Source organism: Carya illinoinensis, chromosome 1, assembly GCF_018687715.1.
Source record: "Carya illinoinensis cultivar Pawnee chromosome 1, C.illinoinensisPawnee_v1, whole genome shotgun sequence".
Classification (NCBI taxonomy): domain Eukaryota; kingdom Viridiplantae; phylum Streptophyta; class Magnoliopsida; order Fagales; family Juglandaceae; genus Carya; species Carya illinoinensis.
This window is the reverse complement of record NC_056752.1, coordinates 55,650,339-55,708,736: the sequence shown is the minus strand read 5'-3', so window position 1 is coordinate 55,708,736 and position 58,398 is coordinate 55,650,339. Positions and strand designations below refer to the sequence as shown.

The 58,398-nt window shown below is 35.7% G+C and overlaps 8 protein-coding genes across 17 annotated transcripts; 7 read left to right on the top strand and 1 right to left on the bottom strand.

Moving 5' to 3' along the window:
• Nucleotides 1-7,735: 7,735 nt before the first annotated feature.
• LOC122290484 (40S ribosomal protein S15a-1) lies at nucleotides 7,736-9,533 on the top strand. Its single transcript, XM_043098217.1, has 4 exons — nucleotides 7,736-7,864; nucleotides 8,461-8,598; nucleotides 8,695-8,855; nucleotides 9,225-9,533. The coding sequence occupies exons 2-4, from the start codon at nucleotides 8,466-8,468 to the stop codon at nucleotides 9,321-9,323; spliced, it is 393 nt and encodes a 130-aa protein (XP_042954151.1). The 5' UTR covers nucleotides 7,736-7,864; nucleotides 8,461-8,465; the 3' UTR covers nucleotides 9,324-9,533.
• A 325-nt stretch (nucleotides 9,534-9,858) lies between these two features.
• On the top strand, nucleotides 9,859-11,417 carry LOC122301247. The gene is made up of 3 exons (XM_043112461.1): nucleotides 9,859-10,873; nucleotides 11,030-11,225; nucleotides 11,393-11,417. The coding sequence occupies exons 1-3, from the start codon at nucleotides 10,267-10,269 to the stop codon at nucleotides 11,415-11,417; spliced, it is 828 nt and encodes a 275-aa protein (XP_042968395.1). The 5' UTR covers nucleotides 9,859-10,266.
• Nucleotides 11,418-11,873: 456 nt separating this feature from the next.
• On the bottom strand, nucleotides 11,874-13,343 carry LOC122290474 (trichohyalin-like). Its single transcript, XM_043098206.1, has 2 exons — nucleotides 12,697-13,343; nucleotides 11,874-12,610 (listed from the first exon to the last, which is right to left on the bottom strand). Exons 1-2 carry the CDS (start codon nucleotides 13,132-13,134, stop codon nucleotides 11,936-11,938), a joined length of 1,113 nt encoding a protein of 370 aa, XP_042954140.1. The 5' UTR covers nucleotides 13,135-13,343; the 3' UTR covers nucleotides 11,874-11,935.
• A 4,756-nt stretch (nucleotides 13,344-18,099) lies between these two features.
• Nucleotides 18,100-22,191, top strand: LOC122290464 (ras-related protein RABE1c-like). The gene is made up of 8 exons (XM_043098195.1): nucleotides 18,100-18,479; nucleotides 19,594-19,666; nucleotides 20,277-20,377; nucleotides 20,821-20,886; nucleotides 21,007-21,104; nucleotides 21,322-21,384; nucleotides 21,471-21,563; nucleotides 21,734-22,191. The coding sequence occupies exons 1-8, from the start codon at nucleotides 18,407-18,409 to the stop codon at nucleotides 21,815-21,817; spliced, it is 651 nt and encodes a 216-aa protein (XP_042954129.1). The 5' UTR covers nucleotides 18,100-18,406; the 3' UTR covers nucleotides 21,818-22,191.
• A 140-nt stretch (nucleotides 22,192-22,331) lies between these two features.
• On the top strand, nucleotides 22,332-30,271 carry LOC122290449 (2-oxoglutarate dehydrogenase, mitochondrial-like). Of its 6 annotated transcripts, none has more exons than XM_043098176.1 (9): nucleotides 22,332-22,836; nucleotides 23,510-25,075; nucleotides 25,275-25,501; nucleotides 25,617-25,949; nucleotides 26,539-26,785; nucleotides 27,535-27,663; nucleotides 27,770-27,985; nucleotides 28,183-28,306; nucleotides 28,907-29,351. In XM_043098176.1, the coding sequence occupies exons 2-9, from the start codon at nucleotides 23,528-23,530 to the stop codon at nucleotides 29,143-29,145; spliced, it is 3,063 nt and encodes a 1,020-aa protein (XP_042954110.1). In that variant the 5' UTR covers nucleotides 22,332-22,836; nucleotides 23,510-23,527; the 3' UTR covers nucleotides 29,146-29,351. The 6 variants fall into 6 exon arrangements, 5 of the variants coding, with proteins under 5 accessions (XP_042954110.1, XP_042954089.1, XP_042954100.1 ...); XM_043098155.1 differs by having other exon boundaries at nucleotides 23,456-25,075; XM_043098166.1 differs by having other exon boundaries at nucleotides 23,448-25,075.
• Nucleotides 30,272-31,930: 1,659 nt separating this feature from the next.
• On the top strand, nucleotides 31,931-34,501 carry LOC122303675 (WAT1-related protein At2g39510-like). Its single transcript, XM_043115560.1, has 6 exons — nucleotides 31,931-32,338; nucleotides 32,442-32,504; nucleotides 32,621-32,694; nucleotides 32,855-32,897; nucleotides 33,004-33,241; nucleotides 34,090-34,501. The coding sequence occupies exons 1-6, from the start codon at nucleotides 32,142-32,144 to the stop codon at nucleotides 34,123-34,125; spliced, it is 651 nt and encodes a 216-aa protein (XP_042971494.1). The 5' UTR covers nucleotides 31,931-32,141; the 3' UTR covers nucleotides 34,126-34,501.
• An 8,463-nt stretch (nucleotides 34,502-42,964) lies between these two features.
• Nucleotides 42,965-48,314, top strand: LOC122290435 (WAT1-related protein At2g39510-like). 3 transcript variants are annotated; one of them, XM_043098125.1, is made up of 8 exons: nucleotides 42,965-43,183; nucleotides 43,287-43,349; nucleotides 43,469-43,585; nucleotides 43,688-43,925; nucleotides 44,302-44,463; nucleotides 45,294-45,445; nucleotides 45,656-45,914; nucleotides 47,961-48,314. In XM_043098125.1, the coding sequence occupies exons 1-7, from the start codon at nucleotides 42,990-42,992 to the stop codon at nucleotides 45,900-45,902; spliced, it is 1,173 nt and encodes a 390-aa protein (XP_042954059.1). In that variant the 5' UTR covers nucleotides 42,965-42,989; the 3' UTR covers nucleotides 45,903-45,914; nucleotides 47,961-48,314. The 3 variants fall into 3 exon arrangements, with proteins under 3 accessions (XP_042954059.1, XP_042954051.1, XP_042954063.1); XM_043098117.1 differs by lacking the exon at nucleotides 47,961-48,314 and having other exon boundaries at nucleotides 45,656-46,197; XM_043098129.1 differs by lacking the exon at nucleotides 47,961-48,314 and having other exon boundaries at nucleotides 42,968-43,132; nucleotides 45,656-46,197.
• A 3,914-nt stretch (nucleotides 48,315-52,228) lies between these two features.
• LOC122290421 (WAT1-related protein At2g39510-like) lies at nucleotides 52,229-56,322 on the top strand. 3 transcript variants are annotated; one of them, XM_043098104.1, is made up of 8 exons: nucleotides 52,229-52,495; nucleotides 53,186-53,252; nucleotides 53,404-53,466; nucleotides 53,583-53,699; nucleotides 53,793-54,030; nucleotides 54,331-54,492; nucleotides 55,670-55,821; nucleotides 55,999-56,322. In XM_043098104.1, exons 1-8 carry the CDS (start codon nucleotides 52,393-52,395, stop codon nucleotides 56,246-56,248), a joined length of 1,152 nt encoding a protein of 383 aa, XP_042954038.1. In that variant the 5' UTR covers nucleotides 52,229-52,392; the 3' UTR covers nucleotides 56,249-56,322. The 3 variants fall into 3 exon arrangements, with proteins under 3 accessions (XP_042954038.1, XP_042954020.1, XP_042954028.1); XM_043098086.1 differs by having other exon boundaries at nucleotides 52,231-52,495; nucleotides 53,186-53,303; XM_043098094.1 differs by lacking the exon at nucleotides 52,229-52,495 and having other exon boundaries at nucleotides 52,502-53,303.
• Nucleotides 56,323-58,398: the final 2,076 nt, after the last annotated feature.

The window sequence follows — 58,398 nt, the reverse complement described above, 5'->3', positions numbered from 1 at the left end:
TAATCATGTAGGCATACCGCGCCAAAAAGCTTTTCATGCACTTATTGATTAAGGACATTCCCACGACAATTATTTTTTCAAAACCTTCAATTGCTTTTTTTTTGCCTTTTCAATTTCTTTGAGATTTATGGTATTGGCTTTTATCCACTACTTCTCATACCTAGGGCGGCTGGGATACAAAGTACTTAAGGCGGCTGGGAAAGCTTTGTATCCCCGGCCCTCTTGACTTCCGTTGGGGGTGTGCGGAGCATCTGCATGCATATGGGAAATGCCCGCCTAGTGGAAATATCGGGAGGCGAGTGTCGTGTGGGGCTTTGGGCCCGCCGGCCCACTATCTATATATTATTACATATATAAGATATATTAAAAATAATAATTATTTTTTAATAAAAATTACATCGTTTTGATGTAGATTAGGTTTAAACTTAACTTTTCTAGCGCCTTGCCCCTTTCCTCTCTCCTTCTTGTTGTCACCCCTAGCCCAAAGTCTCTCTCTCTCTCAAAAACTCATCTTACGATACCCCATGCTGCATGGTGGGCGGTGGGCAGATGACACAGAAAGCCAATCCGTTCCTTTAATTACATCCAAATGGAAGCACCCCCCGTATAGGACTGTTCATCCGGGCCGGATTTTATCCGGCCTGGACCGGAATTCGGTTATACCGGAATCCGGATTTGAAAAACCGGATTAATCTGGTTCGGGTACCGGATTTTAAACCCGGACCCGGGTTTAAAACCCGGTACCCAGGTATAAACTGAAAACAAATAACCCTAATTCTAGCCGCTGCCCCCCCCCCCCCCCCACCCACCCCCGACCCATTTCAGCTCTCTCTCTCTCTCTCTCTCTCTCTCTCTCTCTCTCTCTCTCTCTCTCTCTGCTCTGCGAAGTGCTTCGCCTCCCTCCCCCAGTTTCCTCTCTCTCTCTCTCTTCCCTTCAAGCACTTTCTTTTTGTCCGGAACCCGACGTGCGATCATCTCCTTTTGTCCTCAATCCCTCATCTCGCCGGTGACCTTTCGGTAAGTCTCTCTCTCGATCTGTGAACAATCAATGTAAATATGGTAGATCTAGTGATTTGGTGAACTGGGTCTCTTTGTGCTTGGATAGAACTGGGTCTTTCGGCTTTGAAGCATTTTTTTAGGGTTTTTTTTTTTTCTTTTATTACTTTGTTGATTTGAGGAGTATTTAGGTATATATTTGGGAATATATACGACAATCTAGTAAACCTGTGTCAATCAATAAAAATGCAGTGAGGGGTCTGGATCCAAACTCTAGAGATTTGGGTGGAATTTTACGGTCGTTTCATCTGCGACTGTGACATGGCCACGAATTCTGTATGCTCAATACTTCACCGCATTTTAGTTTTGAATTTATGCTGTTCTAACAAGGATTATTCCAGAGTAGCATATGTTATATGTACAGATTAGGCGTAAATTTCTGGTAGGATTAAGTGATGATCAGGCATATGTTTAAATAAGTGTAATTCTGCTGGTTTTGATTTTTTTTTTTTTAAAAAAAGGGTATAGTTGTTATGGTGGTTGCTGGGATTTTTTTTTTTATGTATTAGTTGAGTTAGTGGCATTCTTTATTGATTATACTCACCATAACAGACTTGGGTAATTGTTTTTTTTTTTTTTTTCCTTTTTAGTTTGGAAACAATTTGAATTGGCGTAATGCATTCTTTGGAGAGACATTTTTTATGCTTCCATTTGCTGTTTTGGGTTTTGTGATTAAGCCTTTACAATTAAAAAGGGAAAAGTTTCTTATAATTTGGATACTTCTAGTCCATGTTAACATTTACACAAAGTGTATAAACACAAACAGGGGCCAATAATCAACAGGTCCATAACTATTTAAAAGGAGAAATTTATTTTAACTGCATTTACAAACAACCAACTACTTATAAAAACACAGTGTATAACGACTTACTGGTGCTTGAAGATACTAAATCCTGTTTGGTGCATAATTTCACTGGTAGAGGTTTCATTTTGTTGCTAATATGTGTATTAGACTAGTTCCAATCATCTGCTCCTGAGTGACAATGAAAACAAAAGAAATTATTCAGAAATGATATAAGGTAATAGATAGATTTCATAAGGGGATGATAAATGGTGGTTTTTAAAATAAAAATTATTCGTGGGAATGATTATTCACCAAGTGTTTTTTATGGGTTGATGCTTATTGCTTTTTATGTTCTAAGTTTGGCAACAAGGTCCTGGGCAAAGTGATTTTGGAGGGATGCAGAATTTTGATAACTTGGGTGGCTTTTAGAGATAATCATATAACAGTCTTGTTTGTTTTTTTGCATGCACAGAATATAATTATGTGCTGTTGTTTATATATTTAACCATGTATTTGCAGGTTTTTTGCTTTTGCAAATGCTGTTGCATGTGCCTTCTCCGTGCTGTCCTTGCATCTACTACTTGTTCTTACATGATTTGGTATGGTTGTGTCTACGGATCAAGATCTGGAAGTGGGGTTTGCATTGCTGTTTATATTTCTTTTTTAATTTTTCTTCCTTTTTTTTAATGGGGTTTTTGAGAAGTTTCAAAGATGAAGATTGGGCTGAGAATTGGGATGAGTTTGTAATGTGGAATGTTGATCATCAGGAATTTTTTTTTTTTGAATTGGATCATCAGGAATTATTGATCATTAGGAATGTTGTATTAATATGTAATGAGGAATGTTGATCTGAAAAAGAAAAAGAAAAATAAACGTTATGTGCAAGATCTAAAAAAGAAAGAGTGCCATAATATTTTTTTAGCATGCTAAAAAAATTTAATAATCAGGCTTTGTTTTAAGAAAAAAAAACCCGGTTATAGGCTGGAACCCGGATTTCCGGGTTGTAAAAACCCGGATCAGTCCGGGTTCCAACCCAGGTCATAACCCGGATATATACGGGCCGGACTTCGGCCCGAATTTGAAATCCGGGTTCCGGGCCGGGTATACCCGGATACCCGGTCCGGTACCCGGTTGCTCACCCTTACTCCCGTACGGGAGGGCGAGGCCGAGGGCTGCCCACCTAGGAGGTGCAGGTAGCAATACCTCTACATGTACCCTATATCAATTGTTAATTTGTTGGTAATCAAAATGGCATGTGCATGAAACTATACAATATAGTACTAGATGTTAAAATAAAGCTAAGAAATGATTCTTAAATATTCATGATTATTCTAGTAATTAGTAATTTACAAGATAATTAATAATACTTGAAGATCACCAAGGGTAACAATAATTAGTAGCTGCATGCTCACCTACTAGACCCCAATGTGGCATAAGTACTTAATTAATTACACAGATCTTCATCATCTATTTGCAGTACTTAGTTTGGTGAGTGATTAATGCCTGATTTATTTGATTCTTTCATCGTGTTTCATTGTACGTACAAAGTCCAAGAACATACTTTAATTGGCTAAGAAGCACTTAATGCAGGACAGCAGGAGCTTAATTAGCAGTAGTACCATTTTAATTTTGGGTACGCGAGTATGTGATACCCCCCTATTCAAATCTATGCCCTTTTATATACTCCGATCTATAGGACTGAGCACCGACACAACCGGAGTCGGTATCTGGGTCGTCCGACTCCGACTCCGACTTTGTCGGAGGCCGAGTGCGACCTCCGACTCCGGCTCCGAAGGGTATATGCTCCGCTCCGGCTCCGGCTCCGACTTGTCGGAGCGGAGTCGGGACGGAGCCGGTGAAAAATCTTCAAAAAAACAAACCCAGTTACCCAAACGACAGATTCGGCGTAGGGGGAGGGGAGGGAATCAAAACCAAAAAAACAAAAAAAACAAATCAAAATGGGATTCCGGGAGGGAATCAAAACCAAAAAACTAAAAAACAAATCAAAATGGGATTCCGGCGCAGGGGGAGCCGGGGAGGGGAGGGAATCGGGGGGGAGAGAGAATCTGAGATGAGAGGTGAGAGAGGCACCTCGGTTACAACTTACAACTCAAAATGGGATATACGGCATACGGGTTCACGGAGGGACGACGAAGGAGCTCCGGCACGGCACGGCTTCAGAATCTTCAGATGAGAGGTACGGGCTGGGGTCGGTGAAGGTTGGGATGACTCAGATGAGAGGAAAGTGAAAACCCACTAAGGAAGAAAAGAATCTTCAGAGGGAATTCGGGGTGGGGGGGGGGCGCCGTTTGGGGGGGGGGGGGGACTCGGGAGGGAAGTGAAAAGTTTTCTTCCATTAGGGTTGCACAGAAACGGCACCGTTTGGGGTTATTTTAACCCCAAACGGCGCCGTTTGGGGGGGGGGAAATGCAAACCCGTTAGGGTTGCACAGAAACGGCGCCGTTTGGGGTTCAAAATTGGGAAAAAATATATACTATTATATATATTATATATATACTATTATACTATTATATACTATTATATATATATTATATATTAGTAAAAATATATACTATTATATATATTATATATAATATATACTATTATATATTAGTGATACACTAATACTAATACTAATACTATTAGTCTATTAATATATAGTAAATTAGTAATATTTATTAATTTATATACTATAGTCTAATAACTAGATAGTCATCATAGTCTAATAACTAGTAACTAATAATATCTAATAACACTAGTTAGATATCTAATAACACTAGTTAGATAATCTATCTAATAACTAGATAGATAATAACTTAAAGATACTAATTTAATATACATATAACTAATATATACTATTAAATATATTATATATTAGTAATACACTAATACTAATACTATTGGTCTATTAATATATACTAAATTAGTAATATTTATTAATTTATTTACTATAGTCTAATAACTAGATAGTCTAGATGTAATAACTAGTAACTAATAATATGTCTATAACACTAGTTACACTAGTACTAATAGATAATAACTTAAAGATATATATTTAATATATATGTAACTAATAATATACTATTGAACTATATTAGTAATTTACTATATACAAATATTAAATAACTAGATGTAATAACTAGTAACTAATTATATGTAATAACACTTTCTACTTCCAATAACGGCGCCGTTTAAGACTTTCTACTTCTAAACAATAAAAATAAATTAATAAATAATAAGTGAGTAAAAATATATTTTAAGTTAGTAAAAATAAAATTAAGTAACAATTTAATGTGTATTATTTAATTAACTCACTAAAAAAATCACTAGTTAATTATTACTTTATTAATTATTACTAACTTAGAGAGTTATATATTAGAAATTTGACAAATTTTTTTTATTGTTGTTATATCCAAGGGAATATATTTAATAATTATGTAATTATATTGTGATATTAATTTAATATATATTAACTAATAGTATACTATTATATATTATATAAATATAGTTAATTAGTAAGTTAATATATAACTATATATATTATAGTATATAAGTATAACTATATATATTATATAAATATAGTTAATTAGTAAGTTAATATATAACTATATATATATTATATTATATAAGTATAACTATATATATTATATAAGTATAGTTAATTAGTAAGTTAATATATAACTATATATATTATATTATATAAGTACTCCTCCAATATATTATATAAATATAGTTAATTAGTAAGTTAATATATAACTATATATATTATAGTATATAAGTACTCCTCCAATATATTATATAAGTATAGTTAATTAGTTAGTTAATATATAACTATATATATTATATTATATAAGTATAACTATATATATTATATAAGTATAGTTAATTACTATACATAGTATAGTAACTATATACTATACAAGCCCTTAATATATATAGTATATATATAACTATATATTATATATTGACTTATAGTAAACTAGTAATGTAAAATATAAAATAAGCTATAGTAACTTATATAGTAACTTATAGTAAATTAGTAATGTAAATTAACTATATAAGGTATGGTAACTTATATAGTAACTATATTAACTTATAGTAATTTATAGTAAATTAGTAATGTAAATTAACTATATAAGGTATAGTAATTAGTAACTTATAGTGTAACTAATAACTATATTAATTTATAGTAACTTACTAACTTATAGTAAATTAGTAATGTAAATTAACTTATAGTAACTATATTAACTTATATTATTCATTATAATGTTTATAGATTATTATTTATTAGATGTTAATATATTGATAACAAATATTTTTATAAAATATGCACAATATCGGAGTCGGAGTCGGAGTCAGATTGGAAGTCGGAGTCGGATTGGAAGTCGGAGTCGGAGTCGGAGTCGGTGTGTCGGAGTCGGAGTCGGATCGGATCGGAGTCGGGACACCTCCGACTCCGACTCCCAGGGGAAAAAAACTCCAACTTGTCGGAGTCGGAGCGGAGTCGGAGTGGAGTCGGAGTCGGAGTCAAATTTTCAGATTTCTGCTCAGCCCTACCGATCTATACATGTCATGATAAGATGTAATTAACGACGCCGTATTGCAGTACGTACCTGTGTATATATGTGGTACTTAACTACATGTATTTTGTTAAAAAATGGAAGCATACATAATTATTCTTTTCGCTTGGATTCGAAGAGTTTTCCGATCTGAACAACAAGAAAATAATAATAATAATAATAATAACAACTTAATTTGCATTCTAATTTCATGTTTTGCTAGCTCTTGCTCCCTGTCTCAGCTTGTGCCACGTACGATTCATGCACCCGAAAGACTAGTAGTAGTATAGAGATAGTCCACCACCGTTTGACCAATCTAGTCGTACGTACGTGTAAACTGCATGCAAAAACGGTACCTTCGGATTAAAATAATATGTTTTGTCTACCATTACGGACCTGCATGTTCATTAACTGATCAAATTATAATAATTTGACATTTTCTTCTAGCTAGCTAGCTAGACTGATCATGATCTGGCCGCAAACATGGCTCGCGCTATCAGCCAAGCATTCTCGTATTTTAAAATGATTGACCACGTACGTTAAAACTCGATCGAAAGTCAAACGTCAATTAAGCATTAAGCTTTCTCGATCTTTGTCTTGATCATGTACTTTAATTTGCAAGGATCATCGATCTTCGGTATTATGGAATTCAAAACTTTCATATATAATATATAATGCCCGGCCGCATGTAACTATCATTTCATTTCTATCAAAATAACGTTAATAATGAGATCTGTTTTTTTAATTTGCCTAATCACTCATTTGGTCTATAACATAAAATAAAATCGATTCCTATTAAGTCAGCTGGCTCGTGTTGTATCCAATTCACAGGGATATGACATTTGGAATCCGTAGGGCAATTGATCATGAGGATGAGCCGCCAACCTACCACATAGATCAGAAAGAAGACATTTTAAACCAATTAATTAATATATATATCCCATTGCCATTCAATATTATATTTACATGACCTGGTTCGATTCTGCCGATCAAAGGGAAGATTCTTGTCTATATTACTCCTTAATATTATTATTATTAAGTCTTATTCATAATATTATTAATTCAATATTAATAAGACAAACAATGAAACATATTCATTTTTTGCTAGTATTAAATTAAATGTTATATTCTTTATTTATTTATTTTTTAAAACTTTTAGCCCATTGACAGGAACGTAGAATTGAGCTCAGTTGGAAAAGAAATGGGCCCATTTTTTTCCAGGTCTAGTTACCACGGGCTATTAAGTTGGGGGCAAAAATAAAATAGCCCAGTGGTCTTTTGGTCCCAAATAATAGTCAAGTAATTGGAGCCCTAGTTCTAGGGGTAAGTTAGTAAATCAACGACTTTTCTAAACCAAATATAGCCACGAGGGTTTCCGCACTTTTTTTCTCTCTACACCCCCAAGAAACCCTAAGTACTCGTCGGTCTTGGAGGCGCTTCCGCTCAACTCTCTACTTCCTATACGGTATGCAAAAACCAAGCAAATACGTACTAATCTTCAAATTCTTTCACATTATTTCCTCTGGGATCGATCTCTGTTCTATTGTTTTCGATTCGATCTGATTTTATACCTTGTTATTGCATCATTTTATACGTGGGTGCTTGTTTAGTTGTTTATTGTTACTGATCTCTGGCTTTAGTTATACGTGCTTTTTGGTATGATACCTGGCTTGTTTGGTTGCTAGGGAAAATGTAAAGAAATCGAAAATATAGGAAAATAGTTTGCTGATCGGTGGATTAGAGCACAACTAACTGGCGGGCTATGGCGAGTTATTTATCTGTTTGAAACAAATATATGAAATAACTAGGTACAATGAGGTTTTCCTGCCCCTAAGATTTGAGATAAACCTTGTCAAGCAACTGGTTGTATACCAGGGTCCATCTCCCTAGAGGGAGGGCCGGGGAAGAACTTGAAACATATATTAGTTAATTGGAAGTTTGATTTGTTTATCTAATTGTCTAACAACAATTGAAGTAGGCAAATTCAATTTGATCCCTCCTTTAACCATATCTGGTTTGCTTTCTAATTCCTTGTGGTCATTTTACTCCAATATGTATCAGAAACAATGGTGCGAGTTAGTGTATTGAATGATGCTCTTAAGAGCATGTACAATGCGGAGAAACGTGGGAAGCGCCAGGTCATGATCAGGCCATCCTCAAAAGTGATCATCAAATTCCTTCTGGTTATGCAGAAGCATGGTATAGTAGGCGTGGATTATCTTTGTTTAATTTTTTTGGTTAGAATGGTAACTTTTATAAATTTTTACACTTTATCTGTTTTGTGTTGTTCTATAGGTTACATCGGGGAGTTTGAGTATGTTGATGACCACAGGTCTGGCAAAATTGTTGTCGAACTTAATGGAAGGCTAAATAAATGTGGGGTTATTAGTCCTCGATTTGATGTAGGTGTCAAAGAGATTGAAGGCTGGACTGCAAGGTTGCTCCCCTCTAGACAGGTTAGCATCGGCAGCTTCTCATAAATGCTTTTCTTAAAAGTGTTGTAGCATTATTGTTTTTGTTAACCTACTACAAGGTTGTCTTGATATGTCTTTCCTACTATTTAAAATCCAACTTCAATTTGATAATGTTATGTTGTACTTTACAACTGGAAGGAAGGCAATCAGTTAATTTCTAATTTTTGTAGCTCTAAAAAAAATTCTTTGGTATGGCCCCGAAATAAATAATCGGACTTTTCACCTATAAAAATAAATAAATAAATAATAGGTCTTTCCGTCAGGTTATTCAGCAATAATGTGAATTACATCTTTAATTTATTCTTTTTAGTATTATTTTGCTGACCTTTTTAACATTTTCGGAAATTGTAGTTTGGCTATATTGTGTTGACAACTTCTGCTGGTATCATGGATCATGAAGAGGCTAGGAGAAAAAACGTTGGTGGTAAAGTGCTTGGTTTCTTTTATTAGGATGAGTTTTTTTCGGGAATGATTTGGAATTTTCTGCTTGAGATGAGTTATATGATGTATTTCGAACTTCCTAATATAGATCAGCTCTATGTTTCATTTGATTGATGCTTTTTTTTTTTTTTTTGTGGGTAGTGCGTTGTTACCCACATCAATGGAACGCTGTAATGTTTCATTTTGGGTTAAAGTAATCAATGGGAACCTGTAAGAGCATCCCCATCCGGTTTCCCATCCCCATCCCTATAATTTAACTCAAAATCACATTTCCTCAAATTTATCCCTAAATTTTATTCATCTTCTAAAAACCTCCTACATCCCATTCCCCATCCCTATCTCTATTCTATTAAATAATATTTCTCTATTCTTTTTTTATTACTTTATTCTCTCTCTTCCATTTACAATCCTAACTAATAACTCTTTTGTCTTATTATCTTTTTTTCAAATATCACTTTCTACTAAATATTTATATGATTTTGACTACCCAATACAGTATTTTTTCAAATCATTAATCGTATTATAAAAATAGTAAATTTTATTAATAAATTAATCCATTTTCGTACGTGATGGAAATTTTATTTAGAAGAGTACTCTTTATCAATTAAAGATTAATGAGGATCCGTAGTCACGTATTGATGTTTAATTTTTTTAAATTGGTTGTAACGGTAATATTACCTGTCCTTTCTCTAACGGTCATATTTTTTGTCCTTTTTACAACGGTAACATTTTTTGTCATATTTCCAACGGTAATATTTTTTGTCTTTTCTCTAACGGTAACTTTTTTTGTCTTCTCTCAAACGGTAACATTTTTTGTTTGTAGTGTAACGGTAACTTTTTCCTCTATAAATTAGCATATTGCTAACATTCACATTCTCACAAACTCAAGTCTTATTTCATTTATAGAGCAGAGATTCTATTCTATCCTTTCATCTCCCACTCCCTTCATCAAATGGCTCGTACCTTCTTTCGCAAATTATTGACATACGTATCCTCTGAAGATGATAGCGATGTTCATACTGAGGAGGTCGATGGACAGTCATCGAGGCAGCGTGACAATAGGCAACCACGTAAGTTTATTCGGCGTGATCATGCCCAGGGGCACGAGCGCCTATTTCGTGATTATTTCGCAGAAAATTCAGTATATCCCTCGAATCTATTTCGAAGGAGATTTCGGATGAGCCGTCCCCTATTTCTTCGTATTCTAAATGAGGTAGAGTCTTACGAGCCGTATTTCGTCCAGATAAGAGATAATGCCGGAAGACTCGGTTTATCTTCTATGCAAAAAATAACCGCAGCCCTTAGAATGCTGGCGTATGGGGTTACTGGAGATTTTATGGATGAATACATACGTATCGATGAAAGCACTGCAATGGAGAGCCTAAAAAGATTCTCTGAGACAATAGTAAATGTTTTTTCAGATGAATATTTGCGGTCTCCAAATGCTAATGATATAGCCCGATTGCTGTTGGTTGGTGAACAACGAGGATTCCCAGAAATGCTCGGAAGCATTGATTGCATGCATTGGAAGTGGAAAAATTGTCCCGCAGCGTGGAAAGGTATGTACTCTGGCCACATACATGAACCAACTATTATTTTAGAAGCAGTTGCTTCATATGATCTTTGGATATGGCATGCATTTTTTGGTATGCCCGGTTCACATAACGACATTAATGTGCTAGAAAGATCTTTTATTTTTACGGAACTTGCTCAAGGGCGTGCTCCTGCTGTCAATTACACTATCAATGGCAACGACTACACTATGGGGTATTACCTTGCGGATGGTATTTATCCCAAGTGGCGAACTTTTGTGAAGACGATTCCATCACCACGAGGGAACAAGAAGAAAAATTTTGTGAAAGCACAAGAATCCGCAAGAAAAGATGTCGAGCGTGCATTCGGGGTACTTCAACAACGATTTGCTATCATTCGTGGACCTTCCCGAATGTTCAAAGTGAAGGACCTAACAAATATTATGAAAGCATGTGTTATTTTACATAATATGATCATTGAAGACGAACGTGATGATAGTGAGAGTCTGAACATTGAGTATGATCAACTTGATGATGATCTTCCAGAATTGTCACGCAATCATACAATTGAGCTTACGGACTTCATCCAGCGTCATCATCATATTAGAGATAGCTCGGCACATCATCAGCTCCAAGAAGATCTAATTGAACATCAATGGTTATTATATTCCTAACATTAGCATAAGTGCATGCAAACTATGACCTCTTTTCCTTCGTGTTATTAGATCTTCTTGTTTGAGTTGATATGGCATGCATTTGTATTTCCTTCATGTTATTTAAGATTTATGTTTAACTTAATTTGCTTTGAGTTTGCATTAGTATTTCCTTCGTGTAATTGGTAACTATGTTAATGGTAAAACCCTTTTAGTAATGCCTTTCCTTGAGTATAAGCTTTGCAATCTATATGATGATGAAAATTTTATTTTTAATAAAAATAAAAATTATTATAACATATTACTTGCACAAGCATATTGAAGCTACAATACTAATGTTAAAAAATACAATCACATGCTTTTTATACATTTATCATTGTTCAGAACAAAAAATAAGATGGCCAACTGAATTTGGTAATATTAAAAAACAAGAAGTTCAATCTTGAGAAGTACTGCGTCTCGCCATGATTTCCCTCTGGAGTTGCTGGAAGTATAACCGCTGCAGTTCAGGCATGCCACTCACGTCCATCATCATAATGCGCTGATCACTTTCTTTCGTGGCTAGCTCCACTTTCTGCGCCTCCAACCTTAACCTTTCGTCCTCTTGACGAATTTTGGCGAGCTCCTTTTCCCTCTCAATTACCATCTTCTCGGCCTCCAACCTCAGTCGTTCATCCTCAAGGCGTAATTTTTTTTCCTCTTTTTCCTTGTCATACTCAATCTTCTCGGCCTTCATTCGATAAAACTCTTTCTCCTGAGCGCGTGACTCCTCCAAAAGAGTATACTTCATCTTCCTGAGTTGGAAATTTTCCTCTGCTTGCTTGCTTTGGGCCTTTCGTTTTCCTTTCTCAGCTTTCCTCCCAATTGGTCGGTCCAACTCGATAACTTCATTTTCCATGACTTCATCCGCCTCCATATCAAAAGCTGAATCAATTGTAGCGCCAGAACATCGAGTTGGGGTCGGGGATGGGGACATCGTCTTCCTTCGTTTTGGATCCTCCTTTGTGGTGCGCCAAATCCACTTAGGTTGGTCCTTCAACAGGTGCCAGCAATGCTCAAATTGGAAAGAGCATTTCTCTAGCGCTTGGTACATAACCTTGGCCTTGTCGAACTTGCATGGAAAAAAAAAACAAATGTTAAACCAATGTAGAAGATAAGAAATTTTAGAGTAAAACAAGAAGGATATCGAATTTTTACCTTGTCTTGGTCGGTCATGCCACTCTGATTTAACCCTTCAACTTGGGCTAGTTTCGCACAAAATTTGTTCGTGGCCTTTTGGATAACCGACCACCGATGAATTAGAGATTTTATTGTCCGCTCAGTTGTGGTTTCTTTAAATTGCTGGAAGTACTCAAAAATTTTTTCCCAGAGTTGGGAGTATTTTTGATCTGTTCCCTGAACGGCATCAAGGCTACAATTTAGCCAAGCGGAGACAAGTAATTTGTCTTCTTCGGGGGTGAAATTCGCACCCCTCACTGATTTCCTAACGCCGATGGGCTCGTTAGGGGGTTGGGTTGGAGAGTCATGCAGGGTTAACGGAGAACTTCCACTTTGCCCACCGTAAGTGGGGTCGAGTTGAGGATCTTGACTAAGGAGGTTCGTGAAGTACATACTAGTCAAGTCTTGTGAATCCATCTCTAAAAAAATATATAGAGATTAGAAAAGATATCACCACAATGTTTGGTTTTTGATCAAGGCTCAGGAACCGAATGGGTTACAAAAGATAAGATTGCCACCCACTCATGGCTGCAACAACCGGTTGCCACTACTTGGATGCCGTCCGGGTTACCTAGCCACTGAGGAGATGGCAATCTATATGATGTATCCCTACATGCGGTTGTCATCATCACAACCTCGGGGGTTGAGTTTATACATTTATTCAGTTATCAAAACATAATACAAAACACCAACATCATCAGCATGCAGATCATGGAAATTTATATAAGAGCATCCCCATCCAGCTCCACATTATTAATATAACATAATTTAATATGACAAAGGGCTCAGAATGGTGTAAATATGCTCAGCATGCGTAAGTAAGGTGGCGAACATCGAATGGCTGCAAAACCCCACTCGAACCCCAATTGCCTTTTGTGGAAAGTACCACAAACTGCAATATGGTCATCCGAATGAGGATTACCCCGCCATATCGATGGGTCCCCTAATACACTAGTGACCTACCAGCACTATAACCATCATCATAGCCTATTAATATGTCCCCTCCCCCGAGATATATGAATAACTGCAAAGAATCCAAAAAGATTGCACAAATTCAAGCAAACTACAAGGAAACTGTCACAACCACAATACTATTATCCAACAAGATTGTATTGATCATAAGAATAGGCAAGAGATCTAGCTATAGGATCTACACGGTGCAAAAGGTGTATACTATTATCCAACAACCTAAATAAATTTTTTTTACTTTTTTTTTATAAGTACATCAATTTTAAGCCACAATGTAATATATATAAAGTAGAAATAATAATGTCCTTTCACAAGGTTTAGAAGCTGATGAATCAAGAATTATAGAGTCAAAAAATGAACATGTGCAATGATCACAAGCTAGACTCCTCGAAGAACTCCTGTAACATAGCATATACACAAACACAAGAATATGCAATAAGAAAAGGGATGGGGATACGTATTTCGAAGGTAATTAACCCACCAACACAGTGATTATGGTATGTGGTTTCAACTAGCAAGGAAAAGACATATTCCAGATCAATGGTAACACAAAAAGTGGCAATGCTCAGAAACATATTCCAAAGTACACACTAGGCATTCTATTCACTTTTCATTGAAGTTTCTTACTAAAAAGAAAAAAAAAAAAAAGCACATGCATGGTCAAGCTACAGCTTAAACAGTAGTTGAGGAATCACAACTAATATTCTATCACAAAATGGCAACATAAATAAGGGCAACAGATTTCTCAAGCCTCAAAATCCATTCCATACCAACAAACTCCCCCAAATTCTCCTCAAATCCAACAACCCAACACACCAAGAAGTCACCAAAGCCACAATGGCAACCAGAGCATCTCGGCTTGTCAACCGGAAGCATCAACAAATTATAAATGGTAAAAGATGAGACAAAAATCCAAAAAAAAAAAACAATCCGTGCGAAACCCAGCAAAATTTTCTCGGCAGCCAAACACCAAATCAATGAATATGCAATACTCAAATAAAATATCCTCAAAACCAACAACCCAACACAGCAGGAAGTACTTAAACCCACAATCGTGTGTTGTATTTTCTCAACATCAACTCAATCAATGGATCAGAATAATAAGAAATTTTCAAACATGAGCTTCGTCATTTTGCATGGAAAAAATTCCGTGAGAAATCAACAACACTTTCTCGGCAGCCAAACGGTGAAAGTATTATGCAATCCCCAAAGAAATTCGTACCCAACGAGAGAGCCGAATGCAATTATCAAGATGAATCACAGAGTTCCCCCAAATTTTCCAAATATCACAGCCGAGCGAAAGGGGAAAAGAAGACCTCAAGGTGAAGCTCAAGGGTTGTGGAGATCTTACCGTGCGTGCCGATGGAGACCTGCAATCAATGGTGGAGCGCAAGAGGGAGGGGCCAACGGTTTACCCTAGCAAGAGAGAAGGAAGACGCGGGGGGGAAAGGAAAATCGTTGGGGATGGGGATGCGATGGGGATGTACAGTCGTTCCCCATCTATGGGGAACTCCTGTACAGACCCTAAACGGAAACTCCAAAATGGGGAACCGGATGGAGACACAAAACTGAGCAAATCCCTAAAATTTTCTCCAAAATTTAGGGATGGGGATGATATAGGAAACCGGATGGGGATGCTCTAATGTTGCTTTTTGGCTGTCACGCTATCGCAAAGGTGCTACGTTTGCTTAATCTTGTACTTTTTGTTTAATAATTATTTCATCTTGGTTCTATATAAAAAACTAAAGCCTTTTATTAAAGGCATAAAGGGCGCACAACCCAAGGACACGAAGAAGGGTAAAAAAGGAAACATGAAACTAACAAGATTAAAAAGAGCAGGAGCCTTTCAAGTCTATTAAACCAGCGGTACCACACAACCGCCATCCAAATTTTAGAGGTTGCCGGAGATGGTTGTTTTTAACTGATTACTCATACACCGCACTTCCTCAAATTTTAAATGTTCGGGAGTTACGTTATTGTCAAATACACCATTCTAAGCATAGGGCACGTTCTTGTAAACATCTGAATTTCTTCGGCCTCCTACAAGAAGCCAACAACTAATAAAATAGAAGATCCACAACCTGGTCCTAAATAACCCTGCCAACCTAAATTTTTGGGCTTGTTAGTTTGGATTGGGAAAAATTTAGTTGTAAGCATAACTGAGCATTATTCATATGTACATTAATCTAATGTGATTAGTTAAAAAGTAAATTTTATTAAAAATAATGTTAATTTAAATTTTAAATATGAAGGAATCATTATTGGTACGTAAATTAGTACGCGACTTTGTTTGTACGTAGCAAAATTCAATATGATAGTGAAATATTCTATTACTATTTATTATTTTCAATCTATTTTTTACTATTTTGTATTACTGTTTATTATTATTTAATATTTTATTATTACTTTTTTACTACTATTCACGAAATATCTGGAATTATTTTATTATCTAAACAAAACCTTAATCATTTAAGTATCTGTATGATTTGTAATTCTCATAATTAGTAAAATGGACAGGGAAAAGCAAAAAACTAGGATCCCTAATAATATGATAAGCTGGTAGCCCTTAGTAAAACACAATTGATTTTTTTATATTAAAAAGAAAAATGATACTTGCAATTATGAATATGCAAGCCGTACTTATTTTGAAAAAAAAAATTAAAGATGAGATTTACATGAAAAGAAAATTAATTTTTTAATAGTAAATTTTATTATTTTTCAAAAAGTAATATTATTCATCATCTTAATTTTTATCATCTTATGATGTGACATTAGACGATTGTAAATTATTTATTATATTTTATTTGTGAACCTATCATTTAATATCATATGATGATGAGAATTAAAATGATGAATAGATTTTTTCTTTTTCAAAATGACTATATGACTCTTGCATATTTCATGATTATATATAACATTACTTCGATCCAAACAGCTTCAGCTAGCATTTAAAGGCCATTATTATGTCTCGAGCGAGTTGCACATTACATTGCCAAAGATTGTAGTTGCCCTGAAAACTGCAGGTTTCCCATCACAGTCATCGCCCACCTAACTTTCAGGATCACACTCCTCTTCTTCGTCCTCGTCGCCATTGTTGTTGCTACTGCCAGCCTCCATAACCATGGATTTACGATAAGAATAAGAGTTTAGATAGCAAAGGGGAAAGGGACGATGGAAGACCAGTTTATAGTCTGTGTGTGATGAAACTTGGGTCTGTGAGTGCCCTTTTGTAGGTGTAGAGAGAGAGGAGGGGGTGGAGCATGTTCTCAGCATATACCCTCAAAGTACGATTTTCTTTTTTAACATTCCCTTCCTCTGCCCTTTCTACTTTCTTTCAGTTAAAAGCAGAAAAGAATGCATGTTGATGTTAGCAGCAATAGTGGAATATGCGTAATACAGATGCTCTTGTGATTTTTGTGCTTCCTTGGGGTTATATGAATTTTAGTGTAGGCACTAGGCAGTTCCAATTCCTATGAAGCCACGTCGATACTTGTAGATAGTTTTTGAGGGTGAGTGATTTCCAACTCAATGATCACTTATTTATGAAAAATTCTACAAATCATTTCTATACAATATACCACGTATGATTTTTAATTTTTAATTTTTTTTTACTTATTAAATATATAGTGTATAGATGATGAATATAATAACTCGATTAGTTTAAAAAGAATAAAATTAAAATATATTTTAAAAAAATAAAAAATAATAAAAATAAATATAATATGTGATACACAGACTATGAGCGGCAAAACTTATTATTTATTTACTCGCTTGCGATATGTTTAGAAAAAGTGGACCTGGACTTTTTTCAGTAAGAGAGTTGGGCTTCCTTTCGGCCTAGATACGGGGTCTTAAAAGTGGAAGATAAGACTTGCAGACCTCCGCTGGGTTTCGGGTCTCTTCTGGTCCAAATTAATAAAAAAATATTTAACTTTTGATTACTCCTCCACTAGATTGACCACAAAATCGTTCAGATGGTGAACTCTTCAGTCCTCTAATAATCAACTTAAAGAAATATGTTAGACGAGCTATTTCTCAATTACACTCAATTAAAATATTAATAATATCTTATCTAAGGTCAATGTAGTCATTAATATTTTTTATTATACCAAGATTATAATTTTAGAATTCTAAAAATAATAAAAAATATTAATTAATTATATATAAATGTAATGTGTTTAATTAGACTATTTAATTCAATCATATAATTACTCTAATTATTGTTAGACAGAATAAGTAAGCTTCACATAAATCTATAATATCTATGTTTCCATCCAATTCCCATTTGAGAAAAAAAAATAGAGAATATTTCACTTATAATCAGTCCGGATCCAAAGACCGTTCTGCACTCACGTCATGTGTGTGGGGAAAATCATGTGCATCCAAGACCATCGATACAAGGCCGAGGGTCCACTCCTCGTCGTAGAGCAGTACCGCACCCACCACCCACGTTTTGTACACGGCCAAATTACGAGAGTCCGAGACCCCCAAAATTCACAGAGACAATTATCGGATCGTCTCTCTGAATCTGTAGCCGACCACTTGCTAACCTGCGCCCAAAGCATTTTCTCTCCGCCTCCGTCTCTCTTTCCATCTCAGATCTCGTACGGTCCTGCTCGTGCATTTATATATTCTACTTTTGGTTAGAGAGAGACACACACACACACAGAGACAGAGAGAGGGATCGATTTTGTGGTTGTTGGGGGTTGTTGATAAATAGATGGCTGCAGCACCAGCAAGGGCTCGTGCCGATTACGATTACCTCATCAAACTTCTCCTTATTGGCGACAGTGGTTAGCTTTTCTTCTTCTCCTTCTTTGGTTAGCTTACAAAATGGAGGAAAAGAACGTGTACAATAGAAAACTTGACTACTGGAGATATTTTTAATCTTCTCCCTGTATTTTTTGTTTGTTTGTTTGTTTGTTTTAAGTTTGGTTGTGACGATTACGGGTGCTCTTTCAGCTTTTCATTTGGTTTGCGAAACAACTGGTATGTGTAATTCCGAGTGACATTCCGCGTTGGAGAAGAGGAGTCATTGCGATTATACAGTTTGTACTGACTGATCAAAAAAATTCAGCTTATACTGATTCTAAGGGGTTATAGTTATAAAATAAAGAAGAAGAAGAAGTTCATGTGATTATTCTAAGGGACTCACTCCAATTGTAACATTATTTAGTACTTCTGGAATATAAGTCTAGATGTGTTGTGCTTTCCTTGGGTTGTTAAAGTATGTGTTATGTATCTCATTTTATTGGTCTTAGGTTGTCGATGATACGTGATTGCTGTGATTTTTAATGCGACTTTTCACGCTTTCTTTTAGGCCGTTGATTCTTGATTTTGTTCAGCTTTGTCCTGTATTGTCCTACATGGTTTTCTTTTTCTCTTTAGTACTTAACTTAGAGAAAAGCATTGGGTATTTATCCTGATGAGTACACTAATGTGTCTGGAATCGTAATGGGTGGATGGTTATTGGTTGGTGATCTATGGGGCTTAATTTTGATGGGTTCGCTTGAAAGATACTGGACATGATATGCGTGTTGATTTTCACTTCGACACTTTTTGTTGCAAATAGATACTTAATAATGTTAAAATCTAGAGTTTTTGTTTCCTGTCTTGTTTTGAACTCCCCAATCATGCAAAAGCAAGCTCTCGTTTAATTCCCATACCTTGTTTTGTGGATTCCTGGTTTTCTTTGTTAGTTGTCCGAGTGTCAGGGATTGCCTGATCTTGACCATTAGGTTGTTAACTCACCAAATGGATAATTGACTTGGTTCATGACTACAGTATCTGCACATAGCCACCTGAATTATATACTAGAACAAAGCACTTCAAGTTCCTGAAAATGTGGAAATGGATTATATTTGATATTTTTTCTGGTTACTTGACATTCCGATGAAATCTCTGCAGGTGTGGGCAAGAGTTGTTTGCTTTTACGCTTTTCCGATGGTTCCTTCACAACCAGTTTTATTACCACCATTGGGTTTGTATCATCTGGAACCATGAAGATTTTATGTTTGAAATGTTATAGCATATTTGCATCAAGCAAAAGTGGCTGTCAAGAAGAGGATCAAGGAAAATGACGGGTATCTGTAAATAATGGGGAAAAAGTACTGGCACTTGGATGATTGTTGGCCTTCTTCATCCTATGCTGGTATAAAAGACTTTAATAAACTGATGGAAATGAAGTCAAACTTCAGATGGTATACAATCACTCAACCATGGTCATAGCTATTCTAGACGGCTCTTTTATGGAGGGTCTAGACTTCCAGGCGCCTTTTAGTAATGGATTGAGGAGTTGAGGACCATCATAAACATGCATGCATGTATAAATGCATACATACGTACATGCAAACATATGTGTGTACATGTGTGCATGCATACATATATCTAAAGCCATATTCACATGCATGCGTGTATTCTTGCTAAAAAGCTCTAGTTCTGAAGGCACCTCCTCCACCTATAAGTGCAAGGTGGAAGATGTGGTCATGGGCTAAAAAATCATAGGATGTGTGTCACTTCAATAACAATTTCAGCACCTCAGTTAAATATGCATAAGATTTCTTCTGATTTCAATACTATATTTTTTACAGCATTGATTTTAAGATAAGAACCATTGAGCTTGATGGTAAAAGAATTAAATTGCAAATCTGGGATACAGCTGGTCAGGAACGGTTTCGAACTATTACTACAGGTTTGTTTCTTGTTATTCACTAATTGCATTCTTGATTTTAATGTGGGTTGATTGCTTGGTAGTTTGCCTCCTTATTTACAAATGAGTGTTCCCTTGGGTAAAAGCCATATCTTCGTTGTCTGTTCAAGCCTTGACATCCTAAAGCCACCCAGCTATTCATCTGTTCATTTAGAGAATCAAGAAAATGATTCTCCTGAAAACCCAAAACTCGAATGCTGTAGCCTGGATGATGATGATTCCATGTGATAGCTATCAGACCTTTGATGGAGTCCCGCCTTATTGATGGTTCCCAGATTTCTGAGCTTGCTGGCATATAGAATGGGAGGTCTGATATATACTTGTAGGGGCGGTTCATTTTCCAGTATCATCTTTACCTGAATTGTATCTTGCATGATCTTCAGACGTTAGAGGATTTTGCTTATATACTTTATGCTCTTTTGCAGCTTATTACCGAGGAGCCATGGGCATTTTGCTGGTGTATGATGTTACTGACGAGTCATCTTTCAACAGTAAGTTCTCTTCTTGTCTTGGTTTTGTTTTTGTGTCCAATGACAATGTTTGATGAGTTCATAGCATTTGAAATAAAGACTAATATCTATATAGATATATATATATATTTTTCTGTTTAGACATTAGGAACTGGATTCGCAACATTGAGCAACATGCGTCTGACAATGTTAACAAAATCTTGGTGGGGAACAAGTCTGACATGGATGAAAGCAAAAGGGTAGGTTTTCCTGATTAATCAATTAGCAGAAAATGCTTCTTTTTCAGCTGTTGGGCTGGATTCTGAGTTCGTAAATTAAGCACAGAACTGCATGGATGGCTATAACAGTCTATTCCATCCAACATGGAACACCCTGGAAGTATGTGTGTGTATATTTGTGTGCCTGCCAATGTGTTCTACATTGTTGACTGGAAAGATATTTTCTTTGTTTTCTTAGGCGGTGCCTACCTCTAAGGGTCAAGCTCTTGCTGATGAGTATGGCATCAAGTTCTTTGAGACTGTAAGTGGCAACAGGCTGTCAAGACGTAAACTACATTTGAAACACCAGATAATCTCCTGTTTGTGACAAAACAGTATCTTTTACAGAGTGCAAAGACAAATATGAATGTGGAGGAGGTTTTCTTCTCAATAGCAAGGGATATTAAGCGTAGGCTTGCAGAGACCGATTCCAGGGCTGAGGTATGCGTTCTGTTTTCCTTGTTTTGTTTTGTTTTTCGCCCCCCCCCCCCCCCCCCCCCCCCACCCGGCGGGCGGGCGAAAAAGCAGTAGATTTGTGCCATCAAACAATGGGAATCCTAGCTTATTCTTTTTCTCCAATTTAACGGACTGATTATTCCTGGTATTTTCAGCCTCCGACCCTCAAGATCAACAAACCAGACCAGACGGACGGTGGTGGTCAAGCTGCTCAAAAGTCAAGTTGTTGTGGCTCGTAAAGGGAGAGCGTGGGGATGTTCTGATAGTGGCACTCGTTTGGGTGTTTAAGAAATTCCGATGACACTATGTAGGGTGCATGTATCATCCCCGATGTTATTCTTATAAAGTACAAGCAAGATATGATGCCATTCTAATAGTCTTTTCTTCCCCTTTTATTCTGTAACACATGTTGTGGCTTCGGATAGTTGACTTATTTTTACTTGTCTTGCGTGTAGGTAAATGCTGAGCATCAAGCATTTTTCCTACTAGAGAAAAAATGGTTTGGTGTTCCTATTTACACGTTTCGAATTGAGACTACTAGAATGTGTATATTTGACATAGAAGCGTGGAAAATTGCCTTGGTAAAAATATTTGGCAAAAGTGTTCAATTCAAGTTTTTTATTATTATTTTTTATTTTACATTTTGAATAGGTGGTAAAAATAAGCTGAAAAGATAGTAAGACAGCAATATTAAATATGTTTATTTATTTATTATTTATTGAGTAAATTCCTAAGTGGTAAGAGTCTCCATCTTGTACAATGGATATGATCATGTAACAAAAGTGAAAAGTTGTTAATTTATCTTAATTGTGTAATAGGAACGTGTCACGTGAGTTGATAAAGTTTATGTTGCATTTTTTTTTTTTTTTTTTTTAACACAAGTTTATGTTGCATTTGTGCGGGACCTGGAATGCTCCATAAGAAATATTATCGTGTAACAAAGGTGCGTACGTGATGTTATGTCGCGCCAAACGGTAAACGCTTGGGATTGCAAAAAAGAAATGCAATGCAAAATGTTCTTTTCGTCCAAACAAGAAAGAAGCTTCCGAAATCTTTATACGGTCTGGGCCGGACCAGAAGTTTTACGTCATCATGTACTCTCTATCAGTTACGAGAATCTTCGTGTTGTCATTTGGGAAGGAAGGCATAAAGGGTCATCGTGTTGCTGTTTGGCTCAGTCAGAGTCTTCACCGTTGCTTCACAGAGATTCGGGTTCCCCCCAGGCCCCACTCCTCTCTCTCTCTCTCTCTCTCTCTCGGTAGGTACTCATTCTCCTTGTTTAAAAACAATCTCTCACTCATTTTGGATCATCGCTTTCGTTTAGTATTTGCTGAAACTTTTACCAATACTTGTAGCTGTTCAACCGGAGAAATTTGTTCTTTCGATTTTTTTTTTTTTTTCCAGTATGCAATTTCAATGTCTTGTGGGATATGCTACAAATTATAAAATCCTGTTAATATATTCATGTCATACCGACTTTGGAATCTATTGGTTCATTTGAGGCGGTTATTTTTGCCTTCACTTTCGTTGTTCAATGTAATCTCAGTTTAATTTCGGCACTGGTTTTGATCTCTGGCTATTTTTATCTCAAGTAGCGTTTCCGTTGCCTTTCACATTTAGTTGAGTTCTACGTTCTTTTCTGTTCTGGTTTCTGATTGCTAGATTTAAATTTTATTTGTAGTCATTCGTTTTCTTATGATTATACCGTTTTTTTGGAAGTACTTTATAAGTCGTGGAATTCACGATTCAGAGTTAGGGTGTTCACGACGTAGAGATAGTGCGTGTTTGCGCTTTTGCGTATGCTTCCTTATATATGCTGGGAGTTTACAGTATCGGAAATATTTTTATTTCCTAAATAAGATTTGTTAGCTCTGCAGAACATTTAGATGTTCATCATTGAGCTTTGAGATTGGTCGCCACTGTTTGTGTAGACAGTTGAATCGATAGTGATGGGTTGGTTTAGAGCTGGTTCTGGTGTAGTAAAGCTTGCCATTAGGAGAACTATATCTCAGGGTGGATCATATGCAATAAGAAAACGAATCCTTACATCACAGAACCGGCATTTTCACACCACTGTCTTCAGATCGAAGGCGCAAGCTGCACCTGTTCCTCGTCCTGTGCCCCTCTCTAGGCTAACTGACAGCTTCCTAGATGGGACAAGCAGTGTCTACTTGGAGGAGCTTCAAAGGGCTTGGGAAGCTGATCCAGCTAGTGTTGATGAGTCGTGGGACAATTTCTTTAGAAATTTCGTTGGTCAAGCCACATCCCCTGGAATTTCAGGCCAAACAATTCAAGAGAGTATGCGGCTGTTGTTGCTTGTGAGGGCTTACCAAGTTAATGGCCACATGAAAGCCAAGCTGGATCCTTTGGGTTTGGAAGAACGAGAAATACCAAAGGGATTGGACCCTGCTCTTTATGGGTTCACAGAAGCTGATCTTGATAGAGAATTCTTTTTGGGTATGTGGAATATGTCTGGCTTTTTGTCTGAAAACCGACCTGTGCAGACCCTTAGATACATATTGACCCGACTTGAACAGGCTTACTGTGGGAGCATTGGGTATGAGTACATGCACATTGCAGATCGTGATAAATGTAATTGGTTAAGAGAGAAGATTGAAACCCCAACTACGATGCAATACAATCGGCAGCGCCGTGAGGTAATTCTTGATAGACTTATATGGAGTACACAGTTTGAGAACTTTTTGGCTACTAAGTGGACTACTGCAAAGAGGTTTGGGCTTGAAGGTGGGGAAACTCTTATTCCGGGCATGAAGGAGATGTTTGATAGGGCAGCAGATCTTGGGGTTGAGAGCATAGTTATTGGAATGCCTCACAGAGGAAGATTGAATGTATTGGGTAATGTGGTTAGGAAGCCATTGCGGCAGATATTTAGTGAGTTTAGTGGTGGTACAAAGCCTGTGGATGAAATTGGCCTTTATACAGGAACTGGTGATGTCAAGTATCACCTGGGAACTTCTTATGATCGACCAACTAGAGGAGGAAAGAGAATACATTTGTCTTTGGTTGCAAACCCAAGTCACTTGGAAGCTGTGGATCCAGTTGTTGTTGGAAAAACTAGAGCAAAGCAATATTACTCAAATGATGTGGACAGGATCAAGAATATGGGTGTTTTGATTCACGGAGATGGTAGCTTTGCCGGACAAGGTGTAGTGTATGAAACTCTGCATCTTAGTGCTCTTCCAAACTACACTACTGGTGGCACTATACACATAGTGGTGAACAACCAAGTTGCCTTCACAACTGATCCGAGGGCAGGCAGATCTTCACAGTATTGCACTGATGTTGCAAAAGCCTTGAATGCTCCGATTTTCCATGTAAATGGTGATGATGTGGAGGCAGTTGCTCAGGTTTGCGAGCTTGCAGCTGAGTGGCGCCAGACTTTCCATTCAGATGTTGTGGTCGATTTAGTGTGCTATCGTCGTTTCGGGCACAATGAGATTGATGAACCATCCTTCACGCAGCCCAAAATGTACAAGGTAAGCCCTTTCTCTTCAGTTCTCTAAAGTAAGTTTGTTTGTTTGTTTGTTTTTTTTGTTTGTTTGGTTGGAGTAACATTCGCCCAGAAATCTTGATATCTTTTTCTACTTTTCCATCATGATCCTCAAAGCTACTCACACTGCTGCTCTTCAGCTTAGTCAGCGAAAATGCTTAGATTTCTCAATTGGGTGCTAACAGGTTATCCGGAATCATCCATCAGCTCTTGAGATTTATCAAAACAAACTATTAGAATCCGGGCAGGTGACTAAGGAAGACATTGATAAGATAAAGGATAAGGTCATTAAGATCCTTGATGAAGAATTCTTGGCTAGCAAAGATTATGTTCCAAAAAAAAGGGACTGGCTTTCATCACACTGGTCTGGGTTCAAATCACCTGAACAGCTTTCACGAGTCCGAAACACTGGGTATGTTTGTGTTGTTTTGGTCAATTTTTTAATTGGCTGTCTTGACTATATATATATGTGCATGTATATGAAAAGTGTGTGTGTGTGTGAATGACGTTGCTTTTCTGATATAAAGGGTAAACCCAGACATTTTGAAGAATGTTGGCAAAGCAATCACACACCTTCCAGATAACTTTAAGCCTCACAGAGCAGTGAAAAAGGTCTATGAGCAACGTGCTCAAATGATTGAAACAGGTGAAGGCATCGACTGGGCAGTTGCCGAAGCACTTGCTTTTGCTACATTGCTTGTGGAAGGTAACCACGTTCGATTGAGTGGTCAGGACGTTGAAAGAGGTACATTTAGTCATCGCCATGCTGTAGTTCATGATCAGGAAACCGGGAAGCAGTATTGCCCTCTGGATCATGTAATCATGAACCAAGATGAGGAGATGTTTACTGTTAGCAACAGGTAGTCTATGTTAACTGCTTCTTTTGTAAGTAATTCATAACAACATTAGTGTTGGTTTCTAGCAAGGTTTCAATTTTCATTGTCATTTGTGTTTACAACCTACAACTGCTGTACATCAGCTTTATGGTGATATGATGCAACTCTTTGCAAATGATTATTAACACATTATGCGATTCTCTACTGCTATTTTTTCTGCTGCCAAGAATTGTTCATATAATTTATTTAGTGACGCAACATGACGCACAAAAAAATTATTAAAACAATATGCATGTCCATATTTTGTGTGTGATAGTGATGCTGTTGGATTTTGCTGTCCTAGTGCTAAATGCAGTTTGTTTTCCCTTATCAGAATTAGGAATATTGTCAAAATTGTATGATGATCATATGTTATTGTCAAAATTGTATGATGATCAAAATTGTAGACAGCATTTACTTGTTTCCAAAATTTCCATACTACAAGACAGCTAAATGTCGGCCCAAACGTAAGAAGATTGCTGAACTCCTCCATATAACTTCTAGTACACTGATTCTTGCTGAATTGTTACCTTCTTAAAATGTCTCTTACATGAGCAATACGTGTTGTGTGCAGTTCTCTTTCAGAGTTTGGTGTTCTTGGATTTGAGTTAGGTTACTCTATGGAAAACCCAAATTCATTGGTAATATGGGAAGCTCAGTTTGGCGATTTTGCGAATGGGGCTCAAGTTATATTTGATCAGTTTTTGAGCAGTGGGGAGTCTAAGTGGCTTCGTCAAACCGGGCTCGTTGTGCTGCTTCCCCATGGTTACGATGGCCAAGGTCCAGAACATTCCAGTGCACGGTTGGAGCGTTTTCTTCAGGTATTCCAATCAAGGACCTCATGTTGTTTTTATGTATAACAATTGGGTGCCTTCCTATTACATTCTATAATTATCTCTCCCTTGAAATATTAAGGAAAATGCTCCTCTCTCTCTCTCTCTCACACACGCGCACACACACACACACACACACACATCTCCACGTTCATATTTGTATGTTCCTTTATTGATCTGTGCTTGTGATGGAGTTGGAAGAAAATTTGAGGGCATAGAATTATATATGTTGGAAGAAATATCAACTTGAACTAAATGGTTTTATATGACAATTGATGCATCATAAATCCTCAAACACTTTATGCTATGTGCACCTGCCGTGCATTTTTATTGGTGATTTTGTATGCAATTATATTGTACTCCTGGTTTGAATCTCTGGAGGCTTAATACGGTTTTTTAATCTCTATACTTAATCTCAGCGTTATAGAAAATCAGTATTTCCTGTAGACTTCTCAGGACTTGATTGGTGCTCAAATCAGTTATATTGATCACTCAAAGAACTTAACATATAGTGTGAGCATGTTATCAATTTTTCTAAAATTATCTTTGATCTCCACCTTTTGTGCTGCAGATTCTGTGTATTGGTTGAGGACTACCCTGTTTTACATTGTTCACCCCCTCCCTCTTTCCCTTTCTTTCTCATACCCCTTCTCCACTCTGTTTGACCCCCATGATCTATTGTATTCCATATTATCTAGCATATTCCCAGCTTATATCTACTCTCAATTTTATGGCAGATGAGTGATGACAATCCTTATGTTATTCCTGAGATGGATCAAACTCTTCGGACTCAAATTCAGCAATGCAATTGGCAGGTCGTTAATGTCACAACTCCTGCTAATTACTTCCATGTCTTGCGGCGTCAAGTGAGTGCAACTAATTAGACCATGGATACTTTCCATCTTTAATTTTTATGAATTACTTTCCATATTTAGCTTTTATTTTTTCATGATTTCCTGTTTCACTGCCTAGATACACAGGGATTTTCGTAAGCCTCTCATCTCAATGGCTCCTAAAAACTTGCTTCGTCACAAGGACTGTAAATCCAATTTGTCCGAGTTTGATGATGTCCAAGGCCACCCAGGTTTTGACAAACAGGGGACTAGATTTAAGCGACTAATAAAGGATCAGAATTTTCATTCTGATCTTGAGGAGGGTATTAGGCGCCTGGTTCTTTGCTCTGGAAAGGTCACACTTTGACTGCTTTGTTTTTGTAATCTAGGTTTTTAGTTGAACACAAGGCTCTTTTGGTTATATTAGTTTAGGATTTCTGATATGTTTTACCTTGGTGAGTTATGATTTCAGATGTTTATTGTTTTTCATTTAATGCAGTTTTTCTTCTTCCTGTCAGATGCTAAACCCTATTGCTAATTCATCTCTTGCAGGTTTATTACGAGCTGGATGAAGAGCGAAAAAAGGTGGGTGTGAAGGATGTTGCAATATGTAGGGTTGAACAGCTTTGCCCCTTCCCGTATGACCTGATACAGCGAGAGCTGAAGCGATATCCAAGTATGTGTTTGGAACTTTTAACTAGAAAATAACATCTATTAGGTTTTACAGGGAGTATCTCTGTAACAACCTCCCTCTTTTCTTTCTTCTCCCAACTCGCTACCAATGTGTCACTCTTTAGCCAAATTTGGATTTGCATGCCAAATCTTGGGCTGCTTATTTCTTTCATTTATATCAGTGGTTGGCACTGATCAATCCACCTGTGTGCCAAAGTCACATCGCTTTCTGTTTCCCCATAGATAAATACGGATATAGCTAGGCATATAGGATCATTTGAGATTAAATTCTAGCTAGGTTTTTATCTTGTATACGACTTGTGTACTTGGGCTATGTCTTGTTTTATCAATAAAATTAGTGATAACTTATTAAAAAAAAAAAAAAAGGATCATCTGAGATGATATTGATCAGCTGAGGAATGTGAATAGACTAGAAGAATATTGATTAATGTGAGTGGGTGCACGTGCATCCCTAAATTGGTGCACTCCTGAGCAGGTCATTTTCTGAGTTGCTAGGTCATTTGAGGAGAGTGTCTTTTGTCGGTTTTTTACTTTGTAAGCTCTGTTCACATTTTGAGGCTGAATCATTCTTCGTTTCTGTTAGATGCCGAAATTGTCTGGTGCCAGGAAGAGCCAATGAACATGGGTGGATACAGTTATGTTGCACCCCGCCTTTGCACTGCCATGAAAGCACTGTGCAGAGGAACTATGGAGGACATCAAGTACGCTGGACGCCCTCCGTCTGCTGCCACAGCTACCGGTTTCTATCAGGTTCACGTCAAGGAACAGACTGAACTTGTGCAGAAAGCCTTGCAGCGTGAACCAATAAACTATCCTTTTTAAGGTGAATTATTTTTTATGAAGAAAAATTACACACAGAGATCTACATTTACTACCTCCCTAGGATCGACCATCTATTTTTTGGCGCGATGCCGTTTCAGACTGCACTCACTCGTATGCGCTGATCAATAAAGTAATTTTTTTAATATTGTAATAATGACAACTTTGACGCCCCCATTATTTATTATATATTACTTTGAGGCTTTGAATTGGCAGTTGTTATTTGCGAATGCTTCTCTTGGTTTTGCATGTTCTTTCATAATGCAGGGTTGTCAGCGCTGGTCAGCGGTTATCTCCTGCCTGATGTTTCGTTCAGCCATTTGAAACTGTTACATGCGGCTGAATACACCCCTGCATACTACAGCTTGAAGCCTCGTGGCACCGGTACCGCATACCTTGTTTGCTTTTTTACCCTTTGGTTTGACGCAAGGGTGGACGTACAGAGATGAAACTTATCCAATAATTATGCATCTATAACTACGTGAAATGGACTTTGATTAAAAGGGCTTTCTCATTTCTGTAACTTCAGATGAAAAAGTAAAACAAGGAAGCAAGGCATGTTTTTTACAGTTTTAGCTAGCAACCCACAGACCAACATGATGCTCCAGCCAGGCATGGAAGCAGATGTAGTAGTAGGTAACAGTTTTGTGGAAGGGATATTATTGGTTGTGGAGCTGCTTACAAAATGCTTGTTCCTGTTATTGGTAGCTGACTATGCTAATCCAACCGAAATTCCCAAAATAATGGGGTCTTGAAATTAGTCAATCAGATGGAAGAAGTGCACATCAGTCAAGAACGGTAAATTAGTCATGGTAAGGTTAGCGATATCATGGCATCTTGGTGACTCTTAAGAAATAAAGACTTCACGCTCAGAAAGAACCGGATTTGAATCAATACGGACTGATCTGGTTTGATCTTAACTTGTTGGAGTAAGCACAAAATCCAAAATACACCAAAAGTAGTTTCTACTGAAATTGGTGGCTCCTAGGTCATACGTACGTTGTTCACAGCACACTAACTAGTTGTGCCTTTTTAGACAACGTATCAAACGCGTGCTACATGATAGATGCACTTGTTATGGTATGAGATGTACCGCATTTTCACTTAACAAAAACGATTAATTAAACTATACCATCATCATTAGTGCCCTTTGATCTCTTTAGTTTAGAGCCAGTCATTTGAAAAGCGAGAGTATGCATTTGAGGCCTTAAATGAAGATTCAAATTCTTGGAATTTCATAAATATGGGTCGTATTGGCTTAATTAAATTATCTAAAGTAATTTGATAATTATAAAAATTAAATCAAGATAATATCAAATTAAATTCTCAAACTTTTTCCTTGAATTGAATTTTTAAATTTTAGATTTTCAAATTTAAATATAGCCTTCATATCTTTTGATTGGTTGTTGATGAGATGATAAAAGTGATTGGAAGCTGAAATATAAAAAAAATTTAGAGTTGCAGCCAATAATGGGTTCATAATGGGCTAACGCCAACAAAGGTTTAACAATAAATTAAAAGATTAAAATGAAAATGGGTAATATATTTCTTTGGTCAACTATGAGACCAAAATCAAAAGGCCAAATATGGGTCTGAGGCTTGAAACAATACTCGTGACAGGCTAAAATCCAATAAAAAGAAAAAAAATACTCATAGCTAGTAAAGATACTTCAACTTAGTGGACTTGAAAACATTGTGAGAGGTCCTTTCAAAAAAAAAAAAAAGAAAACATTGTGAGAGGTAAAACTAGTAAAAGAATTTTAAAAGAGAACCTACAAAATCAAGCCTGCCATTAGCCAAGTGCTCTAATATCACAATAGAAAATAAAATGTATAATAGAAAAAAGAGGTGCATAAGGGAGAGATGCATATTGAGAACTATATTGTTGCTATTCTCAAAGGTATATGAATATAAAGTATAAATGCCGATTTATAGAAAATTTATATTGAGATCAGATGAGTTAAATATTTAAGTCATTATGAAAACCAAATCAAAACAACATCAAAATCATATTCTTAATTTGACATTATCTCCTACAGAAGATATTATTGATCAGGAAAAAGATTGTTAGTTTTAATGTTTGTGGTGATATTTTTTATTTTGAGGAATGTTATTTCAGTATATGCAAGATCGGGGGGATCTCAAACTATGTTAACATCGTATTTTGTATGCCTGGACAAAAGTTTTCCAGCAACTTGGATCACACAATCTTCACATGTAAACATGAAGACGAAGGTGGGCTCGAGGTAGTCCGGAGAATTTCTAATGCTCAAGTTAGTCTTACGTGTTTAGAGTATTGGTTTTTTGAATAATAAGGTAAAGAAAATTTTTTATATCTGAGATGTAGCTTTTATACGAGGTTTTAGGGAGGGACATTATATACCAGTGTTAGGATTTAGTCATTCGGCCCATAGTTATTTTGGTTTGGTTATTTAATGCGTATGATGTTTTGAGATAGAGCTTTTAATATGGTGTAACTTCTAAGTCAACATTTTTAATGCGGCGTGACTTCTAAGGGGCATCTCGGCGGTGCATAAACAGAGCAATCATTTATTTATGGTCCCCTTCATCAAAGAATGGAAGGCTGTCTGCATCCTCCATTCATTTGCCGGTATGGTCCTTTAATGCCATGTGTCACAGGAAATGTAGAGTCAACGCATCCGATGTATCCCCCTACGTCTGGTTTCCCGCGCCATGCGCCCTTTTATCTGACACGACTTAAAGGGCTTAGCCCATTGGGCCACTCCGAGGCTGTTGGAGGGTAAGGCCTTGGTTGAGGTGGACCGGTTCTGGTGTTGGGGGTAGTGGTGTTGGTGGTGGTGGTGGTGAAGGAGGAAGATGTGTTCAATTGATTTCAGCCATGACAAAATGAACCAGAACCACCAAGAAAAAAAAAAAAAGGTCTGTATATAAAGTGAACCCTTTGATTCGTTTTTTGCTCAGCAGTTCTTCACAGTAGGGAGTAGAGAGAACGAAAGAAAAGTTAGCGTAGCGGGTCCATGGAATCGGCCGTAGCAAAACTGTATATCCGGATGAAGCCATTTTTGGCAGTAACTTTATTACAATCTATCTATGCAGGGATGGAAATAATTTTTAAGTTTGCTCTAAACGAGGGGATGAACCAACATGTATTGATAGTCTACCGGTATGCAGTTGCTACTGTTGTCACTGCAGCATTTGCTACTGTCTTGGATAGGTCTCTTCTCTTCTCTTTGTTTATGCGTGCCATTTCTTTGCTTTCATCTTATAAGATGAACGAGTTGAATAGGCTTATCACATTGATTTAACATTCTTACCAGGAAAGTAAGGCCCAAGTTGACCTTCTCTCTCTTTGCTAAGATCTTTTTTCTCGGCTTATTGGAGTACGAATCTCGACCATTAAGAAACAAGCTAGCTTTAGGTCTTGAGCTTCATTTAATTATCGTCATTATTTTTTCTGTTTAGTCTCACTTACAAGCATTCAATTTCTCCTGTTCAGGCCTGTAATCGACCAGAACTTGTACTATACTGGGATGAAGTATACTACAGCAACTTTTGCATCTGCAATGCGCAATATTCTTCCAGTTTTCCTTATGTTTACTCTCCAATGGTCACTAGTCCGAGTCCCCTCAAGGTCACTGTAGGTTTATTTGGCCGTTAACTTCAAGGCCCCGTAAGATTAGTCGAGATGGGCGTAAGCTGGCCCGGAGACCAAGGATATAAAAAAATATATATATTCTTCCAGCCTTTGCATTCTTAATGGCTTGGATTTGCGGGTAAATCGACTCTCTTTGTGTCTTGGACCCATATTCAAATTCTTTCTGTCTTGCGTATATGGTGGGTGATATTTGGGGTGTTTCAAATATGTGAGTGCTTTTGTAGGCTTGAGAAGCTGTCAATTAGGAGACTGCACAGCCAGGCAAAGATATTGGGGACCATAGTCACAATCGGGGGAGCAATGCTTATGACTCTGTTTTCGGGACCCATGTTGAAATCGCCATGGACAAATAGAAATACCCACCAAAAATCTACAAATGCTGCAACTGAGCAAGATCATATCAAGGGTGGTCTCATGGTTATAGCAGGTTCTGCCTGCTGGTCTGGTTTCATCATTCTCCAAGTAAGAGCAACTTAATTAACGCACTATAATCAACTTAATTCTTGCAGATGATAGCCTGCAAGTATATTCTGCAGGTGATCGAAGAGTAGTACTTTGTTAAAGTGAAGTATATATGTGTTTTTTTAAAAATATATATATATATATATATGTAAAACGAATGACATTTGATTAATATAAGAACAAGTACTGTTAGAGTGAAAAAAAAGGGGGCTAGCAAAGCAGGTAGGTCGACTTGAACAAAAGTCCCAGTGAACTAAGCTAGCTGAAGCTGGCCGACAGATCATTGTCTTCGGTTGCTGTAGCCTATATATATATATATATATATAAAGAAATGTTTATAAATTCTTGGAATGAAAACTTGAATAGGTAACTCTTTAGTCAAATTTGGATTTGCATGCCAAATCTTGGGCTGCTTATTTCTTTCATTTATATCAGTGGTTGGCACTGATCAATCCACCTGTGTGCCAAAGTCGTATCACCTTTTCTGTTTCCCCATAGATAAATACGGATATAGCTAGGCATATAGGATCAATTGAGATTAAAATTCTAGCTAGGTTTTTATCTTGTATACGGCCTGTGTAAAAATTCGTGATTACTTACTAAAAAAGGATCATCTGAGATGATGTTTGATTAGTCCATGGACCATGATCCTTAAAAATTTTTGAAGCTGAGAAACAGCTGAGTAATGTGAATAGATTACAAGAATATTGGTGAATGTGAGTGGGTGCACGTGCATCCCTAAAATGGCTGAGTTGCTAGGTCATGTGAGGAGAGTGTGTTTTGTTGGTTTTTGACTTTTTTAAGTTCTGTTCACATTTTGAGGCTGAATTATTCTTGGTTTCTGTTAGATGCCGAAATTGTCTGGTGCCAGGAAGAGCCAATGAATTAACATGGGTGCATACAGTTATGTTGCACCCCGCCTTTGCACTGCCGTGAAAGCGCTGGGCAGAGGAACTGTGGAGGACATCAAGTACGCTGGCCGAGCTCTGCAGTTTTAGCTAGCAACCCACAGACCAACGTGGCAACAATGATGCTACAACCAGGCATGGAATCAGATGTAGTAGGTAACAATTTTGTGGAAGGGATATTATTGGTTATGGAGCTGATCATGATTACAAAATGCTAGTTCCTCACGTTATTGGTTGATGGCTATGCTAATCCAATCAAAATTCCCAAGATAATGGGGTCTCGAAAGTAATCATTAATCAGATGGAACAAGCGGAAGCCATATATATACATCAGTCAGGAACAGTAAATTAGTTATGGTAAAGGTAGCAATATCATGGCATATTCTTGCTTAATTATTCCATACAACATAACATTGCCCATCAGATACAAATAACATGTGGTGGCAAAGAAAACCAAAGGAAATAACAACTTACACTCAGAAAGAATATTCGGATTCAAATCAATGCAGTCTGACCTTGATTGAGATAAACTTGTTAGAGTTATAAGCACAAAATCCACAAGACACCAAAAATACTTTCTACTGAAATTGGTGGCTCTTGGGTCATACGTACGGATTGTTGGAGTAGGAACACACAGCAGTACTACTAGTACGTAACTAGTTGTGCTTTTTTAGACACAACGTAACTAACGCGAGCTACATCATGATAAATACATGACTTGTTCAGGTATGAGATGGACCGCATTTTCACTAAAACAAAAGCAATTAATTGAACTATACTACGGGCTGCTATAAAAAAGTATATCTATACCACGGGCCTAGGCATGCGGCCCAGCCCAAAAACTTGAAGAGGCAGCACTGGGAATATAAAATGTAAAAGGCGCACCGGCTGGGGCTTCAACTAGTGCAAGCCGGTCGGGGGGAGAAGGAAGCTGACCTTTGGACCAAGTCCGGGGTTGCACATTTAGTAATAGAGGTAAGAGTTTTATTACATATAAATATAATTACGCATTAATTTGTATATCAATATTGATTTATTTATATTTAAAATTTAAATTAATACCGTTTTTAATAAAATCTATTTTTTAACCAATCACATCATATTGGTGCACAGATTAATACACAATTGTGTTTGTAGTTATATTTTTCTTAAACGTAAATACCTGTTACAAATACTCTACCTATAAAATAATTATATAAAAATAATTTTACAAATTAATGTAGATTAATATAATTTATCAAATTATAAAATTATTTTTATTGTAAAATAAATCTAACGGATCACATGAAATTATGTCAGTTTATGAGATTATTTTTGTGTAATCTCTTTACGATTATAGGACTTTTCTATACCTATTCGGAACTAGTTTCAGCAAAACTAAAAGTTACATCTTCTCGTATCCTTGGGCCATCTATAAATATACTCATTGGCAGATAGAGTTACAATCCAAGAATACAATTTTGAAATTCTCTCTCTCCCAAAATTTTTCATTTCTTAAATACAGTTTATTAAGACCTATTCATTATACAGAAAATATATTTCTAGTCTCTTGATTGAATAATAAAGTCGGAGGGTATTTGGGTTTAATTTTGTGTGTGCATAACGTAGTTAAACAAATAAATTTATTATGAGCTTCATTGTATTTTAGAGTCAAATTTGCTTGTAATCTATATGCATACCGTTATTAGTGGGGGAAAATATTATTTCAAGGAAAGCGACATTGTGATACACTTTGAAACAAACTCTTTTCTCTTTCTATTTTCTTCTTTTGCATTCCCTTTGCACGAATATGCATTTGAGGTCATAAATGAAACTTCAAATTCTTAAAATTTCACAAATATAGGTCATATAGACTTAATTAAATTATCTGAAGTGATTTGATAATTATTAAAATCAAATCAAAATAATATCAAATCAAAATGTTAATTTGATATTATCTCCAACATCTTACATCAAATTCAAGATAGAGAATTTTGAAATTTGAGTACAGCCTTTATATTCGTTGGTTGGTCGCCTATGAGATGATGAAATGATTGGTGATTGAAACAAAAAAAAAAAAAAAAAAAAAAAAAAAATCTTGAGATATGACTAACAATGGATTGATAACGGATCAAAATCAAAAGGTCAAAAATGGATTTGAGAATTTAAACAATACTCACAACAGACTAATCCAATAAAAATGCTCACAGATGGTAAAGATATTCCAACTGAATTCACTTGAAGATCTTGTGAGAGATAAAACTAGCATAATAACTTTAAAAAAGATAAAGAGTAGAATAACTTTAAAAATGTTGTAAAATAACATTGTAAAATTGTATGACCACCTTGAGCTAGCCGTCAAATGCACAGTGCATAGTGCCAGCATAGTACTGCATAGTAACTGGCATAGTAAATGGCCGACATCGCACAGTGTGCATAGTGCCAGCATAGTACTGCATAGTAACTGGCATAGTAAATGGCCGACATCGCACAGTGCGCATAGTGCCAGCATAGTACTGCATAGTAACTGGCATAGTAAATGGCCGACATCGCACAGTGCATAGTACCAGCATAGTACTGCATAGTAAATATGCACAGTACCAGCATAGTACTGCATAGTAACTTGCATAGTTCCCTTTGTACGCCTATATATATCGTTGAATTCTTTAAGAAATTCATAAGTTTCATAACTTCTCTGAGTTCTATCTCTCTCTCTCTCTCTCTCCTTTCGATAGTTTAATAACACGTTATCAGCACGAGAGTTCTGACGATTTTGAAGCTAATAGTCCTCTACTTCAAGTAAGTCTTTCAATATATTTTTTTATAGTTTTCAAAATGAATATGAAATATTAAACATACTTATGTTCTTGATTTATATATGTAGAAAATGTCAAATCTTACAAAATTGGAATTCGTTGCTCTTGACATTTCTGGGAAAAATTATTTATCTTGGATCCTTGATGCTGAGATCCATCTGGATGCAATGAACCTGGGAGATACAATTAAAGAAGGAAATCAAGGGTCCCTGCAGGACCGTGCTAAGGCAATGATTTTCCTTCGGCACCATCTTCATGAAGAATTAAAAACTGAGTATCTAACGGTGAAAAATCCACTTATTTTGTGGAATGATTTAAGGGAGAGATATGAACACCAGAAAACTGTAATCCTCCCAAAAGCTCGTCATGATTGGATGCACCTGAGGTTGCAAGACTTCAAGAGTGTTAGTGAGTATAACTCTGCACTCTTTAAAATTAGCTCGCTATTGAAATTATGTGGTGAAAAAGTCACTGATGATGACTTGTTAGAGAAGACATATACTACTTTTCATGCCTCGAATGTGCTCCTGCAGCAGCAGTATCGAGAGCGAAAGTTCAAGAAATATTCTGAACTTATATCTTGTCTTCTATTAGCTGAGCAGAATAATGAGCTTTTATTAAGAAATCACCAGTCACGTCCTACTGGTTCTATATCATTCCCTGAAGTGAATGGTACTAGAATTACATCATTCCCAGAAGCGAATGGTGCATCTTTTCAAAGAAAAAGAGGGCGTGGACGTGGTAAGAAAAACTATAGAAGTGGAGGTCCTAGAAGTGACCACACTAAAAGGGAAAATAATAGATATACACCGTACCACCAGAAGTGGTTCAACTCAGACAAGGGCAAAGGTCCTCAAAATAAATTTGTAAAGAAATATGAAGATGAATGCCATAGATGTGGTATGACTGGACATTGGTCTCGTACCTGTCGTACAGCTAAACACTTGGTTGACTTATACCAATCTTCCATAAAAGAAAAAACAAAGAAATTTGAAACAAATTTTGCTGAACCATCATATGCTTTAAATTCTATAGATGGAGAAGATATTACAAGTCTTGATGTTTCTGATTTCTTTGAGGATTCTAGTGGTAGAGTTGATCATGGAAGTGTTCCTTTTTAATTAATGTATTTCCTTTATATTATTGTAAAATATTTTTATTCTGTAATGTTTTTTTTAGTAATGAAAGTTTTATATATTTTGTAGAATCATGAGTCTTATTGATGAACTTTCTATCTCCGAGATGAATAATAAAGATGTATGTCTGGCTGACAGTGCTACAACTCATACAATTCTTAAGGATAAAAAATATTTTCAAAATCTAACATTGAGTAAAGCCTATGTTCATACCATCTCCGGTTCATCGAATCTAATTGAAGGCTCCGGAAGAGCTTATATTGTGTTGCCTAATGGCACCAAATTTTGCATTGATGATGCTCTATTTTCTTCACAATCCAGAAGAAATTTATTAAGTTTTAAAGATATACGTCGTAATGGTTGTCATATTGAAACCATTAACGAAGACGATAAAGAGCATCTTCTCATTACTAAAATAATTTCGAGCCAGAAGCTCGTATTAGAAAAACTGCCTGCCCTCTCATCTGGATTGTATTATACAAAAATGAGAACAATTGAATCACATGTTGTAATGCACCAGAAGTGCATTGATCCTAAAATATTTATGACTTGGCATGATCGCCTTGGACATCCGGGATCAATAATGATGAGACGAATAATTGATAATTCGTATGGGCATCCCCTAAAGAATCAGAAGATTATCTTACCCAATGAATATCCATGCTCTGCATGTTCTCAAGGTAAATTGATTATCAAACCATCTATCTCAAAGGTTGGTTTTGAATCTCCATCGTTTTTACAAAGGATTCATGGAGATATATGTGGGCCTATTCAACCATCAAGTGGACCGTTCAGATATTTTATGGTTTTAATTGATGCATCAAGTCGATGGTCACATGTTTGTTTACTTTCCACTAGAAATGCTGCATTTGCTAAACTTCTTGCACAAATAATTAAGCTACGAGCACAATTCCCTGATTATCCAATTAAAACTATTCGATTGGATAATGCAGGAGAATTTACATCTCAAGCTTTTGATAATTATTGCATGTCAATAGGAATAGATGTTGAACATCCAGTTGCCCACACACATACTCAAAATGGTTTAGCTGAATCATTGATTAAAAGGCTTCAGCTAATCGCTAGACCTTTACTCATGAAATCAAATCTTCCTATTTCTGCTTGGGGACATGCTATAATTCATGCAGCATCATTAATTCGAGTTAGACCATCAGCATATCACAAATATTCACCATTACAGCTTGCATTTGGTCAGCAACCAAATATCTCTCATCTTCGTACTTTTGGATGTACTGTATATGTTCCAATTGCACCTCCACAACGTACAAAGATGGGCCCTCAACGTAGACTTGGGATATATGTTGGGTTTGATTCTCCATCTATTATCAGATACCTTGAGCCTCTTACAGGGGATATGTTTAAGGCACGTTTTGAAGATTGTCATTTTGACGAATCCATTTTTCCAACAATGGGTAATGAGAAGTCGGTGCCTGAAGCACGACAAACATTGTGTAAAGAGAAGTCGGTGCCTGAAGCACGACAAGAAATTACTTGGGAAAATAAAGCTCTTTCCCAATTTGATCCTCGTACAAAAGAATGTAATCTAGAGGTTCAAAAGATTATTCATTTGCAAAGTGTTGCAAACCAATTACCGGATGCATTTACTGACACTAAAGGTGTGGTAAAATCATATATTCCTGCTGTTAATGTTCCAGCAAGGATTGCAGTCCCTGAAGGACAAGTTGCCAAAATAGCAATAGGCGAGTCTAAGATACGCCTGAAGCGTGGACGGCCTATTGGTGCTAAGGACAAAATTCCTCGAAAGAAGAAAATACAAAATGAATTTGGTACTCCTGAAGAATCCATACCAACACAGGCCATAAGAGTAATTGATGCTCATGAAGAGAGTAAATCTCCTGAGAAAGAACCTCCTGAAGAGGTATTTCATGAAATGTCTTCCCTTGAAGAGGGACAGGTACCTGAAAATAACGAGATCTCGATACATTTCATGAATACAGGAGAAATTTTGAATAGAAATAAAACTGTTGTCGACAACATATTCTCATATAAAATGGCTCTTGACATTACCAGAAGTAATGAAGAAATTGAGCCAAGAACTGTCGAAGAATGTCGACATAGAGATGACTGGCCAAAATGGAAATCAGCTATTGAAGCTGAATTAAACTCGCTAGCAAAGCGAGAGGTCTTTGGACCAATTATACAAACACCAAAGGGTGTAATACCCGTTGGATATAAATGGGTATTTATACGTAAACGTAATGAAAGTAATGAAATTGTGCGATATAAAGCACGACTTGTTGCACAAGGTTTCCTGCAGAAACCGGGGATTGATTATGAGGAAACATACTCTCCTGTTATGGATGCAATCACATTCAGATATTTGATTAGTTTGGCAGTTATAAAAAGATTGGATATGCAGTTGATGGATGTGGTCACCGCATATTTATATGGATCATTAGATCATGACATATATATGAAAATCCCTGAAGGATATAAAATGCCTGAAGCTTCTAATCTGAGTACATCCAGAAGTATGTATTCTATTAAGCTTCAAAGATCTTTATATGGGTTAAAACAATCCGGACGCATGTGGTATAAACGCCTTAGCGAATATCTATTGAAAGAAGGATTTGAGAATAATCCAATATGCCCATGTGTTTTTATTAAGAAATCAGACTCCGGATTTGTTATTATTGCGGTTTATGTTGATGATCTAAATCTTGTTGGAACTCCTGAAGAGATCAGAAGAACTGCTACATATTTAAAGAATGAATTTGAAATGAAAGATCTTGGCAAAACGAAATTTTGTCTCGGCCTGCAGCTCGAGCATTTGCCAAATGGAATTCTCATTCATCAATCAAATTATATAGAGAAAGTCTTGAAACACTTTTACATGGACAAAGCTCATCCCCTGAGTACTCCAATGGTTGTTCGATCACTTGATGTGCAGAAGGATCCATTTCGTCCTTGTGAAGACAATGAAGAAATTCTTGGTTTTGAAATACCTTATCTCAGTGCAATTGGAGCCCTGATGTATCTTGCAAATTGCACTCGGCCTGATATTGCATTTTCAGTTAATTTACTTGCAAGATATAGTTCCGCACCAACTCGAAGACATTGGAATGGCATTAAACATATCCTTCGATACCTTCGAGGTACGGTTGATATGGGATTATTTTATCAATATGGTTCAAGTCCACAATTAGTTGGATATGCAGATGCAGGTTATCTTTCAGATCCACACAGAGGTAGATCTCAGACTGGATATGTATTTACTTATGGAAATTCTGCTATATCATGGAGATCTGTCAAACAAACACTATCTGCTACATCTTCAAATCACTCAGAGATCATTGCAATTCATGAAGCAAGTCGAGAATGCATTTGGTTAAGATCAATGATCCAACATATTCAAGAAAAGTGTGGTCTTCCAGTGATTAATGATAGTCCAACAACTTTATACGAAGATAATGCTGCTTGTATTGCTCAAATTAGAGGAGGATATATCAAAGGTGATAGAACCAAACATATTTCACCTAAATTCTTTTATACTCATGAACTTCAAGAAAAAGGTGAAATTAAAGTCAAGCAGATACGATCAAGTGATAATCTGGCAGATTTATTTACAAAAGCATTACCAACTGCAACATTTAAGAAGATTGTGCAGAACATTGGAATGCGGAGACTTGAAGACCTTTTATCATGCACTTTTCAGGGGGAGTAACGTCTTGAAGACTTATGCTGATTGTACTCTTTTTCCTTCGCTAAGGTTTTATCCCACTGGGTTTTCCTTCGCAAGGTTTTAATGAGGCAATCTTAAAGCATTTTACGGTACACATGAATATTGTACTCTTTTTCCTTCGCCATTGGTTTTTTCCCACAGGGTTTTTCCTTGGCAAGGTTTTAACGAGGCATATTCATTATAAGTGGTCATCCAAAGGGGGAGTGTTGTAAAATAACATTGTAAAATTGTATGACCACCTTGAGCTAGCCGTCAAATGCACAGTGCATAGTGCCAGCATAGTACTGCATAGTAACTGGCATAGTAAATGGCCGACATCGCACAGTGTGCATAGTGCCAGCATAGTACTGCATAGTAACTGGCATAGTAAATGGCCGACATCGCACAGTGCGCATAGTGCCAGCATAGTACTGCATAGTAACTGGCATAGTAAATGGCCGACATCGCACAGTGCATAGTACCAGCATAGTACTGCATAGTAAATATGCACAGTACCAGCATAGTACTGCATAGTAACTTGCATAGTTCCCTTTGTACGCCTATATATATCGTTGAATTCTTTAAGAAATTCATAAGTTTCATAACTTCTCTGAGTTCTATCTCTCTCTCTCCTTTCGATAGTTTAATAACAAAAAAAGATAAAAAGTGGAACAACTTTAAAAAAGATAAAAGAGGGGACGAATTTTAAAGGAGATAATCTACAAGATCGAACATAGTGTTTGTCAAAGATTCTACCACGATGATAGAAAATAAAATATAAAATAGAAAAAGGAGATACAGAGGGCAGGAAAAGGGATAGATACATTTTGAAGGCTATATTTTTACTATTTTCAATAGTGTTTTAATGCAAGGAGTAGAGCTCTATTTTTAAGAAAATTATACTGAGAGGAGATAACGACAACGTACGTCAAATCAAATTCCTAATTATTGAGATATTATTGAGGAAAAAGATTGTTAGAATCTGATGTTTGTGGTGATAAATTTTCTTCTGAGTAATGTTATTTCAGTATATGCAAGATCGGCGGGACCCCAAACTGTGGGAGGAAGACGTGTTCAGATTGATTTCATCCATGACAAAATGAACCAGAATTACAAAAAAAAAAAAAAAAAAAAAAAAGGAAAAAGGAAAAAACTGTATATAAAGTAAATGATTCGTTTTTTGCTCAGTATAAGCGTAACAGGTCCATGGAATCCGTAGCAAAACTGTATATCCGGGCGAAGCCATTTTTGGCAGTAACTTTATTACAATCTATCTATGCAGGGATGGAAATAATTTTTAAGTTTGCTCTAAACCAGGGGATGAGCCAACATGTAGTGATAGTCTACCGGTATGCAGTTGCTACTGTTGTCACTGCACCATTTGCTATTGTCTTGGATAGGTCCCTTCTCTTCTCTTTGTTTATGCTTGTCATTTCTTTGCTTTTATCTTATAAGATGAACGAGTTGAATAGGCTTATCACATTGATTTAACATTCTTACCAGGAAAGTAAGGCCCAAGTTGACCTTCTCTCTCTTTGCTAAGATCTTTTTTCTCGGTTTATTGGAGTAAGAATCTCGACCATTAAGAAACAAGCTAGCTTTAGATCTCGAGTTTCATTTAATTATCGTCATTATTTTTTCTTTTTAGTCTCACTTATAAGCATTCATGACTTTCTCATGTTCAGGCCTGTAATCGACCAGAACTTGTACTATACTGGGGTGAAGTACACTACAGCAACTTTTGGATCTGCAATGTGCAATGTTCTTCCAGCCTTTGCATTCTTAATGGCTTGGATTTGCGGGTAAATCAACTCTCTTTGGATGCATACTCTCAAATTCTTTCCTTTCTTACGTATATGGTGGATGAACTTTCCGGTGTTTCAATTTTGTGAGTGATTTTGTAGGCTTGAGAAGGTGTCAATTAGGAGACTGCACAGCCAGGCAAAGATATTGGGGACAATAGTCACAGTCGGGGGAGCAATGCTTATGACTCTGTTTTCTGGACCCATGTTGAAATTGCCATGGACAAATAGAAATACCCACCAAAAATTTACGAATGCTGCAAATGAGCAAGATCACATCAAGGGTGGTCTCATGGTTATAGCAGGTTCTGTCTGCTGGTCTGGTTTCATCATTCTCCAAGTAAGAGCAACTTAATTAACCACTATAATCAACTTAATTCTTGGATGAGTAACTCTCAAAGTGAGCTTCGATGGCCGGGGCTTACACTTAGAGGCCCTCCCTTCTTTGGATGAGTAACTTGCACCATAAATATAATCTCTCTCAGTGTATTGGTTCTATCTAATACAAAATTTAGATTGTACAATATGCCGAGTTTTGCTCTAATCTTGCCGTATAGCGCACTCCGCCGTAGACTGATTTATTTCTGATAAACAACAACGATTGAAAAAAATCCGTAAAACAACTGCACCAAAATTTACAACCTGCTACACGAGATAATATCGCTTCCGCTATGTATGAATTCTAGTTAAAACGTACGTGATTGTTACTTTTGCAGGCAATTACACTGAGATCATATCCCGCAGAGCTTTCCCTTACAGTTTTGATATGCTTGATGGGCACACTGGAAAATATCATAGTTGCAGTTGTAATTGAACGGGGCAACCCGACGGCCTGGTCGATCCACCTGGATACCAAGCTCTTAGCTGCTCTATACGGCGTGAGAAACTCTATGTTTAGTTATACTTGAATGTTTTTTCGTTTGAACTTATAATGTCATCTAAATCATGCCCATCTGGATATAATCTATTTGCCAAGAAAATAAAAACATGTTGAAGTACTTATTCAGATACGGCTTTAAATTGCGTAGGGCATATTACATCAGCAATCGATTTGGACCATGTCGATCGGAGCTGATCGTGTCGCACAAACGGATGGGAGTAAGAATATGTAGGGGTCAGACTGGGTTAGGGGAAGAGGGACTTCTCTCTCTTCGAACTTTTTATTTCTTTTGGGTCGGGCGGATACGGGTCGAATAGGTATGTGAATCTAGATAGGGCTAAATCAGTTTGGATGGATTAAAAAAAATATATTCATCATTCTTTTCTGATGTTATATTTTCATCATTTCTAATTTATGACATCAAATAATTATAAAAAATTACAAATAATTTTTCAATCACTTGATACCACACAAAAAAAAATGAAAGGATGATAGTTTATATAGGATGATGAATAGCATTTGGGATGTAGCTGATGAAGATAGTCCTACTTATAATAATACAAAAACTCTATGTAATGCCTAAGTGAATGGTATGTTACAGCAGTAAATTAACTGTCAAATCATGTTGTGTCAAGTTCGGATTGTATCGGATTTAACGACTCAACTTTAACACGAACACTTAGTCAAACAGGTCAATTGCAAATCTCTTAACTGGTTTAGGGGTTATATGTATAGCCCAAACTCATCAATTGTAATTAGTTAAACTTTAATACAGAGTACAAAACATAGTTGATATTTTTATACTAAAAAAATGTTGCATGCATGCAGGGCATAGTTGCTTCAGGAATTGCATATTGCCTTCAAGGAGCGATAATAAAGGAAAGGGGACCAATTTTCGTGACTGCCTTTGGGCCCCTGACTATGGTTCTTGTAGCAATTATGGGTTCGTTCATTCTATCCGAGATGATATCCTTGGGAAGGTGGGCATGCATTTGATTTGATTCCCTTCTGATCTACAACTACACCCACAACAAAACAACTCAATCTTGGGCTCTTACGAATGCTTTTGATATCCATTTTCTTATATATAGGATCAACAGTATTATAAATTAAGTTCTCTATGATAGCTGCATGCAAGGGCTAATTAAATAACTTAGATACAAGAACTGATTGTTTGTTTGTTTTTACAGGGTTATTGGAGCAGTTGTGATTGTTGTTGGCCTATATCTGGTTGTATGGGGCAAGAGCAAAGACGGACACGAACACTTAATTACGAGTACGTCAGACAGCCCAAATGTAGCAGAAGTACTAGTAGTACCTACAAAAGCCCAACATATGGCTACTACCAATCACGCCATAACGTTAACCAGTACGACTTCTTCAAATCAAGATCAAATTGTGGCCATTGATCATCCGTCCCAGAACTCTAGCCTGTAGAAATATATATAAATATATGTAAGATGGCAACTGCATCCCCGCTTCAAGATTAATATCATCATCATGGGACGTACCTACGTACGTATATATATTGCTCATGGGTTGGGATTTATGTCTTCGGCCAGTATGTGCGTACATGGAAAGAATTCCCTAGCTTCAACGTGAAATAATCCAATATTAATGTAAGAGAAATCTATTTATTATAAGCTAGCTCCTTTATTGACATAATAATTTACATATTTGTTGTGCAGATCCGCCGCATAATTTAGCTAATATGAAAAAATGTTTGTACGTATTTCTCTTATTAATGTTTCTCTGATGTGTAGGTATCTGTCTACATTTCAAAACTTACGTACGTTATCTCCTATAAAGAACAAATTATCAAGCTATCGGCTCATACGTATGACAGACACATATAAGCATCCTAATTTTTGAGTATTCGTACTTCAAATGATATAGAGAAATTTTATTTACAGTCTTCACTTAAAGACTGCATGTGTAGATCCTTTATTAAATAAGAAAAAATATTATTTCAAGAGAGATATTTTTATAATTTAAAAAAATTTTAAAGATAAAATTGTTTATACCTATATTACAGTCGGACTGAATATACCTAAAAATTAGAATTGCTCTTTAAAGACTGATCGAGGGAGTAAACAAAATTGATCAAGTACTTCCGAAGTTTATGAGTTTCATGAGTATCGATCGATCCATGAGTACTACTAAGGTCATGGATTCAGAAAATTGCATTTTTTGGATCAATTACACGCGTGCTAGTACTTGGAATTGGAGAGATAGTAAGTATTATATCATTGAGCAATGCGATTTTCTGAATCCATGACCTGAGTAGTACTCATGGATCGATCGATACTGATCATGAAACTCATAAATTCCGGAAGTAGTTGATCAATTTTGTTTACTCCCTCGATCTGTCTCTAAATATGGTTCATTTTCTTGGAAAAGAGAGTATTTCATAGCCGCGCGCCTGATTCTCAAATGCATCGGCAGAGTCTCAACTATAAATTAAGTACGCCCGTCACGTAACAACTCACCTTCTCAATTGAAACTTTTATCACGAGTTATGATCCCTAGCTGTATTAGATTAAATAATTAATTAGACGCACTTATCGTGACATAAATAACATAATTACGTACGTATGGACCTCCACTTGATTTACTTTTTCCCATACATTGAACAAAAAATTAAGATGGGCCCATATCTTTATATAATAATCACCCCCGATTAAGCTATATATCAATAATTAGCTCATCTATGAAATATATTAATTAATTTCTCTAGCTTAATTCCAATTGTAATCAGTTTAATTAAGCTCCACCTACACAAGATAGCGATTGCCTATCCTCTTTGTTAGTGTTTTATTCACTCACACGCACAACCATTTTGGTAAACATTTAAAAGGCTTCTGATCTGATCTATAATTTTCAGCACAAATCTATAAAAAAGAAGAAGAGATAAACGCATGAATATGTGCGTGAATCCTCCTGAAATAATTAATGTGCTTAATTCCTCCTAGCTTTCACATAAATTATTAAAACTGACATTCATACTTGTATTTACTTAATTTTCATGTGATCAGCGATCAAAGAGTAGTACTATTACTTTCGTAAAGTGAAAGTATATTATATATTTGTTTTTATGTAAAACAAATGACATTAGAGCACTCCCAATGGTTTCTCTATCATATCATTCAAAATACATTATCAAAATTTACATTTTTTTATTTTACATATTAACTTTTACAGTATACCATACATCAATTTATCTATTTTTTCTTCATATTATTTAAATATTATACTTTTTATTATTTTTTATTCATTTTAAATATTTTTAAAAATATTTACACATAAAGAGAAAATGGGAAATCACCTGAGGAGGAAAGAGAAAGTAATTAAAAATGTTTACATTTGATTAACATGAGGATCCTCTACATGTAGAGGGATGCAAAAGGTATAATATTTTTAAAATACAAAATCTAATGGACTAGCATTTTAAGAAAATTTCTTTATATTTAAAAAAAAATATTTTGCAAGAATTAATTGGGAGTGCTCTTAGATTATAAATATAAGAACTGTTACAGTGAAAAAAAAAAAAAAGAGGAGGGTGGAGCAATGAAGGTAGGTCGACCTGAACAAAAGTCCTAGTGATCCTAAGCTGAAGCTGGCCAACAGATTGTCTCGGTAGCTGTACGTACGTCTTGATCGAACTAAATGCAATATTGAATCATTGATAGATCATATATATATCGAAGTTATGATCATGATCATCATGATGTATTAATGGTCAAACCGGAATTGGAAACGTTTCGGGATCAATGTTTAGTCAAACCTTATTTTAAACGCGTTTCACAGCAACAATTCATGATGACAGAAATTAATTTCTCGCGTTTTTAATTAGCTTATTTTGCTCCTCTCTCTAATGGTATTAATTTGAGGGGGTTATAATATTGTTATTAGGGGCCGGGACGTACTTATGTTTTGTTCTGTAGCCCCTATATATATATATATATAAAGAAATGTTTATAAATTCTTAGAATGAAAACTTGATTAATGTAATATATTATATATATGGTTAACAAGCAAAAGCGCGCAAGACCAAGAAGATACATGAATTGATGAGATAATGTTTCAAGGCATGTACATGTCCAACTTAATCTCCACAAAGCCTACAATAATCTAATATTTTCTATATCAATGATTCTATATATATATATATATATATATCTATATATTGTGATATCTCCATGAGGCTACGCTCCAAAGGAATGTGATCTCTTAATTAAGGTTTTTATCAGTATCTTAAATCCAATGCGCACATTTCTCTCAAAAGAAAAAGGAAAAACCCCTGACTATCTAGTAAGCATGATATATATATGCCACCGCTGCTACAAAGCGCAAAGGTAAAACCAGTAGTGGATTTTAAACCATGTGACTCATCGCCATATATCATGTATGCATGGTGTTTTAGCAAGCAAGCCATATAAATATATATATACCATGACTTCCAACTTAGTGCGCGCGAAGAGAGATGTGATGCATGCAGATCAGCTGGTGAATTAATTGAAATAGGTTATGATCAGAGTATGCGTATTAATTAGTCGTACATGCAGCATCAGCTACATTTTATGAAATGGAAAAAAGAGTCGAAGTCTTGTTTGGTTAATTAGTGCATGCAATTATGAATTACCTCCCTCTTAATAAGCTAGCTAGCATCATTTCATGATAGAATTATTTTTTATGAAGAAAAATTACACACAGAGAGATCATCTACATCAATATTCTACCATGCACCTCTCCTGGTATCGACTTTCTATTTTTTGCGCGTTGCCGTTTCAGACTACACTCACTCTTATGCGCTGAACAAAGTAATTGTTTTAATATGACGACTTTGACACCCCATTATCTATTATTTATTACGAGAAATTATTTATTCAAGTTTTAACCAGACAAGTATCATACGAGTCTTTGTAAAAAAGTAGACGCTACTTAAAAAAATATAAAAGAAACTATTCTTTATTAATGAGACATATTTTTAACAAAAGAATATTTATATATGACTTGTCTATTTAAAACTTGTAACTAGTACTATTCGTGTATTACTTGAAGGCTTTGAATTGGCAGTTCTCTTTGCAAATGCTTTAATTTCATGGTTTTGCATCTATTTTTTTATATAATGCAGGGTCGTCAGCGTTTGTCAGCACTTATCTCCTGCCTGACGTTTTGTTCAGCCATTTCATGAAACTGTTACACGCGGCTGAATACACCCCTGCATATATAGTACTATAGCTCGAAGTCTCCTTGCACCAGTACCACATACCTTAGCTTGTTTGCTTTTACCCTTTGGTCTGACCCAAGGGTGGACGTACGGAGATTAAACTTATCCAATAATTTATATATGCATCTATAACTACGTAAAATGAACTTTGATTAAAAGGACTTTCTCATTTCTGCAACTCAAGATGAAAAAGTAAAACAAGGAGGCAAGTCATGCTCTTCACAGTTTCACAGACCAACAATGATATTGCTTCAGCTAGGCATAATGGAATCAGATGATGTAGTAGTTAAGAATTTATTGGGATATTAATAGTCTTTGGGGACGAGGCCGGCTAGAAATTATATGTTGGTTTTGCTGTCGAAAGGGAGGAGAGGATAAGGGGATAACCCCGGGGCCTGGGCGACCAACTTAGGATGGAGAGGAAATTATTGGTTGTGGAGCTGATTACAAAGTGCTAGTTCCTGTTATTGGTTGGTGACTATATATGCAAATCCAACCGAAATTCCCAAGATAATGGGGTCTCGAGAGTAGTATTAATCAGATGGAACAAGTGGAAGCCACATACATCAGTCAGGAACAGTAAATTAGTTATGGTAAAGGTAGCAATATCATGGCATATTCTTGCTTAAATATTCCATATAACATAACATTGCCCATCAGATACAAATAACATGTGGTGGCAAAGAAAACCAAAGGAAATTAATAACGACTTACTCTCAGAAAGAATATTCGGATTCAAATCAATGCGGCCTGACCTGGCCGGATTGAGATAAATTTGTTGGAGTAAGATGTACAAAATCTACAAGACACCAAAAATACTTTCTACTGAAATTGGTGGATCTTTAGGTCATTCATGATACGGATTGTTGGAGTAAGAACGCACAGCACGCTAATTAGTTGTGCTTTTTAAGACACAACGTAGCTAACGCGAGCTACATGATGATAAATACATGACTCGTTCAGGTATGAGATGGACCGCATTTTCACTAAAACAAAAACAATTCATTAAACTATATATACCATCATCATCAATATCGATGCTCTCAATCTCTTTAGTTTAGAGCCACTCATTTGAAAAGCGAAGTATGTATTTGAGGCCATTATAAATGGAGCTCCAAATTCTTGGAATATCACTAACAAAACTTGGGAATGTTAACATTGAACATGATCGATATATCAATATACTATGGCGGCGGGTTTTATGCGAATTAAGTTGGTAATTTGCCATCTTGGAATCTTGGATTACGCAGCAATTGCGCATCAACGTCATGACATAGACTTGGTTAGGTATGAGACGGAATGCATTTCTTTCAATGGAAATTTTAATGTCATGATCACCACGTAAAACTCAAAAGTTGAAACTTTGATGGGCATGAGGCAATGCTATGCAATATCTTACTTTGTTAAAGTTCAAAAGATCGATATATATATAGTCGCCTGTACTTGTCGCGGTATATTAAGTTTTTTATATGGTACAATTTATTATGGAATTGATCCTTCATACTGTGGACAGCGGACAAATTAGGCTAACTGCTGATCCAATTAAGTTACTAGGACTCTTAATTAACGCAGTCCAATATTCTTGGCTTGTTTAGAAGGTGAATATGGCTTGATCATTGGACAGAATCCGACAGATCAGATCTTGCCAAATTTTGGACAACATGAATTCAGAAGGGAAAATTATCTTTATGGTCTTAGAATGTGTAAATCCGTATATTCCCTTTGAAAAATATGGAGTACAAATCTAGAACGATATCTATCATTATTTAATTTTTTAATAGTAAGTCTCATTTTCTTCAAAATGATTGTGTGGACTTGCACACCCTACAACGATATCTATCATTATTCATGTAGTGTATATTTGGATTTGAGTTTAGAGGCTTGAAAATTACTTTTAATAACTTAAAAGTTCTTTTAAAAAAAAATAATATATTTGATAAATTTATAAAAAGCGCTTCAAGCATTTAAGAAACTAAGCTGAAAATCAACTTTTGAGAAAAAACATCAAATGGAAGCTTTTGTTGAAAAAACTCCTATAGATAATACTACATTTTTTAAAAGGAAAACACTACTCTGCAATCCCAAGTGTACCGCTCTATTTGACCGCTCATCAATTTAATTTTTTTTTAACTTAATGATTAAAGAAATAATTTTTAATATATTGGTGTAACTTTTTTATTTTCTAAAAATATTTAAATATATTAAAAAATATTAACATAAAAAGAACATAAAAATAAAAATATACATACAATTGTACTAAGTGGCACGCCCAACGGTCATTGTTAGCGGTAGCCTAATATTAGTCTTTTAAAAAACTATTTTAATTATCTTTAAAAGCGTTTTAGGTGCATGTTTAGTGAATGATAAATAATTTTTTAATAATAATTTTTTTAATAAAACTCTAGAATTAAAAGAGCTATTTAAAAAAAAATTATTTATTAATGGAATTCTAGACAAGCACGTAGTTCAGAATCTGAGAATTCCTGAAAATTAAATTGATTATAATACAAATTAAGCCCAGTATGGCCCATATTTGTCATCTAATTAGAGACGTGCAATCACAGACTTCTTGCCATTTGCTTATTCTGCAAAACAAGGTAGCGGCGGGAGAGACGTAATTAGCTTGTGGAGTATTTTCGACAACAAATATGGCGATGCTAATTGGGTTGATCAGGAGTTTGGTTGCTCACCAAATCCATGTATGTGCTGAGACAGATTCCAGTACGAACTCCACTACAGCACAGCAGCCAAGGACAAACACAAGCACAAGGATTACAATCACAGGAAAAAGAGACAGAAGGTTGATTCTGATTAGTCTTATGAATCCGTTGTAACTCCTCTAGCATAGAAGTAGAATCGCATGTAAACTGTTTGATAAAAGTTCTATAAAATAAGAGGAACGGCCGAACCACAACGTTTTGAAGCCAATATAATTTTCTCCAGCTTTATATGTTTCTGTAGCATGCATAGGGACCAACATTAAGTGGAAATCTTGTAATTAAAGCCCCTTCCAGTATTTACTATCCTCAACGAAACTCATTTTTTGAATCGACATAACTTTGCCGAAATAATCCCCACCAACCCACCATATTGTGGACATATTTCATTGGTGTCCTCACTCTTCTCCTTAGTCAGCGATGATGGTGCTTAATATATTATGAGGAAAAAGATTGTTGGTTCTGATTTTGTGGTGCAATAATTTTTCTTTTGAGGGATGTTTTTCCAGTAAGCTCGATCGGTGGGGTCCCCAATCTGTAGGAGGAAGACGTGTTCAGAATCTCAGATTGATTTCATTCAGGAAAAAAAAAAAAAAAGTCCTGTATATCCTCTGTATATAAAAAGTAAACCCATTGAATCGTTTTATGCTCAGCAGTTCTTCACAGTAGGGAGTAGAGAGAACGAAAGAAAAAATCCATGGAATCCGTAGCAAAAATGTATATCCGGGTGAAGCCATTTTTGGCAGTAACTTTATTACAATTTATCTCTGCAGGGATGGCCATAATTTCTAAGTTCGCTCTAAACCAGGGGATGAGCCAACATGTGTTGATAGTCTACCGGTATGCAGTTGCCACCGCTGTCATTGCACCATTTGCTTTTGTCTTGGATAGGTCTCTCTCTTCTCTTTGTTTATGCTTGTCATTTCTTTGCTTTCATGTTATAAGATGCGAGTTGAATAGACCTATCACATTGATTTAACGTTCTTGACAGGAAAGTAAGGCCGAAGTTGACCTTCTCTGTCTTTGCTAAGATCTTTTTTCTCGGCTTATTGGAGTAAGAATCTCGACCATTAAGAAACAAGCCAGCTTTAGGTCTTAAGCTTCATTTAATTATTGTCATTATTTTGTCTGTTCAGTCTCACTTATAAGCATTCACTTTCTCCTGTTCAGGCCTGTAATCGATCAGAACTTGTACTATACTGGGATGAAGTACACTACAGCAACTTTCACATCTGCAATGTGCAATATTCTTCCAGCCTTTGCATTCTTAATGGCTTGGATTTGCGGGTAAATCAATTATCTTAGGACCCATACACAAATTCATTCTTTTCTTACGTATATGGTGGATGAAATATGGGGTGTTTGTGAGTGCTTTTGTAGGCTTGAGAAGGTGTCGATTAGGAGACCGCACAGCCAGGCAAAGGTATTGGGGACTACAGTCACAGTCGGGGGAGCAATGCTTATGACTCTGTTTACAGGACCCATGTTGAACTTGCCATGGACAAATAGAAATACCCACCAAGAATCTACGGATGCTGCAAATGAGCAAGATCACATCAAGGGTGCTCTCATGGTTATATCAGGTTCTGTCTGCTGGTCTGGTTTCATCATTCTCCAAGTAAGAGCAGTTTCGTTTGTTTTCACAATCATTTTCAATTTCTCATACCATCTAATTATTGTAACTATTTAAATTCTAATACAAAATAAAATAAATAATTCATTTTTTTCAAATTTCAAAATAAAAATAATATTAAAAAATATATATTCTAACAATATTTTATTCAACTTTCAACTTTTATCTCAACTCATCTCATCTCATATCCAAAAACAAATGAGGATTGACGCACTATAATCAACTTATTTCTTGCAGATGATATTCTTGATCGTTGTAGTTAAAATGTGATTGTTACTTTTGCAGGCAATTACACTCAGATCATATCCTGCACAGCTTTCCCTTACAGTTTTGATATGCTTGATAGGCACACTTGAAAATACCATACTTGCACTTGTAATTGAATGGGGCAACCCGACGGCCTGGTCGATCCACATGGATACAAAGCTCTTAGCTGCTCTATACGGCGTGAGAAATTCTATGTTTAGTTACACTTCTTTTTTCGTTTGGACTTTTAATTTCATCTGGATCATGCATCTATTTGTCAAGAAAAAAAAACATGTTGAAGTATTTATTCAAATACGGGTTTAAACTTTAAATTGCGTAAGGCATATTCCATCAGCAATCGATTTGGATCATGTGGCAGCCGATCGTGTCGGACAAACAGAAGGGAGTAAGAATATATAGGCCGGGTCAGACTGAGTTAGGCGAATTATGATCGGGGAAGAGGGAATTTCTATCTCTTTGAACTTTTGATATCTTTTGGGTCGGGCGATGTTCTATTTCCATCATCTTTTTAATGTGACATAGAATGAGTACAAAATAAATCACAAATAAATTTTCAATTATTTAATATCACATTAAAAAGAATGATGAATTGATGTTGGTTTATTAAATGATGATGAATAACTTTAGGTATAAAAAATGGATTTGATCATGTCCAAGTTGGACGAGGCCAGATCAGATGGAATAACGTGACATAAACAATGTAGTGGATGAAGATAGTCCTACTTATAACAATATGGCATGTACGATGAAATACGTGAGTGAATTGTATGTTATAGTAGATTATGCAAAATACAATAGTAAGGCTGTCGATTCATTTTGTGGTTTGGATTGTATGTATTTATTGAGTCAACTTTAATACGAATCATTTGGTCAAATGGGTCAAATCTCTTAATCCGTTGTTGGGGTTACCGTATTGGATTTTTCTTATTGAATAAGGCTACTTATTATATCAATTTTTATCATTCTCTTATCATTTTATAATGTGGTATTAAATTATTGAAAACTATTTATTATATTTTATTTATATACATATCATCTAATGTAACATCATAAGATTATGAAAAGATTATGAAAAAATAAATGATGAATAGATTTTTTCTTTGCTATTATGATAAAAAAAAAATTTAATTTTAAATATTGCATGCCATATTTCAAACCACGTTAAAATGCACAAGTTCGTATCGTATATGTATTAATTCTAATCCATTTATTTAATCATACAGTTAAAACTTCTCGATCATAATTCGTCAGTTTTGTGTTTAATTTGCATAATGTCGCTTCAAAAGTTAAGGTAATATAATTTCAATAAAGTACAAAACATGACATTTTTACACTAAAAAAATGAAGTTGTCTGCAGGGCATAGTATCTACAGGAATTGCATATTGCGTTCAAGGAGCGATAATAAAGGAAAGGGGACCAATTTTCGTGACTGCCTTTGGGCCCCTGAGCATGGTTCTTGTAGCAATCATGGGTTCATTCATTCTAGCCGAGATGATATCCTTGGGAAGGTGGGCATGAGTTTGATCCCCTCAACTACACCCACAACGAAAAAATCTCAATCTTGGGCTATTAGGAATGGTTTTGATATCCACGATTTTCATATAGAAATTATAGCATTATAAATTAAGATTTATGATAGCATGCAAGGGCTAATTAACTTAAATACAAGGTTATTGCATCTACAGGGTTATTGGAGCGGTTGTGATTGTTGGTGGCCTATATCTGGTTTTATGGGGCAAGAGCAAAGAATACGGACATGATCAGCACCTAATTACAACGTCAGATACCGAAAAGGTTGCAGCAGCAGCAGTACCTACAACAGCCCAACATATGCCTACTCCCAATCACGCCATAATCTTAACTAGTACGACCTCCTCAAATCAAGACGATCACTTTGTTGCCATTCACCATCCATCCCAGAACTCTGTTCCCTAGAAATACATGCAAGGTGGCAACTGCATGCATGCTTCAAGATTGAATAAATATATTCATCGTCTTTTTTATTACTATCCCCTCATCTATCATCTTATAATATAGTATTAAATAATGAGTTCATAAATAAAATATTATAAATAATTTTTAATTATTTAATATTACATCATAAAATAATAAAAATATAATAAAAAAAATGACGATAAATATCTATTTACTATAAACTTTTTTATTGAAATACTAAATACAATATTATTGATGTGCGAACTGACGCATCAATTAACGAATATGAACAAATGTTTGTATTTTGATCGTTTTTTATATAATTGTAATATGTTCTAAAGTAAGTACTACTAGTGTACTGTTTACAGTTTCCTTCGTTTTGTAATAAAGTTTGCTTGGCTTTTATATAACTTGAGCTCTTCTTCTTTTCTCTCTCTTATGTATACGTATCTGTCTACGTTCCAAAACTTATGTGGGGACATCAATATGTCACATCCGCGCGTTATCTCCTATATATACAAAAGAATAAAGTTATCGCCTCATTCGACAGACATCCTAATTTTTTTAATATAATTTATTACTTCAAATGATGCACAAAAATATTTTAGTCACGAAAAATTTTTATAAAAATAAATTCATAAGCTGACGTCACTTGATATAATATATTAAATTATAAAATTATTTATATTATAAAATAGATCTAACTATTATATGAAATTATATTATTTTTATAGAATCTTTTTATATCTATAACATTTATCAATTATATAATATGATCTCTTCAATTCCAAATACTGCATGGAGTCTTTGGGTGGTCTAGACGTTTTTTCCCCCTCTGAAAAATGCAATTTCTGAATCCAACTCACTACTGATAGATCGACGAAACTCATAAATTTTGGGAAGTACTTCATCAATTTTATAATTTACTCTCTCTCTAAATATGGTTCATTCTCTATTTATGCATAGTTATCTCAAAATATTAGCTGTCTTAATTTGCCCAAAGCTATAAAAATAAATCGTGTATATATGTTTGTATTTTACAGTTAATAACTTTTGCCAATTGTACTTATAAAAAAAATAAAAAATTTATATATAATTACTTTTATATACTCTTTTTCACATGAAAAAATATAATTACAAACATAATTGTATACTAATCTGTACACTAATGTGATGTGATTGGTCAAAAAGTAGATTTTATTGAAAACAATGTTAATTTAAATTTTAAGTATGAATAAATCAGTATTGATACACAAATTAATATACAACTGTACTTATATATAACAAAACTCTTTCTACACCCTATTTAAGTTTTGTCAATTGCAAGAGATTGTAGGACCGAGTACCCCGTACGTACGCCTCATCGATCGGTGTCTCTGCTCGATCTCTAATATAAATTAACTACGTCACGAAACAACTCACCTAATTCTGAATTGAAACTTTTATCACGAGTTATGATCATGAACCGTAGCTAGCTGTATTACATTAAATAATTCATATAATTAGACGCATTTATGAAATAAATAACATTATTACCCTACCTCCACTTGATTTTCTTTTTTCTATTGAACAAAAAGATATTAACGGTGGGCGCGCGGCCCATATCTTTATAGAATATTCACCCTCGATCCACTTGAATATATCTTTATTTTTCCAATCACGAAATTTGATAATGGATTGGTTATCCGATTTAGATGAGATGAGAAAATATATTTTATAAAAAATATTATTATAATATTATTTTTATTTTAAAATTTAAAATATTTAAATTATTTATTATATTTTATGTGAAAATTTAAAAAAATTATATGAGATGAGATAATTTAATTTTGTGTATCAATCTGACTGACTTAAAAAGTGCAAGTACTCATAACTAAAACGTTGCTTAATTTTGGAAAATTAGTAGCTAATATCACCAATAGTTAATGGGAGATCATGGGCTAATAGAGAACCGAGTGAGTTCCAGCTAGCTAGGGATATTTAATTTTCTTTTTTCTTTAATTTTTTTAATTCTTTGTGGTTCCTGATTATTTGGTTCAAAAGCAAGAGGTAATTATATATATATATATATAATAAAAAAATACTAGCTAGGTATTACTACTGATCATGTGCTAGGTAGGTAGGTGGAAACAGCTCATTTATTCTGTTTT

What these genes read in the sequence shown, in the direction of transcription:
- LOC122290484 (XM_043098217.1), top strand. Translation starts at nt 8,466, where the DNA reads ATGGTGCGAGTTAGTGTATTGAATGATGCTCTTAAGAGCATGTACAAT. An exon ending in TCTGGTTATGCAGAAGCATG is followed by an intron (nt 8,599 to 8,694) that starts GTATAGTAGGCG and finishes GTTGTTCTATAG; the next exon opens with GTTACATCGGGGAGTTTGAG. An exon ending in GGTTGCTCCCCTCTAGACAG is followed by an intron (nt 8,856 to 9,224) that starts GTTAGCATCGGC and finishes CGGAAATTGTAG; the next exon opens with TTTGGCTATATTGTGTTGAC.
- LOC122290421 (XM_043098086.1), top strand. Translation starts at nt 52,393, where the DNA reads ATGTATGTGCTGAGACAGATTCCAGTACGAACTCCACTACAGCACAGC. An exon ending in CTGGTTTCATCATTCTCCAA is followed by an intron (nt 54,031 to 54,330) that starts GTAAGAGCAGTT and finishes TTACTTTTGCAG; the next exon opens with GCAATTACACTCAGATCATA. An exon ending in TCTTAGCTGCTCTATACGGC is followed by an intron (nt 54,493 to 55,669) that starts GTGAGAAATTCT and finishes AGTTGTCTGCAG; the next exon opens with GGCATAGTATCTACAGGAAT.
- LOC122290474 (XM_043098206.1), bottom strand. Translation starts at nt 13,134, where the DNA reads ATGGATTCACAAGACTTGACTAGTATGTACTTCACGAACCTCCTTAGT. An exon ending in GCATGACCGACCAAGACAAG is followed by an intron (nt 12,611 to 12,696) that starts GTAAAAATTCGA and finishes TTTCCATGCAAG; the next exon opens with TTCGACAAGGCCAAGGTTAT.
- LOC122303675 (XM_043115560.1), top strand. Translation starts at nt 32,142, where the DNA reads ATGGAATCGGCCGTAGCAAAACTGTATATCCGGATGAAGCCATTTTTG. An exon ending in TTTGCTACTGTCTTGGATAG is followed by an intron (nt 32,339 to 32,441) that starts GTCTCTTCTCTT and finishes CATTCTTACCAG; the next exon opens with GAAAGTAAGGCCCAAGTTGA. An exon ending in TTTTTTCTCGGCTTATTGGA is followed by an intron (nt 32,505 to 32,620) that starts GTACGAATCTCG and finishes TCTCCTGTTCAG; the next exon opens with GCCTGTAATCGACCAGAACT.
- LOC122290449 (XM_043098184.1), top strand. Translation starts at nt 23,528, where the DNA reads ATGGGTTGGTTTAGAGCTGGTTCTGGTGTAGTAAAGCTTGCCATTAGG. An exon ending in TGGTTCTTTGCTCTGGAAAG is followed by an intron (nt 27,986 to 28,182) that starts GTCACACTTTGA and finishes CATCTCTTGCAG; the next exon opens with GTTTATTACGAGCTGGATGA. An exon ending in AGAGCTGAAGCGATATCCAA is followed by an intron (nt 28,307 to 28,906) that starts GTATGTGTTTGG and finishes CGTTTCTGTTAG; the next exon opens with ATGCCGAAATTGTCTGGTGC.
- LOC122301247 (XM_043112461.1), top strand. Translation starts at nt 10,267, where the DNA reads ATGGCTCGTACCTTCTTTCGCAAATTATTGACATACGTATCCTCTGAA. An exon ending in TTGTCCCGCAGCGTGGAAAG is followed by an intron (nt 10,874 to 11,029) that starts GTATGTACTCTG and finishes AACTTGCTCAAG; the next exon opens with GGCGTGCTCCTGCTGTCAAT. An exon ending in CGTGCATTCGGGGTACTTCA is followed by an intron (nt 11,226 to 11,392) that starts ACAACGATTTGC and finishes ATGATCTTCCAG; the next exon opens with AATTGTCACGCAATCATACA.
- LOC122290464 (XM_043098195.1), top strand. Translation starts at nt 18,407, where the DNA reads ATGGCTGCAGCACCAGCAAGGGCTCGTGCCGATTACGATTACCTCATC. An exon ending in AGTTTTATTACCACCATTGG is followed by an intron (nt 19,667 to 20,276) that starts GTTTGTATCATC and finishes TATTTTTTACAG; the next exon opens with CATTGATTTTAAGATAAGAA. An exon ending in TGACGAGTCATCTTTCAACA is followed by an intron (nt 20,887 to 21,006) that starts GTAAGTTCTCTT and finishes TTTTCTGTTTAG; the next exon opens with ACATTAGGAACTGGATTCGC.
- LOC122290435 (XM_043098125.1), top strand. Translation starts at nt 42,990, where the DNA reads ATGGAATCCGTAGCAAAACTGTATATCCGGGCGAAGCCATTTTTGGCA. An exon ending in TTAATGGCTTGGATTTGCGG is followed by an intron (nt 43,586 to 43,687) that starts GTAAATCAACTC and finishes GTGATTTTGTAG; the next exon opens with GCTTGAGAAGGTGTCAATTA. An exon ending in GAGATGATATCCTTGGGAAG is followed by an intron (nt 45,446 to 45,655) that starts GTGGGCATGCAT and finishes TTGTTTTTACAG; the next exon opens with GGTTATTGGAGCAGTTGTGA.